General features: G+C 38.1%; 3 protein-coding genes and 1 pseudogene across 8 annotated transcripts; all 4 read left to right on the forward strand.

The window, feature by feature from the left end:
- The first annotated feature begins 5762 nt into the window (after positions 1–5762).
- On the forward strand, positions 5763–10504 carry LOC126626282 (protein spt2-like). 3 transcript variants are annotated; one of them, XM_050295565.1, is made up of 11 exons: positions 5763–6135; positions 6408–6465; positions 6576–6787; positions 7304–7421; positions 8129–8206; positions 8294–8423; positions 8527–8679; positions 8734–9170; positions 9302–9435; positions 9857–9940; positions 10071–10504. In XM_050295565.1, the coding sequence occupies exons 2-11, from the start codon at positions 6445–6447 to the stop codon at positions 10177–10179; spliced, it is 1476 nt and encodes a 491-aa protein (XP_050151522.1). In that variant the 5' UTR covers positions 5763–6135; positions 6408–6444; the 3' UTR covers positions 10180–10504. The 3 variants fall into 3 exon arrangements, with proteins under 3 accessions (XP_050151522.1, XP_050151504.1, XP_050151514.1); XM_050295547.1 differs by having other exon boundaries at positions 5764–6135; positions 8527–9170; XM_050295557.1 differs by having other exon boundaries at positions 5764–6135; positions 8306–8423; positions 8527–9170.
- A 3001-nt stretch (positions 10505–13505) lies between these two features.
- On the forward strand, positions 13506–24885 carry LOC126626245 (probable starch synthase 4, chloroplastic/amyloplastic). The gene is made up of 18 exons (XM_050295501.1): positions 13506–13673; positions 13767–13843; positions 13969–14103; positions 14491–14692; positions 15494–15628; positions 16356–16460; positions 16979–17077; positions 17451–17580; positions 18331–18381; positions 18464–18574; positions 19287–19396; positions 19484–19652; positions 20029–20115; positions 20357–20425; positions 20714–20827; positions 20980–21041; positions 24182–24278; positions 24385–24885. Exons 1-18 carry the CDS (start codon positions 13549–13551, stop codon positions 24502–24504), a joined length of 1998 nt encoding a protein of 665 aa, XP_050151458.1. The 5' UTR covers positions 13506–13548; the 3' UTR covers positions 24505–24885.
- A 625-nt stretch (positions 24886–25510) lies between these two features.
- On the forward strand, positions 25511–31928 carry LOC126626253 (probable sphingolipid transporter spinster homolog 2). Of its 4 annotated transcripts, none has more exons than XM_050295521.1 (18): positions 25511–25824; positions 26012–26143; positions 26409–26510; positions 26621–26725; positions 26842–26917; positions 27047–27121; positions 27788–27890; positions 28003–28068; positions 28361–28405; positions 28513–28540; positions 29012–29109; positions 29372–29448; positions 29713–29826; positions 29919–30038; positions 30361–30489; positions 30750–30828; positions 30943–31115; positions 31824–31928. In XM_050295521.1, exons 1-17 carry the CDS (start codon positions 25526–25528, stop codon positions 31068–31070), a joined length of 1776 nt encoding a protein of 591 aa, XP_050151478.1. In that variant the 5' UTR covers positions 25511–25525; the 3' UTR covers positions 31071–31115; positions 31824–31928. The 4 variants fall into 4 exon arrangements, with proteins under 4 accessions (XP_050151478.1, XP_050151469.1, XP_050151486.1 ...); XM_050295536.1 differs by lacking the exon at positions 31824–31928 and adding an exon at positions 25942–25974 and having other exon boundaries at positions 25555–25824; positions 26071–26143; positions 30943–31652; XM_050295512.1 differs by lacking the exon at positions 31824–31928 and having other exon boundaries at positions 30943–31652.
- A 788-nt stretch (positions 31929–32716) lies between these two features.
- LOC126626322 (2-alkenal reductase (NADP(+)-dependent)-like) lies at positions 32717–42837 on the forward strand (annotated as a pseudogene).
- Positions 42838–71685: the final 28848 nt, after the last annotated feature.

Genomic DNA, 71685 nt, shown 5'->3' on the forward strand with positions numbered 1-71685 from the left:
TCGTACAGACCATGAGAGGGTTCCGACATGCTAGTCGTACAGATCACTAGAGGTGGTTCCGACTGGTAGGTGACCTTAGATTATGTGCACTGATGATTGATGAGGGAAGCACTAGAGCGTATTATTACACCATTCTTGTCGTACAGACTACTTCAGGTAGTTCCGACTTATATGCAGAGTAATGCCCTACAGGTCACCGTGGTGACTCTGGTTGGTTTAGATATTGAGCTATGGAATTAACCGTACAGGACCAACTGCAGGGTCTCCGACTGATTCATTATGTCACCTGTTATTAGGGGTGGATTTTTTTGCCAAATTGCCATGCCAACCGAATTGCCAACCGTGCCATACCGATTTTGTGCCAATTTTTTTGTACCAATCGGTAATGGTACGGTATTGTACCGTACCGAAATTTCATGGTACGGTATTGGTAATGGATATCATTACCACGGTATTACCGTACCATATCGAAAATACAATATAATTTATAATTTATAATTTATATAATACATAATTATATAACACATATTTATAATATTCCAATAATTTGAAAATAAAACCCTACTTATATTAGCATTGTTGTTGGTGACTTTGATATCTTAAAATTGTGGAAATCAAACACAAAAGAGTTCCTAATTCTTTCACAAATAGCCAAAATATCTTTGTAACCCCCACTTCTACTGTTGCTAGTGAAAATGCATTTAGTCTAGGGAGGAGGGTTGTGAACCCTTTTAGGGTATTCTTGACTCCTAAAATAATTGAGGCACTAGTGTGTCCTAGTGGTTGGCTGAGGGCAGGTGAAGTAAACTTCTACAAGGACCAACGGAAGATATGCTTCAATTTTACAAGGAAATAGAAGAAGAGAAAACAAGAAAGATATGCTTTAATTTTTTTAGTAAATTTGTTATTAAATGGTTTTCAACTTTAATTCTTCTTGCTACTAATTAATATGTTTTCTTTGTTTGTAATGTAAGCTTGATACAAACTCAATCTTCTACAAGTTCAATGCCTCTTCCAAAATCTTCGACATCTCAAGCTTGAATAACTGATCAATGAATTCTCCTTCTTGAAGTTTACTTCCAATTTTCATTTGGTTTGAAACTTTAATTTCTATTTGGATTGTTAACTTCTATTTGTTTTGGTTCGTAACTTCTATTTGGATTGTAAGCTTAATTTTCATGATGAATCTTGATGCTTCATTTGAATTATTATGTGTGTGAATTGTGAATGATGAATAATAAATGAATTTAATCTATAATGTATGAGATAAAGGTACAAAAAAATAAGTTTTGCCCTTGAATTGGGTTAAAAAAACAAAAACATATTTTGTCCCAAAACAAAATGGCAATTACCATTGCCATACCATGCCAACCAAACTTTTGGCAATACCGAACTTCGGTATACCGAAAGTTTGGTACGGTAATGGTAATAGATTTTACCAAACCGAAAGTTTGGTACGGTAATTGGTACAAGGGTTTTGGTACGGTAACCGTACCGAACCCACCCCTACCTGTTATATTGATGCATTCTTAATCTGTTATTGACATTTATGGCATGACATATTTTCTGGGTTTTGATAAAGAATTGTGATTTGAGATATATGAAGATTATATGCATATTATGTTATTTTCTGGGAAAGTATACAGGTTTTACAGTGAGAGGTTAGAAATGTTTTAAATGAAATGATTTTCGAAAAGTTTTGTTTTACTGACCCACTCAATTTTGTTTTGCGCCCCTCCAGGTTCTAGTTAGCAGCGTTGGTGGCCCACGAGGATTTCCACGGCATTCTGACAGACTACTCATGTAGGACTCACCTTCGGGTGTTGTAATTCAGTAATGTACCTACTTGACTGCACCTTGTACTTAGGCTTTGAATATGTGTGTTTCACACTTTAACTTACTCTAGCACGTTACTTGGTTATTATTGCTAGTATTTGGTTTTTGTTTATTCGTATTTCTCTTATCTATTGCTTCCGCGTCGCACTTTTGGTTACGTCACGCCCACGTGACAGCCATCACGCATTTATTCTAGGATCGGGGTGTGTCACCTTCTATTTCAAAAATAAAAAATAAAAAAATTTATGCGTGCCCATATGCTAGTATATATAATATTTATTTTCAGTTCGGTATGAGAATACTGAAAATATGAAGATGCAAAACCAAATCTCATACCGAAAATTTCAGTTTGGTTCGGGATGACATACTGAAAATTTTGGAAATTTTGGTTTGGAATTTTTTTGATTTGGTTTGGGATTTTTGGGGTTTTTTTTCTAATCACCCGACTAGCGTTTAGAGCAACTCCACCCTTGGAGCCTTGGAGTCCTCCCCCCAGGCAATCTACTATTCAATCCACCTTGTGAACAGTAACTGTCATAATGAACAGTAACTGCCTTTTGCATCTTCACCCTTGCACTTGAATAGCCCTGCCAATAAGCAATAAAATATTTATTAATTATTTTTTTTACAAAATAAATTTATTTGTAATTTCGGATAAGATATTTTAAATCGTTCTCGTTGCGTCACGTGTTATTTACCCAAAACGACTATTATTGGTCATAGATTTCGATAAGATTTTTATCGAATGTCATCGTGCCACGTGTCGTTATCTTTTCAAAATATTTGAGGATAGATTTCGATCAGATTTTAAATCATTCTCGTTGCACCACGTGTCATTATCCGAAAAGATAATTGTTGGTGATGGATTTCGATAAGGTTTTTATCCAATGCCGTCGTGCCAGGTGTTGTTATCTTTTCAGAATTTTTTAGGATAGATTTCGATCAGATTTTTAACGAATGACGGCATGCCACGTGACACTATCTACAACCTAATTATTTCAGAATCCTCCATATAGTCCATCATCCATTCTTTTAAATCTCACACCAATTTTCTCAATATCTATATCATTATTCATAGTTTCTGCTTCTTTCTTCACCAAATCAAAATCTGTATCATTATTCATTGTTTCTACTTACAATGTCTTCTTCTTCAAGCATGATGTGGGAAATCGATCAAGAAGAGGAAGAATTGTTTAACCAATCTGAAGGAAATTTCAATCTCCATATAGCCCAGAAGGAAGAGGATGATGATGAGGAGTGGAGAAGGAGAGATGACGAAGCAAGAATGGCCAGAAACTCACATTCTCGTCGAGTCATCCAAGCTGTGGCTCAGATATGCAGGCCCACCCGTTCCAAAAACCTTGTTAGAAGCAGGCAACAACGAGGTGAGGAGCTGTTGGACGATTATTTTTTGTTTTGGTTTTGGCACCATACCAAGCTTGTGCTTGAATTAGCTACATAATGGGGGAGAAGAAATAATTATAATCAAAGTAGGTAACAAATAAATAATACAAACAAATAATTATAATTAAAGTATGTAACAAATAAATAATACAAACAAATAATTATAATTAAAGTAGGTAACAAATAAATAATACAAACAATTAATTATAATTAAAGTAGGTAACAAATAAATAATACAAACAAATAATTACAATGTAAATTTGGGTATAGTACAAACAAATAAATAATATATTATTACCTGATCCGTGTAATTTTTCCCACTTCGAAGATTACTACTAGCTTGTCCCAAGGCGTCTCTCCAAATAGTAAACGATTGGCTAAGTAATTTCCAACGACTAGACAACGATTCTTTGGTTCTACTCCCACCCATTTTCTCAAGATAATTGGTATGAATAAGACTCCACATTTCTCAACCCAGCTAGTACACAATGCAACGTCTTCAAGAAGCGACCAATTCGTACCTGCATCAGTAGTCATTTTTTTGAAAAAAATTGGATTGAAACTTTGAGAGAAAGATAGGAATTTGATTGAAAGTAGTTGAGAAAATATGAAATTGTGGTGTAAGGTAGATGATAATGAGAAGGTATTTATAGAAAAGTAGAAACATTTTTTTTTTAAATTTTCAGATATATTTTTTTTGATTTTTTACAATTTTAAAATTTTTTTTTATTCAAATAATTAATTTCTGCCATTGGATTTAAAAAAATTTGAATTCCAACACTTCAGATTGTGCCACATGTCACAACGGTAACTTTTCTTAATTTTAAAACTATTTTTTTTAAATTAATAAATCATATTAACATCAACCGTTGATCTCAAATCGAATGGTTGATATTAAATCAGCTTTTTTTTTATTACCGTTGGAAATTGGACGGCTCGTATTAAAGAGCCGTTGGGATCGAAAGGATCGTGGGAAGCCACGTGGCTTCCCAATGGTCATCTGCATTTCCTGCGCGTGCGGGCCCTGTGCCCTATAAACTTGTCGGTTGACGCGCCTCCACTCGTGAGTGAGGGGCATGCACCTGACACAAAAAAAAATTAAAAAAGCAAACACAACTCGGGCTGCAGGCCTGTCAATTCTTCACGGGCCTGGCCCTCAGGCTCCCACCTTCATTCAAGCTGTCCAAGGCTGGAGGTCTATCTAGGGGTGGGTTCGGTTCAAATCGGTTCGGTTTTTGGCCAAAACCGAAACCGAACCGAAATTTCGGTTCGGTTTGGTTCGGTTCAATTTTTTTTTCGGTTCGATTTTTTTTCGGTTCGGTTTTTTCCGGTTTGGTTTCGGTTTTTTTTCAAAAAATGAAAAAATTTGAAATCTTAAATTTTAACATATCCAACACAATCATAACATAAATATTCCGACTAGACTTAAAGCTAATGAAAATAAACATTTAAAGTTAAACTAGAATTATAACATAAAGGTTTTTTTTTTTTTAAATATTTTGGGTTTAAAGTTTAACTGTGAATAGATTTCTTTTTAGACGATGATGATGAAGTACGACCTTATTCATTCCTCTCTTTCTCTCAATCTCTCTCTCCCTCTCTCTCTATATATATACATGTATTCTTCACTAGCAATAAAATAAACATTCTATAATATACTATTTATTGTGATTATTGTCTAGGTAACAATTTTTGATATTTTCTTTATCTTTATGGTCCGAATTTTTTTTATCCATATATGTGGTTACATAATATAATTTCTACATTCTGTGTTCAGCTTCTACCACCATCAAATTTTGAAGAGGTGTTCATCAATATTTTTGAATATATTGATATACTTTTCAAAATTGTTAGGCCACAGAAGCTACTATACTCAGCCATAGGTGAGAAAGTTTGAATTTTGTTTTTGATCTCGTAGTGTTTAATAAACTCATGAGACTTTTATACGCTGTTTGCTTTCCCTAATCAACTACAGTGCAGTTGAGATATGTGTTCTTATATATGTGTTGCACTTAATGATATAAACTAGAAATATCGCATGTAATGGTATAAGTTCTAATTTTTGTTGTAGATGGAGAACCTGAGAAGACAATTTGGATTGGAAAGCAAACAAGTCCTACCAAAGCTGCAGTCCGAAGTATCATATTCTAATATAATAAAATCAAATAATTAAATAAATAAAATTAAAAAAATATTAATTTAAATATTTCGGTTCGGTTCAGTTTCTAGACCACCAAAACCGAACCAAACCAAAAGAGTTCGGTTCGGTTCGGTTTTTTCAATTGGTTCGGTTTTTTCATTCGGTTCGGTTTTTTCGGTTTCGATTCGATTTGGTTTTCGATTTTTTTCGAGTTTCGGTTTTTTGAACCCACCTCTAGGTCTATCCACCGGCACTTGGGCCCTTTCCCTTCGTCTGTCCTCCAAGCAACCGCCAAGGTGGAGTTGCTCTTTTAGTGTATTTGAAACCTTGAATACAACACGGAGAAAAGAATTAGGGACAAGGACAAAAATGAAATTCTGAAATTTTCGCCAAACGGTCCGGGGAAGCGACAGGCAAACAGAAAGAACGACTGACGTCACGACGTGGCGCAATGTGAATCGTTCACCAATATTTACTTGATAGAATGTATTTAAATTTTATTCCGAAAATTCGACTCTCCGTTTCAGAGTAACCGGTCGAACCCCAAAAGCTGTACAAATTAGGGCTTGCAGATTCTCTCTTCGAGAATTCTGATCGCATCGTATCCATTTGTCTTCAATCGAACTTGGTTTTCGATACCTAGGGCTTGAAGGCAGAGGAATCGGAATCGCACTTTCAGCGGCTCCGTACAGATTATCCGCGATTTCAGAGGCCTCAAGATTTTCGATCGGCGTTGTGGTCGAAAGGAATTTCAGGTGAGTAGTTTCGTTCTGATTTTCAGTTTAAGGAGATTTGGGATTGGAATTTCATAGTTTCGGAATGAAATTTATGCATCCGGACTGCGGATTCGGCATTGGGTTGGCCAATTTCAAAATTAGGGCACAAATGCAATGCCAAATCCATGGAATCGAACAGAGCCTATATGGGTTTTGGTTATAATTGTTTGATTTGACGAAAATTGCCGATTTTGAACAGTTGTTTCAGTTCAGCATAATAAAAATTAGGGTTTTCTTTTGTGATTTTTCAGGTACTTTGCATTTGTAATTGTTCAATTCGAGAGGGAAATGCGGGGATATGATAGAGATGTAAGCAAATTTTGGATCTTCGTCTATCTGTTTTTTATTATATGTAAATTTTCGATATTGATACTCTATTATTTTTTGGAGAAAATTAGTTTGACAACTTTTTGGGATAGGATTATGGTCAGTCAGGCGACGAATATGAGGATTATGAGGACGATGAGGATGGTGAAGAGTATGAAGAGGAAGAGGAAGATCCAAAGCCTACCAAGGAAGCATTGGCATACCTTGAGTTGAGACAACGCTTGAAAGAACAATTACGAAAGAAGAAAAGTGGTTCTTCTTTGGCCAACTCCAGTAATAAAAAGAAGAAGGTCCCCAATGACAAGTGAGTAACTACTATATAACCGCGGTTTTTCCTTCGTGGAAAATCCATGTTTTCTTAGTAAGACAAGGCAGGCGGTTCTGTTTGTTTCTAATACTAGGTTCAATGCTTCCTTATTGTAAGTAAGCGATGATTATTTGATGAACAATGTCTGGCCTTGTTATCTGAAGTTTTAGGGAAGCAGTAAGTGATGCAACTAAAATAGTTCTGTAATGTATTGATTAGCTTGCATTCTACCAGAGCCTGTAACGATATAGATTTTATAGTTGCAATTTCTAGGACAGGCTAATGTTTTTTTTCCCAGGGATATCACCTTCTGAAAGTAATATAGAGAAATGAGAATACATTCTGAAGAGTTGTCATGTGCAACTTTATTTGCAGTTCCTTGTTTTCTTCTTTTGTGATGAGGTTGTCAGACAGATGATTTGTTTCATAATTTTTCTGTGGACAATATAGTGGTAATTGGTAAAATAGAAGTTTTGAAATTGATTTTAAATTGTTTCCCTACTTTTTCTGCAGTTTTGGATCTTTCTTTGGCCCATCTCAACCAGTTATTGCTGAGAGAGTGATTCAAGAAAGCAAATCGTTGTTAGAAACCAAGCACCTAACATCCAGTGCTACCAACTCTGTCCATCATGTATGTATTATTACTCCCTCGTTTTGATATAGCTCATAAATTCATAACATTACTTGCTCACATTGACTTTTTTTTCTGTACCTGTCATAAACAATTGGTCTACACTTTACACATATAATGAGCCCACTTATGCCGTCCTGATCCCAAAATGATTATGGGATAGTTTTGGCCCTGTAATTTCTGTGTTATGTTGTATCTTGTTATTTGTGGAAATTTGTGGGAACTTTAGTTTGTTCAAAGAAATTGATTTGACACGCATATTATTTGAGATTCTTCTTTTCATGTGGTGTAATTTACAATCTTATTGTTGCTAGAACCATTTTGGAGTTGCTTTTGCTTTCCACCTCTTTTATTGGTTCTAATCTCACTCGATTCTTGGTGAGCGTCAGAGAACCTGTTTCTAGATTTACCCGTATAGGTTTATATCTTGAAACTTTATGACTTACTTGGCATGCCTGATTTGTGTCTTGCTGCTTATTTTGTTTAGTTTTTAACCCCGGCATTACCTATTAAAAATATTTTCTTGGAACTGTCTTCATTTTATGAGCATGCTAATGTTTACAATGATATGCTTGGTAAGATTTTTTACTTGCCTAAAATCTTGTTGCAGAAAAATATTTTGTTGCAACTTGTGTTTTTTATTTTAACACAAAAACATGTCTATAAGTTATAGTGCATTAGTTTGATGATGGCACTTGCCTCTGCAGAACAAGAAGAGCTCTGGATCAACCTCTGCTGGATTGAAATCTGTATCAAATGATCAGAAACCCAAAGTCATTAATGAGGTGCTTGGAGAAATTGTTTTTGTTGGTGTTTTACCTCTGAATTAGTCTTCTAGTTGCCTTATTATGTGCTAATGGAATTTCTGGAAGGTGCATGTTAAGAGGAAAGTACAAAAGATTAAGGATACAAGAGATTACTCTTTTCTACTTTCTGACGATACAGAGCCCCCAGCTCCTACAAAGGATCGACCACCTCAAAATGTCTCTGTTCCAAATTCTGGTGTGTTGTGATCTACTACCTCTTATCTGGCTCTTTATTTATGGGTCATTGAACATTCTATTTTCATTGAGGAACTTATACGGGTTTTTTGCTGATGTTAAAGAGGTGCGGTCTAGTCAAATGGTGACAAATAATGGCAGACATATACCTTCATCAAATAATGGCAGACCTGTACCTTCATCAAATAATGGCAGACATGTACCTTCTGCAAATAATGGCAGACATGTACTTTCAGCAAATAATGGTAGACATATACCTTCAGCAAATAATGGCAGACCTGTACCTTCAGCAAATAATGGCAGACATGTACCTTCAGCAAATAATGGCAGACATGTACCTTCAGCAAATAATGGTAGAGATGTACCTGGCCGTCGTGATGAAAGGAAACTGGTATCTGTGGATGGACAGATGCATTCTAAAGTGGGGCCCAATAAGTTGAGTTCTGCCAGTAGAAGACCCGATGCAACATCAATGGACTCTAGAAGACAGCTTGGTAGCAACGGTGGAAATGGGCCTGGCCGGCCTCAAGAGACAAAAAGATTGCCGTCTAAGACACCTGCTTCAGCCATTGAGAGGAAAGCTTCTACACCAGGTCTAAAGAATCCCATGTCTGGTGTGCCCAGACCACCTCTTTCAAAGTTGCAGTCATCTATTCCAAGGCAGCAGTTGCAACAAAAAAAAGAAGTACGAGAACCTAATAAGCCCAAAGTGTTACCGAAACAGTCATCAGGATTGTCAAGACCTCAGGTATGAATCCCACCATCTGCTACATATTTTCTTTCCTTTGAATGGTAAATATTCCAGAGACTTGCTTCTGTAGTTTTTTTATAAGTGCATAATATCTGTTTCCTTTTCATGGAATTTGGCACGTAAACAAGCCACAAATGCAAAGGCAAATCTCGTCACATCCTGTGTCTCAAGTGCGTCCTCCCAAAAAGAAGCCTATGAGACGGCACCCTGATGATGATGAACCGGGTCTGGATTTTAGAAGTGAGATCAGAAAAATGTTTCGGTGAGTAGCGTTTTCATTATTTTTATTCTTCTGTTCTTAATTTTTAAATGGTTGTAAAGCCTGAGGTTGATTTCAAAATTCAGCTTTGCTGAAATGACATTAGGCTACTGGATGCAGTTTAGCTCTTTTTGGTCAATTCATGGTTAACGATGTAAAAGTTAAATGTCCGCCAAATATGTTTGTTTATATTTCATTCTGCTACTTTGAATACATTTTGTTTATATACAATTGAAGCCTGAAGGTCTTTTAACTTGGTGACATGCCTGATCTTAACAAATTGGAAATTATGGAATGACTTTGTAGCCGAGCGTATTGGGAGATGCCCATTACAAGAATTTTCATCTTGGTTTGAAACTTTGGTGGTTAAGGAAGTTAGGAACTGTATAATATTGTTCTAATTATCGTTCCGAAATGCTTGCAGTCAACCAGAAAGATACGCTAGTGATGACGACGATAGTGATATGGAGGCGAACTATGAGGATATTATGAAGGAGGAGAGACGGAGGTAAGCATGGCGTTTCACTTTCAGTAAAGTATCATGATTATGTGTGATTATCTGTACTTGTATCAGATATATAATGTACATTGTGGTGTATGAGCCTTTCTGAGATTATATATTTGTTGTGATGTTGCAGTGCGCTAATCGCAAGAAGGGAGGACGAAGAGCAGGCTAGGTTGATAGAAGAAGAAGAAAGGAGGGAACGGATGGCTAAACAAAATCGCAAGCGTAAGCTCGGTCATTAGAGTGACCAGCCACCGGGAAGGGAAGTGAAGGAAGGGGAATTTTTTTCGCCTCACTTGACAAAAAAAATTTCTTTGGTCAAATTAAGTCTGACTGCCATTGTATTTTGCTCGTGGTAAAGCGGAGTTGATGTTTTGGAACTAATTTATCCTGAAGCTGTAGGAGATTTTTTTTGTTGCAAATTCAAATGTATTTCTAGTGTCAAATAATGTAGAATGTAGTTTTTTGGGTGCTGGACTTTAGTTTTGCAAAACTCCCCTCCGCCTGCTAATAAACAAAATGACACTCAAGGTGCGTCGGGAAGTATTTTCGGACATATTTTGGCAACTTTTCTTCCATGGTACGTACCGCTTAGTGGTTTATGAAATTAAGGGTCAGAATCCATCTGTTTCTTGTGAATGACTTGCCTCCGCTTGGGAATCTTATCTCGAGCTAAAGTGAAGCTTCAGTTTTAAAAAGTTGAGTTTCACTTGTGGCTTTTGGTTCAAGAGTTTAACTAGAAAGTCATTGAAAGCACTACTTTTTATCAAAAGTATCGTGCATCTTACCTTTTTCTATCGAAAAAAATCTTGTATCTTACTTTAATCTTGGCTGTTGATTCATTTTTGCTGTGTCTGTTACTATCAGTGTTTAAAATATCCACGAAATTGTTGATATTTTCGTAAAAATTTGGTATTTTCATACAAATATTCAAAAAATTAAGTATCGATTTGGAAAGGAAAATGAAATGCAAACTTCGCAAACATTATCGTGTGTATATATATATATATATATATATATATCATCCACATGTAATGACATACAAAGATCACAAAAAATAGAAAAATATATTAAATTGTTTTTCAAAACTTTTTTTTAGGAAACTTTTATGAAAAAAGTTTGGTCTAAGTTTATTCTAACAAAAAACCATACTACAACTTTATTTAATGAAAAAGACTTAAGTTTTAATAAAAATGACAAAAAAACTTAAATTTTAATATAAAAAGACATAATTTTAATTTTTTTTTTTGAAAAATGACTCATGGGACCCGCACATCCTCACACATATTGTTTATAAAATTTACTACACTGTTTATGAAACTTAACGGTACTACACTGTTTATGAAACTTATTATACTGTTTATGAAACTTACTGCATTGTTTATGAAACTTATTACATTGTTTATGAAACTTACTACACTATTTATAAAACTTAACGATACTACATTGTTTATGAAACTTAACGATACTACATTTTTTATGAAACTTAACAGTATTATACTTTGTATATATGTATATTATTTCTTTTGAGTAGGTACGAGTGAAATCTACATATATCACTCTTATATATATTATTTATTATATACATGAAAATACACCTTACAAGATTATAGTACCAGACGTGTGTTTGTGTTATCTTGCTTTGTCAAAGGCCCATAAATGGGTGTCATCGTTGCTATAGTTAGCTAATTCATACATAATATAATATGTATGTGTATTTTCAAGTACTTTTTCTTATTTAACTATATTGGAGGGGGATGGGGTTGGGGGGACGCGAGTTGGGCACACATGTTTATATTTTATGTTTTTGTTTTTTTGTTCTTATCATTAAATAAAGTTATTAGATGATTTTTGGTTAAATGCAAAGTTTTGAAGTGACACATCCCGACCCGAAATGTCCACTTGAACTCCGAATCGAGCTGTGTTGGCCGACATCAGAAGGATGACGAAGCCGTAAAGTGTAGTGATGTGAAAAATGCGAGTAAATTTAAACCTAACAGTGCCTAAATATAAGAATGCGCTACCGAGCGAGAATGAACTCATTTCACACGTGATGTCAAAGCATAAGTAAACTACAGTAAAATTAGAATAAGAACTATACCATCGAAAGTAGTCTCCAATAACAGCGTTTGCCTGAAATCCTCGTCAACATGAACACTACCACTAAAACCTGAAGGAGCGAAAAATAAGGATAAGTGGAATTGAAAGACACGGGAGTAAGGGAAGAGTATGGGATGTGGGCCCCACGTGGTACATAGCCCAAGGCCATAAAATATCTAAAACGCCCTTTACGATCTAGTTCCTTAAAATTTTAACTGTAACTCCGATTTCGATTCCACTTGCGTCAATGCGTTTGTATCGTCGAATACTTCAAGAATCCGGTAAAATAATAGCTCATACACATCACGAAATAACGGTCAACGAAAGTCAATAACCTTCTCTAGGGGCATTTTCATCAATTCACTCTTTTAAAATTAATAAACTCGTAAAATTAGGGATCGCTTGTCATACAAAACTCTTTTCATTAAATTTCCTTGTTTTTATGAAAAAGAAATTTAATTAAAGAGAAAAACCTCTAGTAGAACTGCTCCCAGTACAATCAAACAAAAATGCATTTGTAGTAGTAATGGGAAATGACTATCCCAAATATAAGTGTCCTGCATTGAGTGGTCAACACTAGTAATGACATCAGCAAGAAATTCGCCTCACAAAGACATGCGACCAAGAGATAAAAGAAAGAAACTGGCAAGAGATGTAATGTCATCAATGATTGTCCTCAATCACGAAGGTGTACTACACTTGTTCAAAATGACATCAAGGATAAGTTTGGAATCTCCTTCAACACACCTCCTTGAAACCTTTGACTATTGCAAATCTCAAAGCATCACAAAGAGTAAGAGCTTTAGCAACATAAATTGTAGTTTCTCCAGGATTGCAGGAGCCAAACACAACAGGTGAACCATTAGCATCTCTAATGACGAACCCATCAGCAATCTTAGAACCCACCACCAAACCACCAAAATTAATTTTGAGTTTAGGTGCATGAAGTTGTCTCCACATGAGCATGAGTTGCATATCGTGTATGAATTGATCAAAGTCTTGCAAACTATAGGAAATCTAAATTATGTTTCGATATTTCTGATAAATTCTGATAACCTAAAATTAAAACTAATATTTGAGTCCAAAACTTTTCCAAATTAGTATTGAAATATTTGTTGCCGATCCAATCCGAAAGAAAATCACCTCAACGACTATCTAACCTGTTATAAAAAACAAAAATGAAAGAATAGCCAGTAAAGTTCGACGGTTGGGTTGCGGCAGAAACATGTAAGTAATATTTTAATGAGAGTTTTAACAAAATACTTTCGGTCCTATTTATTTTTAACTTAAAACCACATTTTTACCTTTAACTGGTATTATTCATCATACATTTAAAAATTAATTTTCATTAAAATGAAAGTTTTTTTAGAATTTTGATTAGTTTTCTTTTAATTAAAAGGTCTTGTGATTTCAACGCTAATTAAGTCAAAATTAATAAATTACAGAAAAAGAGAAATCACGACTTTTATCAACTCCTCCTCCTTCATTACTCACACAGTTTGGTTTGAAAAATGAAGGCGCTGATGAGCAGCTCGATCCTCCGCCCGTGGCAGTGGCAACCACCGCATCAGAAAACTCCAACTCCACTAGTTTGCTGCTCCGCCGTCAATGCCTCCTCCTCCTCCTCAGAAATGAAGTCAGTCAGTCACTTAATTGTTATCATTATTTTCTAAAACCTCAATTTTCTGCTTTACTTTGATCTAATCACTCCAATCTCCATTAATTTCAGGTTTAAGGGCGATGAAAATGCGGAGTCCGTCTCTCGGGCCGAAGACATTTGGAAACTCTTCAGAGAAGCTCAGAAGAGTAAGCCAAAACCAAACTCCTCAATTGCAATTCATGTTATTTGTGCTTTTTTTTTTCTTTTTTCTTTCTGTTTATTTATTTTTAACTTGTTTTAATTCCATTGCAATTTTGGAATGAAAATTCAGATATTCTGCAGTTAAACCAGCAACGTGTTAAGGCGGTAGAAGAACTCAACAAAATCAACAGAGAGAAAGAGCTGTTGGTGGATAGGATTGAGCAACTGGAGCTGGAAAAGCAGGCTGCCATTGCAAGGCCTCAAGGTACCCTAATCATCCCTAGAATTTGGTGTGGTGTTTTTAACAATGTGAAGTCGGGTCATGATAAACATGCTTTGGTTATAATTTGAAAGTTTTCGTCAAACAGCGTGACAGAAATGTAAATTTGGAGCACGTTGAAAATGTTGGGGAACTAATCTATACAAATGAACTTATTGAAATTGGAATTATAAAAAGTACAGTGGAATTGAGCCTAAACTATGGGAACTAAAGGTGTAATTTAGGCTTATATACCATTATGTGATGAAATCTTTGTTGTTTTACTTGTTTTGTACAATTGTTGGTGATCATATTCTTCGAAAGTGAAAGAAGTATTTAGAGTTCATGAGGGTTAGTTTAATAATGTCTTTCTGTTGATGTACTGTAAACCAGATAGGGTAAGCTGTTGGGAGCTACTCTTTTGGATAGATTCAACGGTCCTCAATGGAATGGTTACCACCGTGGAGGCATCCGATTTGAGAAGGCTGGTTATGGATAACAAATTTAGCTTACCTGAAGTATTTAATGACAACCTGCAGAAAGGAGACACTGAGATTCTAGCTGAACTCCGTCACTTCTCTGAGAGAATCAAAAGGTAGTGGTTTGCATATTTGACAAACAAAGCTTTACATTTTGAACACTTGGAAGACAATATACCAAACTATGTTATTGTGTAAAGTATGAACTTCTTAAATCATGCAATGTTTGGCTTTGTGCATTTAAAACTTCATGGATTCTGCATTAATTGGACAATGCTCAGTTATGTATCTCTTCTAAAATGAGGAATTTTACTACCTATGCAACTTATTATTATGCTTTTTTCTTCATTCTTTGAGTAATCTGCTGATTTCCCCCCCTGAAATTTCACTTATCTTTCGATTCCCCCCCCTCCCCCAAACTTTTTAATTGGAAAATTAAGGACTGAAACTAATTTTTTTGGTCGATTTCCCCCTGCTGTTAGTTTCATTCATTCCATCCAAATTTCTGTTAAATGAAAACATATGCACAACATGTGAGGTAGTTCGGTCGCTTCATTATTTAAAATAATTGAAAACCCTAGATTTCTTGACCTGTGCAAATCTGTGTGATTCTATAGCTTTTGCGTTTGAAGGTCTAGCGAAGTGACGTTTTTGTTCTCAAAGGAAAGTCACGTGGTGTGCACGTGATAAGAGTTAACATTTATTTGGCTGGAATCTATGGAAAACTAACGGTAGGGGGGGGTGGGGAATCGGCCAAAAAAATTAGTTTAAGTCCTTGATTTTCCAATTTCAAAGTTTAGGGGGTAAATCAAAAGTTAGGTGAAAGTTCAGGGGAGAGATCGGCAATTTACTCTCATTCTTTTTGTCGCTTCTTTCTCTTTCAAAAAGTGATTTATGTTTTATTTTGAAACTTTCAGGAATGGCTTTCACATTATCCATGTATGCACGGAAATGGCACCCCTGGTCTCTGTCGGATCCTTGGCTTCATATGTGACATGCTTGTCCTGTGCACTACAAAGGAAGGGAAATTTGGTGGAGGTGATACTTCCAAAGTAATTATGGGACCTCCTTTGTACTTTTTGTTTTTTACTCAGAGTGCTTAACTATGGAAGACCTAAATATTGTTTTCTTTGATAGAGAACTTTCAGACAAAAATTGCTCTTATGAGTATGGGTGGATGATCATAAGTTGATAACTAGAAGAAAATATGAAACTGTGACAATAATATTGGTTTAGTGAAACCTGTTGTAGGTACTATGTGGCAGTAGTATGGTATTGACATATCCTCGTGTAGTCCAAGAAATCTACTAGGTAGCTCTTGCTTAATTCAGTTGCCTGCCACATTCCTAATGGCCAAGGGAGATAGAGGAAGCCGAGTCTGATGTAGTAATGCTGATGGAAGAGATAGTTACACCATGTATGTTCACTTAGGTCTATTCTTTTCTCATGGGATCTGAAGTACTCTAGACTTGCCGCTTATTTCATTAGAATGCACGGTCATGAAGATAGAAAGCCTGTAGGATTGCAGAATATGGAAAATGTAAATATTCTCTTATTCTTTGTTCAAATTGTTGTTTCCGAAAATATAATTTTGGGAAAGAAAGATCTAACGGTTTCTTAAAATGATGGTTTATAGAGTGTTTTTGGGTAGAAAAAGTGCATTCAATGACAAGGATGGACTTTATTTTGTACATGAGTTCCTATAAACCTTTTAATAAATTTTGCTAGAAAACTAGACAATTACTAATGATTTTGTTCATGACTGTACCTTGTGATTAGGTTTTCAAGCTTGGACTTAAACGAAGTTCAAGGCCTAAAAGAAATTGAGGCAGAATGTTATTCATATTACAATGGTCAGTTGCATGGGAACAAAATCTGGACTGGGTAAGCTTGAGTTGTTTCTTTGTACACCATATTTATGTTTGCTTTAGAAAATTCAGTTTGGTAATAGTCGAATATATCTGGGTTCAAGGTACACCGCTGACAACATTTGGCTAACCCGTTTGGGTGAGAACTTGAGTTCTAACATATGACGTCAGACTTGACCAGCTCATGGGTATTGCCCATTAACTGGCCATGGTATTATGATCACGAGCCTATCATGGCTATGTTTTTTATTTTTTAAATGGGCCCTCTCTTGCTGAGGATCATAAGACTAAAAGGGGAAAATTAAGAAACCCGATTAGTACATTGATTGACTTGGAATGTGTGGTGGTGAGGTCTTTCATGTGTCTGTGAGTCTGTCTGCCTGTTTGGGTGCGTGCGTGCATGTGCGCATCTGTGTTCTAGATCCAAAGTACCAACTAACTTCTAACTAGCTCTTTTATTAGAAAAGCATCTGTGTTGTTATCGTGTTATGTTTGAAAATCTTATTTATCTAGCTTTATCTACTTGTTATGCAGCATTGTCTATGGCATTGGAGTTACTTTAATTCAACCAGTATACTACTCATCCTTTTTCAATCGTGAGAGGCTATATGGCTACTCAGATGACTTTGAAAGGTCAGTATAATTTTCACTCATATTCTTGACCATTTATCTTTGGGTTGTATTTTGATGAGGTTCTTAGAGGAGGAAACCTTACTAAAACATAGATTCATAAGATTGGCCCTTTCTTAAACTTAAAGTAATATGAACTGAAAGTGGGTTACTTTGAACTAGTGTGCTCTCATAGAAATAAAATTATATTGAGCACTTTGGGCTTTTAAAACCATCAATGAATTCAGATACTCATGGGTATCTTACTCTCTCTATACAAGAAAAGGCCTAACTTTTGTGGTGCCGTATCTCCATATTTAGGATTATATCTAATATGGTATCTAGCTCTGCCATGAACAATTTCTTCTATGGTGGTTCATGTATTTGATGCATTCAGGTTTACCTATTTTTCCCGTGCTTCATTGGATTATATTGTAAAATCTGGAAAGCGTCCTGATGTGATACATATCCACAACTGGGAGACTGCTATTATTGGGCCACTTTTCTGGGATATTACTGTTAAACAGGTACAGCTTCAAACTGTATTTTCTTTGCTCTATATTGAATACCATTAAATAAGTACTACCGCATCCTTCTCTTTGCTCCCGAGCAAGAACCTTTCTTTTAATATTCATTTTCAAAGAATAAATTTGCGGCTAATTCATTAAATGAAACTTAATGCAACGCAACTTGGAAGGCGTATTTAATATATATTTACACAAATTTATGATGTATGTGTACCGCGTTATCTAATAAGTAGCTAAGTGTGCGCAGCCCATCGTGTACTTAGCCATACATACTTAAAATTTGATTCCTGGTTGAGATGCTATAACTTAATTAGCTACTTAATAAGGACCAAATAAGGAAGCTCTTTTTCCTATGGATATAATTTGAGGGCAATGTCTTGAGTGTGAATTATGGAAAATATGTAGTGTGGAAGATGGTATGATGCTAACAGCTTGCTTACGAGGTAACATGTCTGTCCCGCATCATACAACTCGCACCTTGCTTAAAACGATTTGTAAAGGATGTGGAAAGGCAGAAAACTTTATGTGGTCAACATGGAAGCCAATCTAAGTACCTTTTAATGTCCATCACAGTACTGATGTCACGGGCTGCTTTAGTTTTCCGTCACATGAGAGTCAATTTTTCTAATGTATCTTGTTGTATTTTTCTTGCTCCTTCCCAACTTGTGGTTGCAGGTTAGAGAAAAACATTTATTTATTTTTGGAATGGAATTCGTGCCACCGTATAATAGTTTTTCCTCATCTGTACAGGGACTTGAAGGTACAAGAATTCTATTGACATGCCATGACCTCAACTCACAGGCAAGTAGCTGTATATTTTTCTTTTTAACTTTACATACTCACATGGATCCAATTTATAATGCTCTGTGTTTCGATACTTTAGTGTCTTGAGCATCCAGAGAAACTAGAGTTATGCGGACTCGATCCTGCTAGACTTCACCGTCCTGATCGTTTACAAGATAATACCAAGGCACATCTCGTTAATATCTTGAAGGTATATTCCATAGCTATTCTGTCTCTTTTCTCTTGATAATTTTTTTCAAGGTAATACAGGAATTCACCGTCCTTTATATATCTTATGTCATGTAACTAAAGCATAGTATACACAGTTGGATAGATATTTTTCAATGACTGCATGTTATAGTCTTCTGACGTTAAAGTCACTATTTTATCTTATGTCTGAGAAACTTCACGCCAATTTTGCCAATTTTGACAATGATGGGTTAGGATTTGAGTATTGTTTCCTTTTTCCTGAGTATGATGTGAAATAAGAATGCATTCCAGCCTTGACCTGGTGACTTTATGAATGGTTTACTGTTTAATTCAGATTGTAGATGCATAAAATTTAAAATATTCAAATGAGAATCAATATATCATTTCAACTTTCAACTGAACGGAAATTGGCTCGGTTATGATACAATTGTGAAGGAGGCCAAGGTAATAAAGTATATTTATTTATGAACGGTTGCAATACATTCTTTTATGTTTGCTTTTTCGTTGTATTCCCTCAAATTTCAGCTTCCATATATAAGTTTGGAGAACACATAAAAAGGCGGCATTGCTATGATGTCCTGGTTTCCAGCTCATTTCATTTGTTATTCAATATTATTTCCCATACTTCAAAGTCCCTTCTTTATCGGAAGGTCTAGTTTCCTTTAATATTCGACATGGATTCCCTGGAGGTTTTATTTTCTATAAATTTGCAGGGTGGTGTTGTTTACTCCAATAAAGTTGTCATTATGTCATCCATACTTTCAAAAGGCAGGGTTATTCAGAGTCTGAGTCATGGGCTGGATCCTACCTTGAACATTCACAAGTAAGTAGCTCACTCAAACATTCATGCAGATTCTTTTGGTTTCTTACACTGAAAGAAAATTCACCTAGTGTTCCCATTTTCGTTCAGAAACAAAGTGATTATTGCTCCTTGTGGATTTGACAACTCCACCTGGGATCCATCCACGGACAACTTTCTTCCTGTACAGTATAATGCTAAGGATATGAAAGGGAAAACAGTCTGCAAAGCTGCATTGCAGCAGCACCTTGGGTTATCCGAGCATGCTTCTACTTTTCTTGTACGTATGCATCCGAGGTTATCTGAACTGTGAACACCTAGTTTTCATTAGCTTGTACTTGGTGTGTTACGACCTGTTATTTCTTAGGTAACCATGTTAGGTAGGTGAAAAGTTGAAAACACGGACAGAATTAACATTCTTTGGTAAGATGTGTGTTAACTTATCTGACAAAATCCACATTACGAGTTAAGCCTTGATTGTCTTTCAGAAATTAATCTATGGTATGCGACTGGTTGCTCAGGGGAAGCCTTGTCTTCAGAATAATTTAACTTTCTTTTCGTTTTGTCTTTCTTTCATCTTCGTTTTTTTATGCAAGGTTTTATACTTGTTTTCTGATTTTTACTGGAAATGCAACAAATTACGAATATTTTATCAGGTTGGATGCATCTTCTCTAAAGTATCAGATGTTGATCTGGAGAAGCTGAGGGAAATATTTTCGAAAACTAGCGGGATTGATGTACAGGTAGTTACTTCCCCTTTTTCTTTTCTCATCAGAAAAATGTATGGCTTAGTGGCCGAGCCTTGCTGAACGCCTTTACGGTGTGCAAAGGGTAATTTAAAAAAAATAATGGTCAGTGTGCTTGGTAGCAAGGGAAGAAATAACTAGCCATTTCTTTCGGAAAACTTTCTTTAAAGAACCTGGTATTTAAGTTGTTTTTCTAGATTGTTTCTCGTGGATGTGATGGTTAAGTGTCTTTCTACAGTACATCGTCATGGGGATTGGCAAAATATCAAGTGTAAACAAGTTGGGATCATTGCATGAACCCTTGAAGGTACAGGTCGCATTGCCTCGTGTTCGTTGTGTTAATGACATTTGTGGCAAATCATTATAGAATATTGCTTTTGTATTTTGATCTTTTCCGTCTTAACAAAAGTTTCTGCAGACCCTAATATGTTCAAGCTAAATGCAACCCATAGTTGTGTTTATGAGATTCTTTTTATTCTTTTGATGTATATAACTGTTAGGTCGTAGGTGGCAGTATTTCTTTGATGTGAGAACAAAAGTTGTTGCATGCTTTTCGCGTCACCTATACATATTTTGTGTTCTCCTTTGGCTGCAGGATGCAAATGTACAATTCATAGATGGGAATGATGAAGCGTTATCACATTTGGTTTTCGCGGGATCTGATATTATCTTATGCCAATCTTTTCATGACCCTGGCCTTCAAGTTCCAGTTAGTTCTCTCTTTCCGTCTCCCTAGTATTAGTTTATGTTCTTGTCTTTTTCTCCTTTTAGTTTTGATTTAATACTTTTTAAAATTTCCTGGGAAATGTACTTACAGAAATAATTTTCCTTGTCTGATGTCCAATTATTCATTGTATGTAGCTAAAAGCTTTAAAATACGGAGCTGCTCCAATTACAGTAAACTCCAACGACGAGGGGTTTGGGTAAGTTTTCTTATTCGGAATGAAAACGTACAGATGGTTATATTTTCTTGTGCTGTTATTTCATTTGAAAGTATAATTATAAATGTCTCATTGGCTATAACTGTAGAAAGCCAAGACTCACAGTTTCTAAATATCTCTCATATATTGATTCAATGTAATAATCTTACAGTATGCAGCAGTGTATATATAGACAGTACACTGCTCTAATTACAATTATATCCTTGTCTAATCTATCTATTTACATAAGAAACTTAACACACATCTAACTAATTTTACTTGACTCTTTACACCCCCTCAAGCTGAACTTGGAGGCATCGAAAGGTCCAAGAGCAAGCTTGGATTGCAAATACAGAAATCTGGATTTAGACAGAGATTTAGTATGAATATCAGCTAACTGATCATGAGAACACACATACTGGACTTTGAGAAGATTAGCAAGGACCAACTCTCGGATATAATGGTAATCAAGTTCAATATGTTTGGTTCGAGCATGAAAGACTGGATTAGACGCAAGAGAGATGGCAGACAGATTGTCACACCAGAGAGAAGGGACTTGAGGAAGATGAAGGCCAAGATCTTTGAACACTTTACAAATCCATGTGATTTCAGCAGCGGTGTGCGCTAACGATCTGTATTCGGCTTCAGTTGATGAACGAGCAACCGTAGGTTGCTTCTTAGCACTCCAGCTAATAAGATTGGATCCCAGAAATATGCAATAGCCACTAGTAGATCGGCGATCAAAAGGGCAGCCAGCCCAATCAGCATCAGAATAGGCAGTAAGATGAACAGTCCCTTTCTTGAACCACAAACCATGACTCACAGTGGCTTTAAGGAATCGGAGAATACGTTTGGCGGCTTGAAGATGGGGTTCTCGGGGAGCATGCATAAATTGACAGACTTGATTGACAGCAAAAGATAAATCAGGTCGTGTCCAAGTTAGGTATTGCAATGCACCGACAATAGATCTGTATTCTGTGGGATCATGCAACAATGGACCGGTGTGATCAAGTTTATGAGAGCCAAGAGGAGTGAGACATGGCTTAGCACCAGCCATGCGGGTCTTGTGAAGTAAGTCAGAAATATACTTGCTTTGATGTAAGAAAAGACCATCAGCAGATCGCTGAACCTCAAGACCCAAAAAATAATGCAAGGGGCCTAAATCCTTCACAGGGAAAACAGTACTGAGTTTCTGAATGAAACGTTGACAAGCTGCAGTATTAGGACCTGTGACAAGTATGTCATCAACATACACCAAGACAATAACAGGAACACCGTCTTGGAGCACAAATAAAGAAGCATCAGATTGAGATTGATGGAAGCCCAAGGACTTAAGGACTGCAAATAATTTTTCAAACCAGGCCCGAGGGGCTTGCTTCAAGCCATACAAGGATTTGCGAAGCTTGCAGACATGATGGGGATAAGTGGGATCACTGAATCCAGGAGGTTGCTGCATGTAGACATCTTCTTGAACCTTTACCATGAAGAACATTGTGCAGTTTAAAAGAGTGAGCAGGAGTATGTAAAATAGATGTGCCAATATGATCTATAGACAGACCTTTACCATCTCCGATGTACACCTTGTCTTCACCATGATAGGGAGTAGGAGATTGGATATTGGATATATCATTCGTAATGTGAGAGGTAGCACCCGAGTCGATGAGCCAAGAATTGGAGGACTTTGCAGTATAATGAGCACACATGGCAGCAAGTTTAGCTGGAGAAAACTTGCCTGAGATTTCTGGATTCATTCGGTCGAAGCAATCAAGAGCTTCATGACTGGTAGAACCACAAATTTGACAAGAAGTTTTGTGACCGGAAGAAGAAGCAGGACGATTGAATCCAGAATTATAAGATCCTCGATTGAAACCAGAGTTGAAATTACCACGATTGGAACCACGATTGTAGTTGCGATTAGAACCACGGGAAAATCCTCGGTTAGAGCCACGAGTGTAGCTTCTGGTAGAATTATACCGAAAAGAATTCTGAAGTGGTGATGCGCCAGGATTTGGAGCAACCAGAGCGTGTGGTGGTGGTGTAGGAAGGAGAGGCGCTTGGCTTTGCACAGAGAAAGCATGAAAAGGCTCAGAAGAAGAAGATTTCTTGCGACGCTCCATGGATAACTCCTTAGTGAGCAACAAGCCATGTAATTCATCCAACGAGGTAGAAGAAAGACGAAGTAAGATAGAATCAGTGAAAGATTCAAAATCATCAGTGAGACCGGCAAGAGTCGCAGCAATGAGATCACGATCGGTGACAGAGGCACCAGCGGCAGTGAGAGAATCTGAGATCTCCTTGATTTGTTGAAGATAGTCAGCCATGGATTGAGAGCCTTTCTGAATATTTTGAAGCTTCGAACGCAATTGATGAATGTGTGCATCCGAGACACCACCAAAACGCTGCTCAAGTTTGAGCCAGAGATCACGAGCAGAGGAAACACCGACGGTGAACGGAATGATTTCCTCAGAAAGCGTCGAATTGAACCAGATAAGCAGATTCTGATCTTTCTCATACCATTGCTCAAAATGTGGATTGATTGAGCGATCTGGAAGAAAGGGAGAGGGACAGGGCTCAGTGCCATCAACAATCCCTAGAAGCTTGTAGCGACGAAGAATCGGAGCAAACAAGGCCCGCCACGGCAGATAATTGGATCGCCGGAGCTTGATCGGAACCATACTGCCAATGTTCTGAATCGTGAGAGAATGATACATCTGAGAGGTATTGAGATTTGGGGAAGAAGAATTAGGGTTTGAAGGAGGCACCGACTCAATTGGAGAAGAAGAATCAGAGGGAGACGCCATCAAGATGCAAGAAAAAGAAATCAAGAATCTGAATCAGACGCAAACAATCACGTCGGAGAAGACGATCAGAGAGGAGCGGAAGATCGAAGAAGAAAATTGCAGGATCGAAGAGAGGCCGTGAGGCGGTTTGGCGATGGTACCATGTAGAAAGCCAAGACTCACAGTTTCTAAATATCTCTCATATTTTGATTCAATGTAATAATCTTACAGTATGCAGCAGTGTATATATAGACAGTACACTGCTCTAATTACAATTATATCCTTGTCTAATCTATCTATTTACATAAGAAACTTAACACACATCTAACTAATTTTACTTGACTCTTTAATAACTTTGAACAGGAAATTTGTCGAACATAACTACGAGACCACAAATTTCTCACGTTTCATCAGCTCTACGTTTGGAAATATGACTCTAAGCCAAGCCCTGGATGAAATTGTATGCGATTCTTTACCTGGTCATTAAACTTTCAGATTCTCTTCTAAACTCCCAATTATTATCAAGATGCTAAAGTTGTTGAAATTTGCTGTCCTGTTATTTGAAGAAAAACAACCCGTCGAAGTGGAAGAGAAAGATAGCGGATGCCATGGAAATGGACTTCTCGTGGGATGCTGAGTGCTGCGACATCCATACTTCTGCGTATACAGCCTTGAAAAATTTGTGAACGTGTACGTAAACGCGTATGTTAGAGCTTGCGTATTCCTCTATGCAGGTTTTCCGTTGCCGAGAGCTGGGTTCTAGAGATGTACAGCTTCGAAACCGAGTAGGTATGAGCGGGTGAATGAGAAAAGTTGGGTTTCTGTATCTGTTAAATAATGTGGGTAAAAGGGTGTCAAGTTGTTACAGTTTAAGAATTAGTTAGTGGAAACAGATTTACGTAATTTGGGTGAGTGTGGATGTAATTGTCTACTGCAAAACCTGCTTTCTTCTTCTGTTGTGGGTGTGCTTGTAAGTGCTTTTTAAAATGACTTAACGCACATAACTAGTGCTTCTCTTAAATGCACTTCAAGTGTTTTTGAAACCCAAAAACATTTTTATTCCTAAAGCACTTTTAGTAGTTTTAAAAGCATTTTCAAACGAGTTCTATGTTATTAGAGTACAAAACTGTAACCGGACCGTTTTAAACCAATCTAAACTGTCAGGTGGTGGACTTGAACTCTAAGAAGAGCACATACGCTCTAACTAATGTGGCTATGCAGACATCTACATTATTATTCTAATCTCAATTGAAAAATGATAAATAAATAACTAGTCAAATGGGGGAAAGAATTACCAACGTTTCTCTACACTAGAGGGGAGAGGAAATGTTTGAACCCGAGACACGAGGAACAAAGAGGAAGACTCTAACTACCAAAGCAATCCATTACTTGCAGTCGTTTCTCTATTCACTAATACTATAATTTAGGTTCACAAAACATCAATCTTATTGCTCACCAAATATTGTATAGGTGGATCAATACTAACCCAAAATGGCAGCGTGACTTTTACAAATAAAAATACTCTTAACTATGGCCTTATGATATATATTGTTGGTTTGTTTGCTCAAGTATTATTTTATGGTATAATTATTAATCTACTAACTCTCGCCATTCGAACAAAAATACCTGTAGACCATACTACTAAAACGAATTTTTGGTAAAAATGAATATTTGTTATTATTTTTAGATAAAAATGAGTTTCAAAACATGGTTAAAGATGTGTCCCGAGAGAGGAGAGAGGAGGGAGAGGCAGAGGGTGCTGTAAACTTTGGAGGTTGCTTGCGTAACAAGGCTCTCTCTCTCCACCCCTCCCTCTTCTCTCCTCTCTCTCATGATCTCATCATTATTATGGCGGAATCACAACAACGAGAGAAGCAACAGGAGCAGCACCACCATCAACCGCCTCCTCCAACCCCAACTCCGCCGTCCGATACTCCCAACCCAGATATGTCGGAGAGCCCCATCTCAGACTCACCTCGATATCCATCATGGTTCACCCCCAAAAGGTAAACATTCCCAACTCAGTTTCCTTTAAATTACTTTTGAATTAACAATTCTTGGGTTTTCTGCATTTTTTTTAATCTGGAAATGTAATTAAGCTAGTAAATTTTCAAAATTTGAAGCTGCATTTGAAGGGAAGAGGTTGCTCGTGGAATGTGATCAAATATTTTGTTTATTTCGTATGTAAAACAGGTTGCTCGTTATGTTCTGTGTGATTAACTTGATTAATTATGTCGATCGAGGAGCAATAGCCAGCAATGGTGTCAACGGTAGCATTGGGATTTGTGATCCTAGCGGCATTTGCACCGCGGGTACCGGAATTCAGTAAGATTTTTAAAGTTTCTTATGAGAGTTTCGGGGCCTTAGAGGCCAATATTAATCTGGCATTCTACTGTCTAATCCAGTGGCTGTTGTGGCATATGCATTTATTATCCATTTGTTTATCAAGAAACTAGATTCATTTCCGATAAGTTTTTGAAAATCCATGAAGCGTTTAATTAGGGTCACTTGTTTGAATAATTTGCACTATTTTTCACGATTCCCTTGATCTGTTGGTTGTATTTGGTTTACGGTGGCATGTTTCTTACAGGGGAGATTTTAAATTGAGCAATTTTGAAGACGGCTCTCTGTCATCTGCATTTATGGTTGGGCTTCTTGTGGCCTCACCCATCTTTGCATCGTTGGCAAAGAGGTGAGTACTTACAGTATGCATGAGATGAGTTGCTAACTTGTTCATCTCTTCAATGGAGATATCCTCAGCTTGATTTGGTTTCAAGTTCATAAGCATTGTTGTCTTTTCAGTCACAATCCTTTTAGGCTGATTGGAGTTGGATTATCTATTTGGACATTTGCCACAGCTGGGTGTGGTGGTTCAATTAACTTTTGGACCATTGCAATATGTCGCATGTGAGTGCAACAATGCTGTACTATTCTCCGATTTTACAACTTTGGCTTTGTTCTTTGCATCAGCATCACCTTCCTGTGTTAGATTGTGAGTTTATAATTGAGGTTTACCATTCTAGGCTGGTTGGAGTTGGTGAGGCATCTTTCATTAGTCTTGCAGCACCATTCATCGATGACCATGCTCCTGCAACTCAGGTTTGGTTTCTTTCCCTTCTCTTCATCCCTCCCTATTACGATCAAATATGTTTCAGAGGTAGACATTATTTGATGTATTTGATGATTATTTTCACAATTATGCTGAATATTTGTCAATTGTGGGCCCAGAAAACAGCATGGCTTGCTATGTTTTACATGTGTATACCTACTGGAATTGCCATGGGCTATGTTTACGGCGGATTTGTAAGTTTTAAATTTTGCAAGCTAACTTCATATTTGTACATATATAAAGGCTGCTTGTTCAATTTTCAAAATTCCGTTTTGTTTTTGGGTGAGGGTGGGTCTATTGGAGCTTGTTAATTGGTTTACCGTGGGTAGGCTCATCTATCTGCTTTTACTCATGGTACCAATCACCTCGCATGATATTGTTGGATATCCATGACATCATTGACAAACTCAGTTCAATATTTTAGGGTCTGTAATTATAGAGATAGCAATTCACGTATCTAGGCGATTGCTGGCCTTTCCCTCACTTTCTCTTCCTCCCAATCTACAAAACCAATCAAAAAGTTCGATAACTTAAATTGTTGGTTGCAAGAAACAACATGCAATACTCTCTGCTCTTGAAGGTTCCCTTTCACTTCTGAATTTGGAATGTATCCTAGTGTTTCAAAATTAAGCGTTTCTTTCCTTGTACTAAGGCAATGGCTTGTTCAACTTCTTAGTTCTTAGTGGTAAGGGCAATTGATTTCAACTGCAATTTAGCCTTTCATACACCTCTCTTTATTTGTGGTCATTGGATTGAATAAATCAAATTTCTCCATTGGTAGCATCTTTGTATATCATGGTGATTTTGCACTGGGGTAGATGTCTTGTCGTAATGATATTCCGCTTTGGATCAATGTTTAGGTGGGATCCAGTTTCAGTTGGCGTTATGCATTCTGGGGAGAGGCATTAAGTATGCTTCCGTTTTGTGTATTGGCTTTTGTGATGAAACCATTGGAGTTGAAAGGTGAATTTTATCGTTTTGTTCTTTTTGCGACTCTGTGATGCATCGTCTGTGATAAAGAAGCTTATGTTTTATGTATGATCCATCGGATTTGTTGTAATGTTGGTAACTTTAGGTCTTGCTCCTGCTGACACAAGGAAAACTTTGGAACCTATTGAAACAACTAGTCCTTTAATTGAAGGTATTTCATGTTCTATTGTTGTTTTGCAAAGTCGATTTCATTTTTCAAAAAACAAATATTACTCTGTATTTTTTAGTTCAAAAATGGTCCCAAGAACAGTTTGTGTTGTCATTTACTAGCAGTGTAGGATAACAATGGGGCATTTGAACTTTCCATTCTTTAATTTCTAAAAGATATCCCTCGTTAATCTTAAAAAGTATTAATGTGTGAGAAACCTTGTTCAGCTTCAATCATTTTTATCGATATAATCAGTTACATTGTAGCTTTTCCTTAAATGCATTTGTAAGGACAGGAACTTCGGGTGGATCTAAGATGGTCAACGTAATGACTATGAATGGTAGGGTGGAAGCAGTTCTCCGATGCTTGATATTTTTTTTTTTAAATTTCAAGAAGTTATTTGTTATCCAAATTTGTATGTTTATTCTGATTAGCTTCTAACTGCAGACTCAGATGTCACAGAAAAAGCTTCTTGGTAAGTAACGATTGCATCCATTTTTTCCCTATTACTTGGTTATCTTCACTGTCCTTCGTAATTATGAGAAAAATAGAATTATTAGCCCACTTCAGAAGTGTTCCCATTTTGCTCTCTGTCAACTGGGATAACCTGCTGAGCATTACCAGGTGGGGTGCTCAAATAACAAAAACTGTTGCAATGCATCTGCAATTCAAATGCCAGTTCCATTTCAGATATGGGCACATTAGTAACATGTTTAAATAAATACATTGTTCTCTTTTTCCTTGTGTCTCATGTGGCTAGACCTTGCTTCTTAATCTGCTGTTGGATCCTTCGGCCGCTAGCCCCCTAATCAACTGAAAAAAAGAAGTTTTAGTAATGTCAGCGTGATAGAATCAATAGAGAGGGTAGGACAGGATTATTACACATCTAACATCCTAAAATGGTATTTCTTATCTGTTAGATTGTTCTTCTTTTTGTGTATTTCAGGCCAAGCCCTGCTACAAAGTCTTTGAGCCAACTCTCAAGGTTCTCAAGAGATATGAAAGCGCTTTTGCTCGATAAAGTTTATGTTGCTAATGTCTTGGGTACTCCCTCATCCTCTACTTGTTCTTCTAAAATTTTATCCTAATATAGTAAAATATAATTTCAATTGTACTTAATCCTATAGATCTTGATCATGTTTTTACACGTGTGTATACCTGTATTGGGTAAAAAAAAAAAGTGGTAATGTTTGCAATCTTACACTAATTTAACCGGAGAAAGTTCTGATAGAGTGCTACTAAAGGTTACTATTTATTATTTACAAACTTTTTATATTTTTTTCCTCACAATTTAATTGACTGGCAGGTTATGTGTCATATAACTTTGTCATTGGAGCCTACTCGTACTGGGGACCAAAGGCTGGTTATGACATTTATCATATGGTATAGCTCTTTGCTCTATTTTTTTTTTTTTTTGGTCATATAATCCTGCTTTTTTTGCTAAAAGTAAACTGAATTTTGACCTAACTATCACAAGCGTTGGTATATCAATGATCTCCCGGTGATATTACTTATGGGATCAGCTCTTTTACCTTATAAATGCATTATCAGAATATAATAGACTATATTAATAACGGCAGTCTAGCATAAAGCAAATAATGTTCTAACAATTCTGACAGTATTCTCGTTCATTGGAACTTTGGACAGAATAAGCCAGATTTGTGGTTCGGAGGTATCACAATTGTTTGTGGAATACTGGGGACGTTAGCTGGAGGGCTCATCCTTGATGCAGTGACTGCCACAATTTATAACGCTTTTAAGGTGAGTTCTGCTTGTGTCCAGCATTTACGATACGGTCTTCTTTAACAGGTTTTATTAGAATGTGCTGTTGAAACCCTTTGCTTCTTTCACAGCTTCTCTCTGTTGCAACATTTCTAGGCGCAATATTTTGCTTCAGTGCCTTCTGTGTAAGGAACTTGTATGGTTTTGTAGTTCTCTTCGCATTGGGGGAGCTCCTTGTGTTTGCAACCCAGGTAATCTTAAAATTCTCCAATCTGGGTTGAACTTGGTTGTTTCAATGCATACTGTGCACGCTAAACTTCAATTTGTAATAGTCTGCTTATAATAACGAGTGGATTAGTATATGATGAGTATGATCTTGTCTACTAAACTTTAACTCCATAACTCAACGTTTGATTATGCACATAGCACCACCAGTAGGGATGAAAACCCACACATATGTGGTTGGTCTGAAGCATATAATATGATAATGACTGCTCACTGATATATAATAAATATAACATACTATTCCAGTTTTATATAACGTTTACCCTGTTAATCACTTTTCCTTGGCAGGCTCCAGTTAATTATGTGTCTCTGCGGTGCGTGACACCAAGTCTTAGGCCATTGGCTATGGCTGTCTCAACTGTTTCAATCCACATCTTTGGTGATGTTCCTTCCTCGCCTCTTGCTGGAATACTCCAGGTGCGCCTTCAAAGTTCTTTTCTATATAATTTGTTTGAGAAGTGGAGATTACTGCTGATGTTTAGGTGATATAATTATGTCACTCTATTACTGTTGTTATTTGGAGAAGCAGCTCCTAGGCAGTATACTGACAACAAGGGAAAGAAGTTGATTCCAGTGTTCAGTTTGGAGTGAATTTTCATAGAAGGGTTGTCTTGTCGGTTTAGCATCCTCACCGTGTTCGTTTTTCCTGTTTTGGGTTTTGTTCTTTTCATATGCAGGATCATGTTAAAAATTGGAGGATAACAACTCTTGCTGTGACATCTGTTCTGTTTCTTGCGTCTGGAATATGGTTCATAGGTTGGTGAAGGACAATTAGTTATAATAATTTCTTCAATTGGTATTATAAATTTTTAAAACGAGTGAATTTTTTTAAGCGGCATCAGGTTAATAAGCTTGCACTACTCTTTTTAGGGATCTTCGTTAGCAACAAGGGTAGTTCTGACGAAGATGGTAAGGAAGAAGTCTCCACGGTTGAGACAGTCAGAAAACCACTTGAAGGGAACAGAACTGAGGGAGCGAAAGACCCTGTTGAAGCATAAATTTACTATAGTGAATGCTTGCAAGTTGCTTGTTTCATCTATAAGGTAATGCAGATGCGATAACCGTTTGCATGTCTCTGTTACCATTTATGCTGGGAAAATGTGTGAATAATGTTAATTTTCCACGAAAATCTTCGTGGTTAGTAAATTCTAGAGTTAAACAGTAACCTGATCAATTGAGCAACTCACCTCTTGTTCCAATTCACTATGGCTTCTAATGCCCGAATAACTGGAGGATGGTAATGACGACAAAATTCATCTCCAGAATGCTGAAAACCATTCGAAAATTCATCTGTAGAACTTTCAAGGTGAGAGTTGTAGTGCTGCTTCCACCATTTCCAGATTAGGCCTCTCTATCGAATTATTTTCCAACAAATTTTTGTTGGGAATTATGTATATGATAAAAAAGTTTGCTTATTTATAGTTACCCTTTGAAATCAATATGTAGAGTTGCCTTAACTCGGTGAAACAAGCGGGCAACTGTGATGTAATTAAGTTGTCTGAGATGCAATTCAATAGCTTCCTAGCTTGTCTAATAGAAAAACACCAGTATTGATATTTATGATATAATTTCTTCCTTAATTCAGCTTTTGTATGCAGCAGCACATTGCTTCTGCCTTGTAATCTTGTTCAGTTCTCTACATTTTCTTTTTCGGTTACCATCGCTGTATACGTTTCAAATATGGCTGCGATGATGCCATGTCCAGAAATCAACGGTTGTCCTCCTCCTCCTTTTGATGGATTTATTTTCAGGGTACATGGAGTGACGTAAAATGAAGTGTCGTCTTTGTGGCGTAAAACGACTAATTTTTTCCCAGTTGAATGAGCTAGAATTTATGTCGTAGTAAAGGTTCATGGACGACGCTTTGGTGATTAGAAATCCCATGCTGTTGCTGGACAGAGTATCCTTTACACATCAAACACAGGCAGCTATGTGACGAAACTCCTACAATTACTCAACTAGTATATGCACAATGTTTAACATTCATTCACTACATTGACATAAAAGGAGTTTGATGATGATTTTTCTGAGAGTGAATGACAAAAAGACTTCCATGGAACGAGTATACAGTAACTGTGGCATCTTGTATTAACCAACATCGTTACCGTGATGTTTCGTGTCATGTGGGCAATGCTATGTGCAAGTATATTTTCACGTGACATTGTATGATTGACACCAAACACTATAGTGGCGGTGTACTTATATCATGGAAGTTGGTCTCGCGAACAACTTTGTGTTGGTTATGTTGCTTGAATGACAAGGGACCCCATGTGGCAATGTCGGTGTATTCGTGTGGTGGAATGCTCTTAAAGATTAGGAGCATGGACTTTTCTTGACAGCTATAGTATTTGTTCCGTCTATGATTCCTTAAGATGATGACATAGCCGTAGCTATCTTGAGCAGAAATGGAATGGAAGGAGATATATCCAACCATACACGTGCCACCATACAACACCTCAAACACGTTGACAAACAAAATAAAGCAAATTTTGACACGTAGATTAAGGATAATGCTAAGTAAACCAAATGACGTGTTATCAATAAAAAAATAAGCACATTAATCAACATACTAATCCAATTATCAACAATCATATAATTTGGTTTAAAATTTTGGTCACCCTGGCATTACCCATAAATTAAATGCTACATATTTTTCAAAGAAACAGAGGACCTGAAAAGATATATAGAGTTTGGTTTTGGTTGAGCAACGGCAATGGCAATGGCAATGGCGAGTGGCGTAGAGGAAGTGAGGAACAAGCAGGTGGTACTCAAGAACTATGTCTCTGAAAAAGCCGAAGAGTCCGACATGCACGTGACAGTTAGTACCTTGAAGCTCAAGGTTCCACAGGACTCCAAGGCAGTGGTGGTCAAGAACCTTTACTTGTCGTGCGACGCTTATTTGAGGATTCGAATGGATAGAACTCAACCTCCTAATAGTGTCTTCACTTCACTCACTCCTGGCTCTGTGAGCACTCTCTTTGGCTTTCTTGATTTTCTGTTTGGTTCCACGATTATCAATGTATGTTCTGTTTTGGTTATGTATTTTTGTGATTTATAGATTGTAGGTCTCGGGTTCGAGACTTGGGAGCAGCCTCTCCATAAATGGGGGTAAGGTTAGCCGACATTCACCTCTCCCAGACCCTGCGTAAAGCGGGAGCCTTGTGCACTGGGTACGACATTTTTTTTTTTATAGATTGTAGGACGACAAGGCAGTGGTGATCAAGAACCACCATTTCCACGTTCCACGTCCTGCCTAAGACACGCATAAGGGGATCCCCTGCATTCAGGGGCACCAAAATAGGTCTATGTAGGACTTGAATGCAGGGAATCACCCTTGTCTGTCTTGGGCAGATAACTCTGTAGACATCAAAATGTCTTTTTGTGTTTCCAGACTGACGTAGCACGAATGACCATATTCAAGTATTTTTTATCAGAAAATTATTTTCTCACTCTCCTTTATCCTCTGCACTCATCTCTTTTTTGTAGCGATTGGATTGAATAAATCAAAGAATAGTATAGGGGAAGGAGAAGATGGAGTATGAAATCACTATGCTTTCTCATTTTAGTGTGTTGAGATTCAATCATCTGGCTTAAGCATGTTAGAACTGAATTCACTAAATGAAAAATCTGAAAATAAATACTTGTTGATGGATTTCTTCAGCCATTAAATGGGTTTGGAGTGGCTAAAATTTTGGAGTCGGGGCACCCGGAGTTCAAGGAAGGTGACTTGGTTTGAGGGACGACTGGATGGGAAGATTACAGCATCATCACAGAACCAGAACAGCTCTTTAAAATCCACCACACTGATGTTCCCCCTTCCTACTATACTGGACTTCTTGGTATGTATTAGTTCTTCATCATAACTATGAGTTATATATGTTCATACTTTTTATAATCACTATATTAATCTTTTATTTCTTTGAATCATTTAGGTATGCCGGGTATAACTGCCTTCGTCAGTTTTCATGAAATCTGTTCGCCGAAGAAAGGAGATTATGTCTTCAGTTCTGCCGCAGCTGGTGCAGTTGGTCAGCTTGTTGGGCAGTTTGCAAAGCTAATGGGATGCTATGTTGTTGGAAGTGTTGGAAGCAAAGAGAAGGTGAGTTATTAGCTTTATAATCATTTAGGGATAAAATTAATGATTAAGGAGAACCCTCATTAAGTGCAAGTTTAAGCAAACAAAGTTCAAGTGACTAAACCAACTAGTATTACTGTCTAGCACGGATGTATAATATTTGTGCTGAGTTTGATACCTAGTAAGCGGTTGGGCCATTGTGTGGCCTTGCCAATCCCTCTCCATAAAGTACATATCCTCCTTCCACTTAGTGTCAAATATTACTGTATTAAAAACAAGTTAAAGCAATAGAGATTCTTTTTACAGGACGTTTGTTCTTTTATAAAGGACGGACCTTTCAAGAAAGTCTCACTTTATGATAAAGTTTATTCAACTTTGATACTACTTAAAACGCATAATCGAAGCCATCAACTAATCCGAGATTAGAACCCATAAAGTTTAAGTTCTACACTTTGAAAGGTGATTCTACACTCTAAAGATGGAGAAAATTGGAAAAAAACAAGGTTTTCTCAAAGAGTCCATTCCTTACAACAACAACAACAAAGCCTTTTCCCACTAAGTGGGGTCGGCTATATGAATCCTAGAACGCCATTGCGCTCGGTTTTGTGTCATGTCCTCCGTTAGATCCAAGTACTCTAAGTCTTTTCTTAGAGTCTCTTCCAAAGTTTTCCTAGGTCTTCGTCTACCCCTTTACCTCGGATATCCTCATTCCCAATCTTATCCTTCAATTTCTCTCATCTTTCCTTCAATTTCGGCTACTCCTACTTTACCTCGGATATCCTCATTCCCAATCTTATCCTTTCTCGTGTGCCCACACATCCCACGAAGCATCCTCATCTCCGCCACACCCATTTTTTGTATGTGTTGATGCTTCACCGCCCAACATTCTGTGTCATACAACATCGCTGGCCTTATTGCCGTCCTATAAAATTTTCCCTTGAGCTTCAGTGACCTATGACGGTCACACAACACGCCGGATGCACTCTTACACTTCATCCATCCAGCTTGTATTCTATGGTTGAGATCTCCATCTAATTCTCCGTTCTCTTGCACGATAGATCTTAGGTAGCGAAAACGGTCGCTTTTTGTGATCTTCGCTAGATTGCTCCAGTCCTTAGTATGGATAAGTATATAAATGGATAGAGATAGGAAAGCGAACACAAGATGTACGTGGTTCACCCACATTGGCTACGTCCACGGAATAGAGGAGTTCTCATTAATTGTGAAGGGTTTACACAAGTGCATAGGTTTAAGCTCTCCTTTAGTGAGTACAAGTGAATGATTTAGTACAAAAGACATTAGGAAATATTGTGGGAGAATGATCTCGTAATCACGAAACTTCTAAGTATCGGAGTGTGGTATCGTCTTGACGTGCCTTATCTGTCTCATAGGTAGATGGGGCATCTTCTCTGGAAGTACTCTTCCTCCATCCCGGGGTGGTATCTTTAACTGGTGGAGATGCACAAGGTAATGTATCAATTTCACTTGAAGCTTACTTGTAGTTTCAGGCTTGGTCAAGCGCGATACAAACCATGTAGTAGGAGTCCCCCAAGTCGCCGAGCTAGGGGATCTGCTGAAAGAGGTGACAGACAAGGTAAGCAATCATAGCTCCGGCTGATTGTTCACAGTCTCCCTATCTTGCAGGCAGCATGAAGGATAAAGAGAAGAAAATGAGAAGAGATGATATGGGATACTTTTGCTTTTGAAGAAGTAACTTTCCACAGGCTTATTCTTGAACTGAGCTGGAGGGTTTTCTGGTTTCCTCCAGAGTATAAGGCCGACTGAAGAATTTGAGGGTCAAAACAAGTCCATCAAATCTAGAGTACGTTCGACCCTGCTGATATGGGATACTTTTTCTTTGACAGAGTAATGGATGTATCGGCACGTGTGCTGTTACGCTTGTCTCCACATGCTTCCTTGTATCCTTCTCCCTTGCCCTATCTGTTCCTCAGGCAGATGCGGTATCTTCCCTGGAAGCATAAGATGTTGAAGATGAGTACTCGAGAGCAATGTCAGGTAAGTAATCAGGTAAGGGGTTCCAGGCAGTCAGTTCCTGGCTGGAAGCTTGATTCCAAGTAGTACTGACTGATTGCTCTATTTCTCCTTGTCTTGCAGGTAAGAACAAGGTCCAAGGAAAAGACAGGGAAAAAGCATGATATGGGATACTCTTGCTTTTAACCCTGATGATATGAGATATTCTTGCTCTAGTATAGCTTGTTTGCAGAGGGATTATCGGGGGGAAAGAAAGCTGAATATTTCGAAAGGCTTCGTTGGGAGTGCCCTCTCAGATATGAGGAAGGGTTGAGCATTTTTGCAGGTCTGCCTGTCCGTTGGGGATGGAGGTCGACATATATAGGAGTCTCCTTAACAACAAGTAGTAATGCTATTCCTTTACCCTACTTGGTCATAGCACGGTAGTGGGAGCTGTCAGCTTCACATGTTTTAACGCTGTCAGAGCACTTTGAAAAAGTGGTTTGTGGTATCTGGAAATCTGATGTTGCGTGTGAAGATTACAGACAGCTTTATCCAAGGAGATCCGGCTCTTGAAGTTGGGAAAGTGTTGCCTCTTCGGTTTTCGAACAAGCAATCCTATCGGGGATCTGGCTCTCGAGATTCGGAGAACGATGCCTCTTCGATTTTTGAGAAAGCAATCATGCTGGGGGTCTGGCTCTCGAGATTCGGAGAGCGGTGTCTCTTCGATTTTTGAGAAAGTAATCATGTTGGGAGTCTGGCTCTCGAGATTCGGAGGGCGGTGCCTCTTCGGTTTTGGAGCAAGCAATCTTGTTGGGAGTGTTTTCTCGAATGTGAGTAAAGGTTGGGCATGTTTGCTAGTCTACCTTGCCACGAAGTACAGAGGTTGACACACATGGACTTTCCAATTATCCAGCAATGGTACTGTTCCTTTACCCTCTTCGATTTTTGAGAAAGTAGTCATGTTGGGAGTCTGGCTCTCGAGATTCGGAGGACAGTGCCTCTTCGATTTTGGAGCAAGCAATCTTGTTGGGAGTGTTTTCTCGAATGTGATTAAAGGTTGGGCATGTTTGCTAGTCTACCTTGCCATGAAGCACAGAGGTTGACACACAGGGACTTTCTAATTATCCAGCAGTGGTACTGTTCCTTTACCCTTGTGGGTAATAATATGGTAGCTAGACCTTCAAAATTTATGTGTCTAAACTTTGTTAGTGTTGTTTCTTTGCTATTCTTTTACCTTTCTTGGTCAGAGCGATGTAGTGGGAGCTGCAAGCTTCACGTGTTCAACTTTGGCAAAGTTATCTGTGGTACCCATGAGCTACTGTTGCGTGTGGGATGATTGAACAGTAAAACTCATGTGCTTTCTACTTCACCAGAAGTCTTCGACCGAATGCCCATAATTTCCGCAAAGCTGAGTGTGCGTGTGACAGGTGCTGACAAGGCTGGAAAAGTAGGTGCCTCTTCGATTTCTGAGATCGGCCCTCGTGGTCTCTGAGCAGCCCAACTTTTGAGAAAGCAAGTGCCTCTTCGATTTCTGAGATCGGCCTTCGTGGTCTTTGCGCAGCCCAGCTTTTGAGAAAGCAAACGCCTCTTCGATTTCTGAGATCGACCCTCGTGGTATCTGAGCAGCGTTGCTTTTGAGAAAGCAAACGCCTCTTCGATTTCTGAGCAGGCGCCTCTTCGATTTCTAAAGCTCCGTCGAGTGCAGATTTTTATAGGGGCTGGCATTAAGTTCCAAAGCACACTTGAATCTCCACCAGTAGAAGATCCATTCTTGCACTTCTAAGATCTTGATTTGTCCGACCTCTTCTCTCTTCAACACCTTTGAAAATGTCTGGCCCCTCCGACCGTCGTTTTGACTTGAACCTTGTTGAAGAGGCAGCCCCGCCTTCTCCTGACAACATATGGCGTCCATCCTTCGTCTCCCCTACTGGTCCTCTTACCGTTGGGGATTCCGTGATGAAGAATGATATGACCGCTGCGGTGGTGGCCAGGAACCTTCTCACTCCCAAAGATAACAGACTACTTTCCAAACGGTCTGATGAGTTAGCTGTTAAGGATTCTCTGGCTCTCAGTGTTCAGTGTGCAGGTTCTGTGTCTAATATGGCCCAACGCCTATTTGCTCGAACCCGCCAAGTTGAATCATTGGCGGCTGAAGTGATGAGTCTCAAACAGGAGATTAGAGGGCTCAAGCATGAGAATAAACAGTTGCACCGGCTCGCACATGACTATGCTACAAACATGAAGAGGAAGCTTGACCAGATGAAGGGATCTGATGGTCAGGTTTTACTTGATCATCAGAGATTTGTGGGTTTATTCCAAAGGCATTTATTGCCTCCGTCTTCTGGGGCTGTACCACGTAATGAAGCTCCAAATGATCAACCTCTGGTGCCTCCTCCTTCTAGGGTTCTGTCCAGTACTGAGGCTCCGAATGATCCCCCTCCGGTGCCTTCTCTTTCTGGGGCTCTACCGACTGCTGAGACTTCTCCTAAGCAACCTTTGTGAAGGCTCCTTCTTGTTTGTTTATTTTGACTTATGTATATGTACATATTTGTAACTTATCGGGGATATCAATAAATAAGCTTTCCTTCATTTCAACGTATTGTGTTAAATACACCAAAGCCTTCTTCGCTAAGTTCTTTGAATTTTCTTTTGTTGAAGCTTTGTGAGTGGAGCATGTAGGTTGAGGTAGTGTTCCCTTAATTTCCTGAGTGAGGAAAACTTCTCGGTTGGAGACTTGGAAAATCCAAGTCACTGAGTGGGATCGGCTATATGGATCTTAGAACGCCATTGTGCTCGGTCATGTGTCATGTCCTTCGTTAGATCCAAGTACTCTAAGTCTTTTCTTAGAGTCTCTTCCAAAGTTTTCCTAGGTCTTCCTCTACCCCTTCGGCCCTGAACCTCTGTCCCATAGTCGCATCTTCTAATCGGAGCGTCAGTAGGCCTTCTTTGCACATGTCCAAACCACCGTAACCGATTTTCTCTCATCTTTCCTTCAATTTCGGCTACTCCTACTTTACCCCAGATATCCTCATTCCTAATCTTATCCTTTCTCGTGTGCCCACACATCCAACGAAGCATCCTCATCTCCGCTACACCCATTTTGTGTACGTGTTGATGCTTCACCGCCCAACATTCTGTGCCATACAGCATCGCCGGCCTTATTGCCGTCCTATAAAATTTTCCCTTGAGCTTCAGTTGCATACGGCGGTCACACAACATGCCGGATGCACTCTTCCACTTCATCCATCCAGCTTGTATTCTATGGTTGAGATCTCCATCTAATTCTCCGTTCTTTTGCAAGATAGATCCTAAGTAACGAAAACGGTCGCTCTTTGGTATTTCTTGATCTCCGATCCTCACCCCTAACTCGTTTTGACCTCCATTTGCACTGAACTTGCACTCCATATATTCTGTCTTTGATCGGCTTAGGCGAAGACCTTTAGATTCCAACTCTTCTCTCCAAAGGTTAAGCTTTGCATTTACCCCTTCCTGAGTTTCATCTATCAACACTATATCGTCTGCGAAAAGCATACACCAAGGAATATCATCTTGAATATGTCCTGTTAACTCATCCATTACCAACGCAAAAAGATAAGGACTTAAGGATGAGCCTTGATGTAATCCTACAGTTATGGGAAAGCTTTCAGTTTGTCCTTCATGAGTTCTTACGGCAGTCTTTGCTCCTTCATACATATCCTTTATAGCTTGGATATTTGCTACTCGTACTCCTTTCTTCTCTAGAATTCTCCAAAGAATGTCTCTTGGGACCCTATCATACGCTTTCTCCAAATCTATAAAGATCATGTGTAAATCCTTTTTCCCATCTCTATATCTTTCCATCAATCTTCGTAAGAGATAGATTGCCTCCATGGTTGAGCGCCCTGGCATGAACCCGAATTGGTTGTCCGAAACCCGTGTCTCTTGCCTCAATCTATGCTCAATGACTCTCTCCCAGAGCTTCATTGTATGACTCATTAGCTTAATACCCCTATAGTTCATGCAATTTTGTACGTCGCCCTTATTCTTGTAGATAGGCACCAAAGTGCTCGTTCGCCACTCATTTGGCATCTTCTTCGTTTTCAAAATCCTATTGAAAAGGTCAGTGAGCCATGTTATACCTGTCTTTCCCAAAACTTTCCACACTTCGATTGGTATATCGTCTGGGCCTATTGCTTTTCTATGCTTCATCTTCTTCAAAGCTACAACCACTTCTTCCTTCCGGATTCGACGATAAAAAGAGTAGTTTCTACACTCTTCTGAGTTACTCAACTCCCCTAAAGAAGCACTCCTTTCATGTCCTTCATTGAAAAGATTATGAAAATAACCTCTCCATCTGTCTTTAACCGCGTTCTCTGTAGCAAGAACCTTTCCATCCTCATCCTTGATGCACCTCACTTGGTTTAGGTCCCTTGTCTTCTTTTCCCTTGCTCTAGCTAGTTTATAGATATCCAACTCTCCTTCTTTGGTATCTAGTCGTTTATACATATCGTCGTAAGCCGCTAACTTAGCTTCTCTCACAGCTTTCTTCGCCTCTTGCTTCGCTTTTCTATACCTTTCACCATTTTCATCGGTCCTATCCTTGTATAAGGCTTTACAACATTCCTTCTTAGCTTTCACCTTTGTTTGTACCTCCTCATTCCACCACCAAGATTCCTTTTGGTGTGGGGCAAAGCCCTTGGACTCTCCTAATACCTCTTTTGCTACTTTTCGGATACAACTAGCCATGGAATCCCACATTTGGCTAGCTTCCCCATCTCTATCCCACACACACTGGGTGATTACTTTCTCTTTGAAAATGGCTTGTTTTTCTTCTTTTAGATTCCACCATCTAGTCCTTGGACACTTCCAAGTCTTGTTCTTTTGTCTCACTCTTTTGATATGTACATCCATCACCAACAAGCGATGTTGATTAGCCACGCTCTCTCCTGGTATAACTTTGCAATCCTTACAAGTTATACGATCCCCTTTCCTCATTAGAAGAAAATCTATTTGTGTTTTTGACGACCCACTCTTGTAGGTGATCACATGTTCTTCTCTCTTCTTAAAGAAGGTGTTGGCTAAGAAGAGATCATATGCCATTGCAAAATCCAAGATAGCTTCCCCATCCTCGTTTCTCTCCCCAAAACCATGGCCACCATGAAAACCTCCATAGTTGCCTGTCTCCCTGCCCACGTGTCCATTTAAATCTCCTCCTATAAATAACTTCTCCGTCTGAGCAATTCCTTGCACCAAGTCTCCAAGGTCTTCCCAAAATTTCTCCTTCGAACTCGTATCCAACCCTACTTGAGGTGCGTACGCACTAATCACATTGATAAGTTCTTGTCCTATTACAATCTTGATTGCCATGATTCTATCTCCTACCCTCTTGACATCTACAACATCTTGTGTCAAGGTCTTGTCCACGATGATGCCAACACCGTTTCTCGTTCTATTTGTGCCCGAATACCAAAGTTTAAACCCTGAGTTTTCTAGATCCTTTGCCTTACTACCAACCCACTTAGTTTCTTGTAGGCACATAATATTTATCCTTCTCCTCACCATAACTTCCACTACTTCCATAGATTTTCCCGTTAAGGTTCCTATATTCCACGTTCCTGAACGCATTTTGCTCTCTTGAACTCTACCCTTCTGTCCTAGCTTCTTCACCCTCCCCCGTCTAATAGGATCAAAGTACTTCTTTTGTGTGTCCCGTGTAAAGTTGATAGGAGCATATGCTCCCAAACAACTTTGAGTGGAGTCGTTCGAAAAGAAGTTTCTATGGCCCCCTTGCTCATTTAACACTGCATCCGGGTGCCGATGGAGATACAGTGACCCTTGCTCACTTATCACTGTGCTCGGGCCACACAGCGCGCCACTTACGGGTGACGCCCTAGCTTTAGCGCAATTTTGTTCTGAATTCATTTTCATAAGGATTCGACGTGATCATGGAGTGCCGGCTGTCGACTACCTGACGCCCTCCCCCTCCTCCTTTATCCGGGCTTGGGACCGGCAATGTAAGAACATAGGCGGAGTTAAAGAGTCCATTCCTTAAGAAAAAAAAATGGACATCTTATACGCAATAACTGTATTTGTATGTGTGTGTGTGTGTGTATCATAAAGTCCACAATTTGCCTTCATGGCCGTAGGTCGATCTACTAAAGAACAAGCTTGGATTTGATGAGGCTTTCAATTATAGGGAAGAGCCTGACCTGGAGGCAGCTTTGAAAAGGTACTTCCCTGAAGGCATTGACATTTACTTTGAGAACGTTGGAGGAAAAATGCTGGATGCTGTGCTCCTTAACATGAGACGTCATGGCCGAATTGCGGTATGCGGATTGATCTCATATTACAGTCTCAAACAGCCGCAAGACTTTAGCAACCTCGTCTCTATCATCTACAATCGGATTCGCATCGAAGGCTTCGTCGTGTTTGATTATTTCCACCTCAACCCCAAGTTTCTGGACATGGTGATCCCCTACATCAGAGAAGGGAAAATAGTGTATCTGGAAGACATAGCTGAAGGCCTTGAGAATGCTCCTGCAGCTCTTGTGGGACTTTTTAGTGGCAGAAATGTTGGAAATCAAGTAGTTTTGGTTGCCTATGAGTGATTTAGCCTAAACTTATGTGTGTGTATATACACACACACACATAAAGGAAGCCTTTAAGGGAAGGGATCCTCATTTTTTCATAAAAATGGGGATTAGTTGATGGGTCCACACGACATCGAATTTTAACGATCCAAACTGTCTATTTTTCAAGTTGCACTTTATAGATCATCTTTGCAAAATATTAGCCAAATCGGAAATATTTAAGATATCTAATTGGTTTCAAAAAAATTAACAAATACTTTGTTATATAAGAAACACATAAATTTTATCTTGATAATTAAATAGGCAAATGATTTTGGCTTGAATTGAAATTTTGCAAGGATGATCTATGAATCGAAACTTACAAACTAGACTGTTCGGATCGTTGAAGTTCAATGTGGAGTGGGCCCCACACCTAGTCGCTATTTTTTAGAAAAAATGGGGATCCCTTTGTAAGTCTCGATTCATAGATCATCTTTGCAAAAATTCAATTTAATCCAAAATCATTTGCCTATTTAATTATGAAGATAAAATTTCTTTGTTTCTTATATAACAAAGTATTCGTTAATTTTTTTGAATCCAATTAGATGTCTTAAATATTTCCGATTGGGCTAATATTTTGCAATAATGATCCATGAGGTTCAACTTGAAAAATAAACAGTTCGGATCGTTAAAATTCGATGTGGTGTGAACCCATCAACTAATCCCCATTTTTATGAAAAAATGGAGATCCCTTCCCTTAAAAATTTCCTATATATATATATGATATTATACATGTCATATGTTGTGAAATGAGAATATGTGTGCAATGGATTATAAAATAAATAAGTCACAATATGTACAAGGTTCGGCAAATGTGACTATGTCCTTGGGGCAATAATAGTGGTTTCGCTCGAAATAATAGGAGTACAAAATAAATCTCACTATTTTTCTCTCTTTTCTCCTCTTGGTTTTATAGGCAGATGACCAACTATTTTTTCTTCGTTCAACACCCCATTTCCTATTTGTGAATAATATAAAATACAAAAAATTAGGTGACCAATACAAGAGAGGATCCTCTAATCACATCCATTCATCGTGCATCGTGCGGTCACTTTATCAGGTACTGTTTATATTCAATTTTAAATAAAATAATTTACAACGGATGTGATTTGAGAATTTTTGGAATCCTCACAAAGAAGATCCGGCGAAAACCCTCTCTTGACCAATACCTACCAATCCATGATCCGATTGCCAAAGTCATCATGTTTATATTCACACTGTTTTCATAGTGGGCATTCATACTATTTTTACAACATGAAACCTATTATAGCATGAGATCATAGGGTTATTATACAAAATGGTCCCTGAGATTTGTATGATCAATAGAAATGGTCCATGAGATTTCAAATCAATAGAAATGGTCCCTGAGATTGTCCACCATCTATGATTTTGGTCATTCCGTTAACAACTCTGTTAAATGTCCCAGAGCTCTTGGCTGGAAGTTTGGGCAATTTTCAAAGCTTTATAACTCAATTGTTTCTTAACCAAATTTAACCCATAATATATCAAAATGGAGATAGGAAAGTGTAGAATAAGGTTGTACCTATTTGGAAGCCTAATGGTTACCGGAGATGACCAGAAAATAGCCTGAAAGGTGATTGGTTTGAGAAAAAACTGGAAAACCAGCCAAAAACTGGGTAAACTTTAAACGTACATAAATTCTTCAATACTCAACCAAATCGAGTGATTCAAAAACAAAAATAATACTTCTTGACGAGACAAAGGTAATGGTACCTTTTTCGAAGGCTAACTCGCCGTGGTTTGGTCGGACAACGGCTCGAAAGTGGCTAACCATTTTCGAGTTAGCCACTTTCGAACAGGTTTCAGGCCAAATCACGGCGAGTTAGCAATAAAGAAAGATACCATTCTCTTTGTCTTATTGAGAAGTATGATTTTCATTTTTTAATCACTCGATTTCGTTAAGTATTGAAGAAGTTATGAACGTTTAAAGTTTACCCAGTTTCCGGCGAGTTTTCCAGTTTTCCCACTGATCTGTCACATTTCAGCTATTTTTTGGCCATCTCCGGCAGTCATTGGGCTTTCAAATAGGTATAATCTTGTTCTACACTTTCCTATCTTCATTTTGATATATTATGGGTCGAATTTGGTTAAGAAATGATTGAATTACGAAGCTTTGAAAATTGCCCAAACTTCCGGCCAAGAGCTCCAGGACACTTAACGGAGTTTTTAATGGAATGACCAAAATCATGGATGGCGGACAATCTCAGGGACTATTTCTACTGATCATGCAAATCTCAGGGACCATTTTGTATAATAACCCATTTTAAAAAGAGAGCATGCTCCAGAAAACCAAAGTCTGTAGTTCTATATGTATTGAAAACCATGCTTTGATATGTTAAGAAATTAAAGGGAGAAGAAGAAAAAATGATTGGAACTTTGATTATTGTTTCATTTGTTAAAAAGAATACAATTCTTTAGTAATAAAAACCCTACAGAAGCTAACTACAAAAAGATAAACCCCTAACAACATTTAAAGAAATTACTCTATATTAATTTGTAATCAAAATGAGAGGAATTGAGAATGAATTGAATTGAGAAGGAGTTAAAATGAAATGGAATTAGAGTCAGATTTCTGCTGAAATTGTGTACTAAAATTTTCAAGAATCTGAGTACGAATAATATTGAATTATATAAGCTGTTTACTACTTCACACAAATTAGAATGAAATTCAATTTGATTAATAAATGCCTCTATTCCCGAATCATGTCCTTGCTCATTTCACATAACCTACCTATAATTATATCCAAACGCAAAACAAGCACGATTTAAATTAACCTCAATTTATTTATTGATAACTAACAAGAAGTGTCAAATACTTAATTGAAAACATAACGTTTCATTCTTCTCTTTGTTCCTCTGGCAACTGATCCACATTTTTCACCATGTCCAGCTAGCAAACCAAGCTCTACAAAATGCAAGTAGTCATTTACCACAGTGGTGAAAATGTGTTAAGTCCTTGCATAACGGCGTGAGTTTAAACCCCGTCGATAGCTAATATAATATTTAATCTAACAAAATATATCGTTTCCTTGTAAAAATTACAAAACGAAAGGAAGTAAAAAAGAAAGCCCAAACAAAACCTATCAATAGCACATAATTAAATTGAATCAGTAAATTAATAAACCTATATAAAAGCATGCAATTTCGAAATAAGAACCAACCTTAAAAAACTTGAAATATTAGGGAAATTAAGATTTCAATAGTCCAAAAAGAACCTTTACTTGTTTTCATTTCTTTTGTGTCAAACATAATCTTCATTGATAAACGAAAATGTTATCTGAGATAAACTTAAAAAAAAAAAAGCTGCTAGTAGGCCAAGTGGACAAAGAAGCCCAACCAAATCATATGATGGTCCAATTAGTCAGTTGACAGAAATCGTCATCGCCAGAACCATTATGTACCTCACCAATTCGTCGTTTGGGTCAGCTGATACGCGATCAACACTAACAAAAAAAGAGCCATAAAATTAACCACAAATGCAAATAAGTCCCAATTGAAGAACAAATCTAATCCCTATTTACACAACAACGAAGATGCACAAAGAATACACAAATTTGCCTGTAAAATACTCAGCAAAAGAAATAAGCAACCCACCCCAGTAACCATATCCATCACCCTAGGACTAATGCCAACAAAGTAAGAAGACACAACACCATCAAAACTGTAGAAGGAGGCAGCACGAAGACCTAAACCAACAGCAGAGCGATTTTGCACACCTTTATCTAAGTGAGTGATGACTCGCTCTCGAGGTGGGTAGTGAACACATTGGCCATATGAGGCTTCTCAATTGAAAGCAAGCATCTAGCAGAATAGAGGATTTGTGGACTAAGGAGTAGGAGGATAGAGGAGTGTGAGGAAAAAATAATCCAAAAAATCATGGAGCTGACATGTAGATGATTCCTTAAGAAATACAAGATTGCCCCTATTAAATGAGCAAGGAGCAGTCTCATTCACCATGCGCAGCTGAGGTAGAGATCAACAACTGCTCAAGGCAAACCTGCTCGTAGGAAAAGTCAAAGGTATTTATGATAAGATAATTCCTTATTCTTATCATAAATACATTCCTAATTAGAGAAGGTTTTTTTTCAAGTAAGTAATCCTAATCCTATTTATTTAGGATATTTACCAAATCACTCTAAGATATTTATTTACACAAATATCTTGGAATATTCCCACTTAAACACAAGCCTAGGGCTGGCTAAACACAAGCCTAGGGCTGGCTAAACACAAGCCTAGGGCTGGCCACCCCTAAACCTTGGAGGACCGATCCATCTCCTCAATCTTTCTTATAAATCCACCCTTTATCTCCAAAATTTTGGAGGTTTTTGCTATCCAAAAACATCTAAACAAATTTTTCTAGAATTCTAACCTTGGCATAAGAGATTCTTCAACAAAGCCCACTCTCATTCAATGTAGGCTCGTGAGGCTTTTGGCCTTAATCTTAGGTGTCATTATTTTGCAAGTGCATATTCATCAATCAAAGGAAGGCGGAAATTTGCATCCACAAATTGGTGCTTTTATTGAGAGCTCTGATTCAAAGACTTGAAAAAGATTGTTGCTTTCAACTTTCTTCGTTCGTAGATCCACAATTACGATGACAAGAAATTCAGAAACTATAACCTATGGGACCCTCTACATTGAAAGACATAGACCACCGATGGAGATTGTGACGTGGTTCCACATCATCGCTCATTGAGGCTTACCATGGCAATGACCGCTCATTTACCTCAATGAGGTATCGTGGCAATGCCAACAACGGTAGCCGCCGCTGCAGTGGCCTATGGGGCAACCTCTACTCATCGCAAGAAAACCCTAGGGCAGGAGGCTTATAGCATAAACAGCCAGCAGGCGCAGCCTCAGGCTCAGGCAGTTGCTCACCCTTGACAGCAGCCCCTGGCACCTACCACATTCACTTAGACATGAGTAGCCCAAATCGAGGTAGCCCAAGCCGCGCCAACCGGGACGCAAGCTACAGCCCAGTACAAGCCCAACGTGCCTCCAACTTAATGCCAAGCAGAACAAACCGAGGCAGCTCAATGCCCATGCACCCGACCTGTTCTCGCTGCACTCTAGACGGTTCAACATGGTCCCAGACCAGTTTAACCTGCCTAAATCCAGATTTTGAGGCCAATAATTAAACTAAGGGTATTTTCACCATACCTTACTATATATCTGACCCACCCTGGCTCAAGCTTTGCACCTATAGTCCATTACACTTCCACTACTTAAGTAGAAGTCTACCATCTCAGCTCTTTCACTCCAAATGGTGAACAACACCTATCATGACAAGTCGCCAAGTTGACAAACGCCCTTGCGTAGCAGACTACCTTGGTGAATAAGCTCCTACAGTGCACTGAGATGCAGCGTGCCCTAGACGAGGTGTCCCGAAGTAGGACAAAGGTAGGTGATGATATTTCTCTCTAGCAACATCCTGGCAAGTAGCCCATTGACCCGCCACGAATCAAGTGTTCTGGCAGTGTACGCTCCTACCTGGGCCCCCTAGATAGCATATACTCTCGTCTTAGTGTGCACTCTAGGTTAAGCCCCTAGACAAGTATACATTCACGATTGGGGCCACATTCTAATAATCAACATGGACAACCTTCCAAGTGAAATGTTCATTCACAGCTAAGCCTGCAAAGAGCATCATCCACCTTACATCGGAGTAGGTAGCACAATGGATGAAGATGAGTAGTCAATCTGGCCAAGTTCAACCGACAGCCTATGAGTAATCCGCTCGCCTGCTAGGAACGTACTATATGCACCGTAGTTGCGACATAGACGAGCCGAGCATAAGGAAGAGTAGCGGAGACCAGGAGGTCATGACCAAGGGCAGCTAGAAGCCCCGCTACCCTGGTAAAGGCAAATTCAAGAAGAAGTATAGAGGTTCATGACTTAGCGATTACGCGGGTTCCAGTGCATTGAGACCACAGATGATGCCCTTCGCAGGGACGTGGTACACATTGGAAGATTATCTTTCATGGACAAGATCGAGCAGACGGAGCCCTCGTGTAAGTTTAATATGCCACATTTCACCTTATTTAAGGGAGACGGAGACCTGGAAAGGCACTTGAAGTACTACCGCAGCACAATGATCCTCTACAAAGCCAATGACACTTTAATATGCAAGATATTCGCCACTACTTTGCAGGACGAGGTGCATGATTGGTTCTATACCTTGTCTCCATACTTTATTCGGAGTTTCGACAAGTTTTATGTAGTTTCCACTAAGGAATACTCATCCTACTGCTCGATCAAGAAAAAGTCCGATCATCTCTTTAACATGAAGAAGAATCTGAAGGAGTCGCTCCATGACTAAAAAGGTTCAAGGTGAAGAAAGCAAAGATAGCCGGCTGCAATGACTCGATCGCCAACACAGCCTTCCAAAAGTGACTCCAGTAGATCATCCTCTATTTGGAGAATTGATCATGAAAGAAGACCTAACTCTAGCATATTCGTTTGCTCTAGCAGAGAAGCATGTGCTTTGGGATGAGGCCTGACGAGCAAATAAGGCACATGAGCATTCTCAGAAGATGTCCGAGATAGCTCAGAATAAGGTGGATAAGAAGTAGTCCAACGACCAAAGCAAGCAGAGGGCCAAATGAGGTTAGGCTACTAAGAACTATACCAAGTTCTCGATCCCAATCAATCAGATCCTCCGTGACCTCAAGAGTGAGTCTTGGTTCAAGCTGCTAAAACAACTTAAATGAGACACCTCCAAGCTAAATCACACCAAGTACTGCACGTTCTACCAAGGTCATGGCCACACAAACGATAACTGCTATACTTGGAGGGACTACCTAAAAAAGCTGGTGAAGAAGAGTAAATGCAACAGAAACCTGGACAAGCCAGCTACGCAGCCTAGAAGGAACATAGACGTAGATAAAGAGTTGTCTACCAAGACCATCAGAATCAACGACACGTTCACCGAGTCTGAATATTTAAGGGCCACAAACAACTCCAAGAAAATGAAGATCCAGTAGGCTATATCAATCTCTTAGGTTCAGGCAGTCAACACCAAACTTGGACCCATCGTTGGTTTGACTGAGCAGGATGCCGAGGAAGTTGACTTCCCACACGATGATGTTCTGGTAATGTTCATTCAACTGGCATACGTTATAGTCGACAGAGTGATGGTGGACAACGGAAACACAGTAAATCTACTTTAGCTAATCAGTCATTTAGAAGATGAGTCTGGAAAACATGATAATACATTGAGCAGAGGTATTCACCGAATTCAACAAATACACCTTAACTGTTATTAGCTACATAACACTCGATGTGAGAACACTACCAGTAGTCTCAAAGTAAACGATCACAATTGTTAGTGACCCATCTCCCTATAACATGATTTTAGGAAGACCGTCGTAACCTCCATCGAGTACTAGATATTCTGATTCCGCATCTTGTGAGGAGAAGTTGGAGAGATCAAGTCTGATAGGCCACATCCTAATAATGCACGATGCAAATGCTGAAGGAGTAAAAAACGAATTCATTCACCCTGGTATAAACTATTGAGATTCAGAAGGACAAGCTTACTATAAAATAGCAACCACAATAGGCAGATCAAGATAATGACGTTCAGAATAACACGCCAACAGAAGAAAAAAGATGGAGGCCAGAAGAGGACGCCGAATACCTTATTCTTGCTCTCGAGCAGTTGGAGAAGACGTCTAGAACCGTCTCATGACTGAGCCCAGCCGCGCTCAACCGTTTCCTCTCATCTACTATCCAAGCCGAAAGTAGTCAAGGAATTATACATTTACTTGGCAGTAGTAAGCTATGCCCTCATACGAGAAGAGCTGGAGGCCTAACTTCCAGTATTCTACACTTTTAAAGCTTTCCTTGATGCGGAAACAAGATACACGAGGATTGAAAAGCTAATTTTGGCACTAATTGTTGCAGCTCGGAAGCTCAGACCATACTTTCAGGAGCATATGATTGTCGTCATAACTCAGTATCCCTAATCTATCTTACATGGTCCAGATTTTTCTCAACAAGTAAGGAAATGGGCATTGGAACTTGACCAATACAGCTTAATTTACCAACCCCGCACGGCGATAAAAGCTCAGGTATTATCAGACTTCATAGCAGAGTTGACTCCCAGCCTAGAAGACATAACAACACAACCCAAAGGTGCCCCCGAAGCAGCCAAGCACGCCTTGGCTGTGCTAACCCTTTCTGACTAGGACTTTTGGCATTTGTACGTCGATGGTTTATCCAACTACAAGGGCTCTGAAGCAGGCTTGGTTCTCATCACCCCATACGGCTCGGTGCTCGAGTAGGCAATCACTCAAGGCTTTAAGGCATCAAACAACGAAGCAGAGTATAAGGCCTTATTGGCAGGCCTACAAATGGCACAAGATCTAGCAATCAAGAAGCTCGCAATCCATTCTGATTCTTAGCTCATCACTAGCTAGATTACCGATGAGTATGCAACAAAGGATCCAAGGATGGCACTTTACCTCAAGAAGGTACGAAAACAGCTTAAGGTGTTTCAGACTTACACACTTACATGGGTGCCACGGGCAGACAACGTTCATAAAGACGCCCTTGCAGCCTTAGGGTCCGATTTGGACTACCAATTCAGATGCTTTAACCCAATCGAGTATTTGGGAAAGTCGACATAGAAGAAAAATCGATAGTCGAGGTGTTACAAGTCAACGCAACCCCAAGTTGGCAAGGCCCCATCATCGACTACCTAGTCAATGAGACATTCTCTGCAGAAAGATCAAAAGCTAGAAAGTTTCAAATAAAGGTGATATGCTACTACATGTGGAACGACATTCCCGTCAGAAGATCTTTTTCAAGCCCATATCTCCATTGCCTAGCGCTTCCAAATGACTTGAAAGTTCTGAGCTTGATCCATGAAGGAGTTTGTAAAAACCACTTAGGATTCCGATCCTTAGCACAAAAAGGTCTTCAACGCCGGTTACTATTAGCCTATCATGCATCAAGATGCTAATGAATTTGTTTAAAAGTGTGACAGCTACCAGCGCTTAAAGCCTGTACCTGCATTGCCTGCTAGTAAGCTCCACCCGCAGACAAGCTTGTTGCCATTCATGTAGTGGGCAATCAACCAGGTAGGGTCCATACCGCCCTCTACTGAAGGTAGGGGCATGATAATTATGGCTATCAACTACTTCATCAAATGGGTAGAAGCCAAGCCCATGAACACCACCACTTAATTAGACATAGAGGCCAAGCCCATGACCACCACCACTCAATCAGACATAGAGCGCTTCATATAGAGGAACATCATTTGGCGATTTGGCATTCCACAATCCATCATCACCAACAACAACCCGCAATTCGTGGGCAAAGACTTAGCGAAGTTCTTTCAGAAATAAGGCATCAAGCAGTATATGTTTACACCTAGATATCCCCAAGGTAACAGGTAGGTGAAGGCATCTAACAAGATAATCTTGGACTGGCTTAAGAAATCCCTCACAGACAAATAGGGAAAATGGCCAAACGAACTTCCCAGTGTCTTATAAGCGTATCGCACCACCAGACGATGAGCAACCGATAAAACTCTTTTCTCCTTGGCATTTGGTTTATAAGCAATCATCCTTCCCAATGTCATCGTGCCGAGCATCAGCACCATACTGTCGACTTTGGAGCATAACAGAAAGGAGAAGGCCACAAATTTAGATCTGGCAAAAGAGGAACGCGAGAAGGTTATCACCTGCATTGTAGCCTACTAGCAGCAGCTCCTCTCCAGCTACAACAAAAGGGCAAATATCAGGTAGTTTCAACCTAGAGATCTAGTTCTAAGAAAAGCATTCTATGTTGCTTAAAGAGAAGCCTCCAAAAAGATGAATCATAGTTTGGGAAGGTCCATACAAAGTTAGTAGAGCAGACAACAAGGGTAGCTACACCTTCACCACCATGAATGACAAAGATCGATAAGTAATGGAATGCCTACAACATGTGGAAGTACTACGCATGACCTCTTACTTCACCATGAGCACTGCTCATATGAAATAAAGCTTAAAGACTCAAGTAGCTCGATGAGCACTATCTCGCAAGTCGAAGACTATCCAATTGTTACGCGATTTCTACCTTTTAGCTAAGTTCGATATCATTGCTCTAATTTTTAATGAAGATTTCTAAAGTTATTCATCATTTGGCTTGATTGCGTATTTGCAACAACTGTTTACTTATATTCTCATTGAAGATCACGTCCAATCAGGGACCTATCACATGAATTACCCCCCTTGGGGACCAACCATGCTCTCATCCTAGGAGAGGGTAAATTGTGCACTTTGAATATCTAGACATGGATAGGTCGGACTTCCCTAGTGTAACTAGAGTACGATGGCCTGCACCGGCATCCCTAGAAGTAGCCATAATGGTATTTTCAAGGCTTAGCAAGACTGAAGTATTTTAGGCCTTTTGCATGATCTGCGAGGACCTAGGCTTCAGAGACGGAGAAGCATAACTCACCCTTTGGATGGCTGCCCATGAAGGTGGACCACAGTTTAGCATCCTTGATATGATCGGCTGTTGGCAACCCCCGACTGAGCATCATGTATGTGACCAACTAGCGATCTTCGTGTTTATAAATATTATTCCATCGACCCGTTAGAGGGACATCCCTTTTGAGCATCCTACAGTTTTTGGAAGATCCCTGGGAACCTAAAGTCACTGCCAATTTAACAAACAACCTAGATTTCTGGAAGACTGCCTACGGTAAACCCATCAGTTAGCCGCATAAACCTATACAACTGCACAATCTTGTGAATTAACATGTTAGTTCACATATGCATTGCTTAGTGATAGGAGCATACTTATGCAACTTTGTTATCTTATTTCTTTGCATTTACTTAGTTAATTTCCATTTATTATAGTAATTTAAGTTATTTTCATATTATTATAGGTCCAGTTGGTAAAGAGGACAATAAATAGTCAAATGGAGCAGTTTGGAGCAGTTTTGGACTCGGATTGGATAACATGCATGGATGGCATATGGGCTGAACGTTTTGGTGTTTAAAAGGTGTTAAACATGTGCTAAAATCTGGAGAAATTAAAGTTGAGGCTCGGAAGGCGAGGAATTACACAAGAAAAATGAATCCTAGTTGGAGAGAAGTTGTTACTTGTTTTGAAGTCCAAATAAAGAAGCAAAGATGAATTTGGCTTGTTAGATGACCAGGAATAGAATGGGAAAGGAATTGGGATATCTAGCCTGATTTGGAGGTGCCAAATAAGGCAAAAACGTGAAAAATAAAGGCTAAGTTGCTGGGATCACTTTGGAATATCTTGCAGCCTCTTTCACCCTATAAAAAGTTGCCTTTTTGCCACTTTTACATGCCCTTTTTATTCTAGGTGAATTTCCCAATTCTGATTACCTATTTTCCTCTGTTTTCATTCACTCTAAAGAAAACCCTAGCCATGCCATATATATATATATATATATATATGTATATATATGTATATATATGAAGTGTTCTACAATGTTGAAGGGTGTGCCGTGCCTACCATTCGTCCATTGAAGTTGCTGGAATTTTTAGAGTTCTTTATCTTTTTGTTTTAAGTTTCAATGTTTATTTTAGATTGCTTTTCAGTTATGATGAATATGTGTAGCTAAGTTTCTTTTTGGCTAGAGGTGAATTCGAAGCCGTGATCATATGTTTTATATAAATTGATTACATCTTGTTATTGTTTCATAAAACATGAATGCAATTTACTTATCTACTTTATAGAGAACTTATTCTTGTATGTTTATTAAGGATGCATACTTAGTTTGCATGCAGGGATTTGATGGTAGAATATAAGGGAATTTCACCTAATCGTTATGAACTTATATTTTGCAAGTAGTAAAAGTCACTAGTCATGATTGAGTTAAGTAAATTCTTGGTAGGAGTATCATGCTTTTTATAGTTACGAATGTTTTGTCAATACTTATGATTTTCACAAAACTTAATGATCTTTGAGATGTATCTCTATCATGCTTTTCATAGTTAGGGAACTTGAGAAGAATAATTTGGTTGCGTTGCTGAGTCCAATTTAATGAACTTAGGAAAATCTTAGAGTTAATTGGTGTTGTTCATAGTTAATTTGGGGCATTGTCATTCATGGTTTATAGGAAAAATAACTGGAATCGATTTATATGCATATGATTCATGTGTGGAAAAAGAATCCTTTAGCTACCCTTCATCCATATTTCATTCACAACTTAATTTACTTGTTGCCATTTACTTTTGTTGTTATTAAATTCATCCAAAATCCCCCCATCCATTGTTTTGTTGTTAGTTTAACTTAGTTTTCAGTTCTATAAGTTTAATTTGTGTTGATTAGCATCCATTTTAATCCCCGGAATAGAATGATCCCTACTTACTCGTACTATGATTGCATAATTTATAAGGTTTAATTTGTGTGTTAGTTTCTACCACATCACTTAGCGCAAAACAACCCCTTGGGTTCACACTGATTCCTAAAGTGATGTGCTACTTGTTACGCAACCTACGAAAATTGGTTACATAAAGTGCAAAGTGTTCTTTCGAACCACTACCCACAAAATTCCATATAATCACATGCTTTTTATGTGAAAGGGTAGCGAATTTCATGTCCCAGCAATTTTTAGTATGTTGTGATGCAGGCCACGCAGCTTAAAGGATTAGATAAGTGACGACTAGCTAAGCAACCTATGGTCAGGGGGCAACAACACGAGATAAAGCTTAGTAGTTTAACGCCTTAAAAGATCAATGTTAACAATCGAGCAGTCATGCAAACTTGTCTGCTTTTGTAAGTAAGGCACTTGGTTGGTAACTCTCTGGTTAACAGCTTAGCAGAAGTCCTAAGCCTAAATCAACAGTCACATAGATCATGCAAGCCCATTTGCTTATTAAAAAGAAGCGCACTTTGCCAACGACCTTGTGATTAAAGATCTAGTGAACCACCGATACGAAACATACAACTACGAAGGTCATTCGGCCCTGCAAGTTAAAAGTTTCAAAAGACGCCTCAAGCAAGCAAAGATTCGCACCTGACAACCCGAAGTTGGCGCCCAAAGCAATGGCGATGGGCTTGATTGCTTTGTTCAAAGCAGCCTGCTTAATTGTTCATTCTACTTCAAAAACTTGAAGCAAGGCAAAGAGACAAATATGAAGTAAAGCGAAGAAAAATAGTTTATTAATTTCTAGCAAATTGGCAAATTAGCACGATGGCCAACACAATTCAAGCAAAGGAAAAAGCAAAGCAGAAAAGGAAAAGAAAGTAAATCCTAAAGTCTATTTAAAAAGACTACTCCTCAGAAGCTTGGACATTGTCAACAGCTGCATCACTCCCAGTAGCATCAACCTCCCACGCTTCATCTACAGCTACTCCATCAGGAGCAACATTGTCACAAGCCATCCCTATTGGGCGGCATCATATTCGACTACACCTATCTGGGCAGCTTGATCTTTAGCTGTTCCACCGATGGTGTTCACGAAGGAAAACTTAAGCAGATCATCGGAATAAATAGGAAAATGATCGAAGTTCTTATTACAAAAGGCGTAGTCAAACGACATGCTAAGGAAATGATCTATATAGTCAAGCTTGTAGAAGTCAGCTTAACCTTGGGCAAGAACAACCTCAAGACTGGACTTTTCACTCTTCAGTTGCTTATGCTCCTCAAACAGGTCAATACGAGCACTCTGTAACTCATCTAGTTCTTTATTTAGGTTCTTGTAGGCAGACAACACTCATTGTAGCTCAACTTCCTTGGACTCAAGTTTACTGGATGCCTTCTTGAGTCGAACCACGTCATTATGCATGGTGAATAGCTTTACGTCCTTGGCATCATAGGCAAACTGAAGTTCTGAAATGGCACACTCGAGGTCTTGCACTAGCATAGCTGGGACATTAATCTTTTTCTCTGCAATGCCATACTTCCCCTGGATCGAGTCAAGTTGAGCCTTCAAGTCACTGATCTCTTGGCAAGCAGTCTCAAGTTATAGGGTAGTGGAGGCAGAGATATCAAATCCTTAAAAAAGGTAAGTTCAGACTCCAACTCCTTAATTTTCTCAGCAATCGAGCAAGCTTTAGATACCATGGCTATCACTATCTCCCTAGTAGCCTTGGCGTCATCCTGCTTTATACGAGTGTACTCGGCAGCCAATATCACATATTTATGCATCAGAGCAAGCAGGGAACCCCTCTGTGACTAAGATTTACGCCGCATAGAGAAACTGAAGTTAATAACCTTGCTCACACCATCAACAAACTTGGCACATGCCTCTATGTTCTCAAGCAAATTGGGCTTCAATAGTGTATGGATCTCGAAAAACTCCCCTAAAGCTAGTTTGGCAGGCTAATCATAATTGCTCACGCAAGTAGACGCTTCTTTCTCAGCAGGAGGGGTCGGCCCTAGCACTGCCTTGGCAGCGAAATCACCATCCCCGTTCTTCACCATTGCATGCACCTTCAGAATCAGATCGGACTAGACACGGAAGGCTGCCTCGGAATAAAACTAGGTAGAGGTGGCACAACAGAACTCTTTCGCTGCACAATTCTTTCAATGACTGTTCTAGCAACCCTCAGAGCAGCAGGCTTCACAGGCTTAGATCTAGCAACCTTTTTCTTCCCGTTAGAAAAAGTCAAGTCAATCACGAGTTTCCCAGTAGTAAACGGACCTTCGTGAGTAGCAGAGGAAGTTTTCGACTTCTTTTCCACTGACGGCTCTTAAGCAGGTGACAATGATATTTTTCTCCTGTTTTCACTAGCAACAGGCTCCACAGTAATGATCGGACAAGCGAACGACTCACCCTTGATCCTCCTAATCTCCTCATGTGGGGGTAGCTCACATTTCTCCCTACAAAGAGGACTGAGCAGCCAATGCTACTTACAATATTTAGTAGGGATCCCCAGAGCGATGTGCACATTCTTCATGTTTGGAGAAGTCTTGGAAGTTGAACTGAATTCCAAATCTACATAAATAGAAAAAAACAAATCAGAAGGCGGCTCAACAAAAGTATAAAGTAGCTTAGAGACTAAGCAGCCTACTTACCATCGATGAAAGCAGTTGAAATGCGTAGCCCAAATGATGAGTCAAATTCCTACTATCCGTTGATTTCTAGGGTCTCATTGGCCAAGTCCTAATCCCCTTTGCTTGTGTGATCAAAGAGCCTATAGAGGGTCTTTAGCTGCTTAACACCATCGGTGTGCCATATGTCAAAGAATTACCAAAACTCGTTAGCAATTAGGTCAAAGTAAAAAACCTGCTTAAGTTGTGGAACTCTACCATAAAACGGACCGCGTTCAGAGAACATTGAGTAGAAGCACACTTCATGGAGCAAATCACCTCTCGGAAGAATCAAGGCATGGGAAAGGTGAACCCTAACACAAAGTAGTAAGGGTGAAACTTGATAGCTTTCCTAGACCCACACAGTTCACTGCTGCTACCATCCTTGGCCCGCTTCACGTGAACTCCAGATAAAATTGCGTGCTTAAACATCTCAAGGAAGTATTTGAATTGCCTATCAGAACCTACCTTGACGCGAGCAGCCTTGAAGTAACTTAGCTTACTCGCAGATCCCTTATAGCGATACAACGGCGGAATAAATTCATCATTCTTGTGGCTTATGGAAGACATGTTAAAAAAAAAATCCTACAACGGCATAAGAAGGTTGCTTGAAGAAGAAAAAAAAATATAGGACTAAGACCGCAGGAGCCCAGTGTTGACCTCTCTCTCTCTCTCTCTCATTCTCACATGGCCCAAACGGCCCGCGGGCCCAATCACGGAATGAAGGCATGCGCCTCATTCCTACACTCTCTCTTCTCCAGCGCACGGGCCAAGGGCCAATGCCATAACCTAGAAGGCCTAGCTCGTATGGAACATAATTCTTTGCACGGGCAAGCAAAGAAGATAGCTAGAAGAGGGGGAATGAATATCCTCTTGCTTTCTCTCTTTCTTGTGGGGTTTTAGTTGCACTCCAAATTTGTTTAACCTTCTCCTTGACGCAGACTAAATAGGTTTTAATGGCAATTATATTCCCTTGCCTAGAAGAATTTAAATTCCAAATTAAAGAAGGAATCTACATCAAATTGAGACACAAACTCCATTTCAGCTTTGGATTCCTACACTTCTTGCCCTTTCCTACGAGCAGCCCAGCAGTTATGGGGGCATTTGTGGAGCAAAAAAAATTCAAAAAATCATGAAGCTGACAAGCAGATTATTCCCCAAGAAAGACAAGACTGCCCATTTTAAATAGGCAAGGAGTAGTTTCATTCACCATGCGCATCTGAGGTAGAGTAGGTAGAGATCAACGGCTGCTCAAGGCACCTCTACCCGTAGGAAAGTCAAAGGTATTTATGATAGGATAATTCCTTATTCTTATCATAAATACATTCCTAATCAGAAGAATACCTCTTTCAAGTAAGTAATCCTAATCCCATTTATTTAGGATATTTACCAAATTACTCCAAGATATTTATTTACACAAATATCTTGGAATATTCCCATTTAAACACAAGCCTAGGGCCGGCCACCCCTAAACCTTAGAGGGCTGGTCCATCTCCTCTATCTCTCCTATAAATACACCCATCTCTAAAATTCTAGAGTTTTTTGCTACCTGCAAATGTCTAAACACATTCTTTCTAGAATTCTAACTTTGGCATCAGAGATTCTTCAGCCAAAGCCCCATCCCCATTCATCGTGGATGCGTGAGGCTTTTGGCCTTAATCCTAGGTGTTATTATTTTGCAGGTGCAGATTCGTCAATCAAAGGAATGCGGAAATTTACATCCACATAGAGAACACTTATGTGATGCCCATAAGAAGGAGAGCTAAGTAATTATTAGGGTCAGGGATTATAAGTAATCTTGGGGCTAATTTGAATCTGGTGCGGCAAGCTGAAAATCTCCAAGAGATGAGCAAAAAACCAAAAAGATAGGGATGAAACACCCAATTTGAAACCGAGCTCAAGTCCACCACCCTTAAAATTCGTGAATTGGAGTGAGCCACCATCATTAGAGAGATGAGGCATGCCACCATCTTTAGAGATATGAAGCAAAACAGGTAGCAATGATGAAAAAATGGGAGAAAGAAGGGAGGGGAAAATGGGTGACAGATGAAGAGAAAGGGAGAGGAGGAAGCAGGAAGGAAAGGGAAGGGTTGCCACCTACCCATCAGACCTAAAGTGAGTGGGTGGTGGCTGGAGGGAGAGAACCTTGACTTTAATCACTCTTGCAAAATTCAAAACTTTTTTTTTTCTCATACCCATCAACCATAGTTGAGTTTCTGAAATCAAGGCTTTCATTTTGGTAATTAAAGAGAAGAGCCTGCAAAAATAGAGGTTGGAGAGGGAAAACTAGTAAGAGGTGCAACTTGAAAAATAGAGGTTTTAATTAGGGGTGGATTCGGTATGGTTATCGTACCAAAACCCTCGTACCAATTACCGTACCAAACATTCGGTTTGGTAAAATCTATTACCATTACCGTACCAAACTTTCGATATACCAAAGTTCGGTATTGCCAAAAGTTCGGTTGACATGGTATGGCAATGGTAATTGCCATTTTATTTTGGGACAAAATCTGTTTTTGTTTTTTTAACCTAATTCAAGGGAAAAACTTTTTTTTGGGTACCTTTATCTCATACATTGTAGCTTAAATTCATCTATTATTCATCGTTTACAATTCACACACACAATAATTCAAATGATGCATCAAGATTCATAATGAAAATTAAGTTTACAATCCAAATAGAAATTAAAGTTTCAAACCAAATGAAAATTGGAACTAAATTTCAAAAAGTAGAATTCAGTGATCATTTATTCAAGCTTGAGATGTCGAAGCTTTTGGAGGAGGCATTGAACTTGTAGAAGATTGAGTTTGTGTCAAGTCTGCATTACAAACAAAGAAAACATATTAATTAGTAGCAAAAGAAATAAAGTTGAAAACCATTTTATAACAAATTTGCTAAAAAAATTAAAGCATATATTTCTTGTTTCCTCTTCTTCCATTTCCTTGTAAAATTGAAGCATATCTTCCGTTGGTTCCTTATAGAGGTTTACTTCATCTGGCCTAAACCAACCACTAGTACACACTAGTGCCTCTACTAATTTAGGAGTCAAGGATGCCCTAAAAGGGTCCACAACCCTCCCTAGGCTAAATGCATTTTCACTAGCAATGGTAGAAGTGGGGGTTACAAAGGTATCTTGGCTATTTGTGAAAGAATTATGAACTCTTTTGTGTTTGATTTCCACCATTTCAAGAGATCAAAGTTTCCAACAACAATGCTAATATAAGTACGGTTTTATTTTCAAATTATTGGAATATTATAAATATATGTTATATAATTATCTATTATATAATTTATAAATGATATATAATATTGTATTTTTGGTACGGTACGGTAATACCATGATAATGGTATCCATTACCAATACTGTACCATGAAATTTCAGTACGGTACAATATCATACCATTACCGATTGGCACAAAATCGGTATGGCACGGTAATTTGGCAAAAAAATCCATTCCTAGTTTTGATCGTTAAAGTTCAATGTGGTATGAGGCCTACGACTAATCTCCATTTTTATAAAGAAAAAATGAGAACCCTTAAAAGGCTTCATATATATATATATATATATATATATATATATATATATAGTTGGTTATCCCATTAGTATCTGAATACTCTGCTTGCATCTTTAAATTTCTTTCAGTCTCTTTCCAGTTAATCTTATCAGTTTAACCTTCTTAGTGTTATCTCTTTACCATAAGGTCTGAGCAGTAAGACGTCACCCAAACAGTAAGTCCCGGAGGATAGGGCCTGAGCGGCGCGCGTGACCCAGATAGCTTGGTGATTAGATTCGCTAGTAAGATTTTATTGTTTAAGATTTCTGTATTTTGATTGTTTGAGTTTATTGTTATGAGTAGATTGTTTAGATCTAATTCTATGGCCAGCTCTAGCTCTAGATCAAATCTAGGAACAATACCTGACATTGTCAATGAAGAACAAAAATTTGAATTTCAAACAGACAGTAGTCTAGATTTTGCTGAATGGAATATTCCCAAAATATCTTCAAAAAATATTTATAAAAAGAAATGGGCATTAGCCTCTTTTAAAGTTGAACACCATGTCAAAACAGTTGAACAAGCTTATGCTCTTAGTAAAGATCATGAAACTTGTCAATTGTTTACCCCCGAACAAATTAATTCTCATAGGAAAGATGGTCATAATTATATACATATCGGTTTAGTGCAAATTGCAGCCAAACCATTAACACAAAGAGGTCAGTGATAGTATTCTTGGAATGGTTGAATCCAGTCTTTGTAATGAACCTATCCATTTCGATTGCTTCCCAGATCTTACCATAAGTCTATCCGATCCTCATATGTTAAAAGCACTTACACTAAATATCAAAACTTCAGGATATAAGGTCCTTGAAGGAACACAGCCTTTGGCCTTAATTTACAGAATCTACTATAAAGTCACTGGCACAAATATGAATTTTCAGGCTTTAACCAAAAGCCCGAAAGACCATACTCTCTTGATCCAAACCAATCAAGAGAATGCCAACATTAAAATACCTAGAACCATTAGGTGGTCAGAAATCAATCTTCCTTCAGATTGGTGTCTGATAAATGAAAGTCGGCCAGTAGCCATTCAAAATAGTCTAGTCAATTTAGACACTGTAGAACAATACTTTGACGGTACGGTTAAAATTAATTTTGATCGTCCTGCTAGAAAATCTTGTGATTCTAATAGATCACTTAAATCTTTTGCTTCCAGTAGGAATTCTTTCTCTGGATCTATGCCAATCGATAGGCAAGGTCGAGACCAAGAATTGATCAATTCTCTAGCCAATAGGAAATTAAAATCAGTAGATACAAGCTCATCGGTCACCCAGCAAGAATTAATAAATGATCTTTTAAATTTCAAACTTCAATCACTTGAGACAAACGCTCAAGTAGCCCAGCCTACTTACCATACTCCATCTATTCCTACTAAGGAAGAACAAACATCCCCAACTGCTTCTGATTTTGATGCAGAACCAGTACATCACCAACTATTGGTTTTAACCAGACAAGAACCTTTTAAATATGATCGTAAAAAACTTTGTAGAGATATAGAAGCCTTAGAAAACGTCCCTCGACGAAATATCTTCAGAAGTAAGTATACTACTGAAGAAAAATTACAAATCCATAAAGCATGGAAAGACTTCATGCAAACTAACAGACTTGAAATATTTTTCTTCGACTTCGTAGAAAAACATTATGAGTCTGAAAAACAGGTAAAGGTAATAACCAAAGAAAATTGGCTCAAGGAAGACAAGACAATTGTCTCCTCTAGTCATCCTCCACAAGAAACTATTCTTATCAGTACTGCGAATACGCAAATCCTAGCCTCACCGTTCAAACTTCCGAAGGAAGACGCAGGGGTCAAACCTGGCATTGAACAAAACAATTTTACCAACCAAAGCCTACATACCATAGGAAAACAGTTGGACAAAATTGAAACAAAAATTGACAATTTGTCGACCAAACCTCTTAGTAAAGAAGTACCCTTAACCAGCTTTAGAGAGTCACCCTCTTTAAGAACCTCAACATCTATTAAGATAGAACAAATGCTCAATAAGTTAGAAAAGGAAAAATCAGTTCATGTGATTAATAATCCACATGATTCTGAAACACCCTCTTCAATTCCAGACTCAGAAGATGAAAATCTAGATTCCATCCACCAAATGGAAGAAGCTTTTCAGAGTCTTGAATTAAAACGTCTTAACGTTAAAAGAACTAATCCTACATCCCTAACCAAAAACTGGTATCCCAGACCAACACCTCCTGATCTTCAATTCGAAGAAAGGAATTTCCAGTCCCAGTTTACTGTTTCATCTGATAAACTCTATGAATGGAATATAGATGGTTTATCAGAACAAGAATTATTAAACAAACTCCAACATATCTCCATGGTAGCAAATAGCTATATCACCAATCATGACCTTAGTCAAACCCAAATCGTCGATATTCTTGTCTCAGGATTCACGGGAATGCTTCATTCCTGGTGGGAAAAACATCTCACTGAAGAATCCAGAAATCTAATAAGAAATGCAGTGAAACAAGATGAAGAAGGATTACCCATCTTTGACGAACGTCTAGGACGCGGTGTCCCAGATGTAGTCAATACTTTACTCTATACAATCATACAACATTTCATAGGAGTCCCTTCCAACATTACATCCAGAATACATGACCAACTAAGCAACTTAAGGTGTCCAACCCTAAGTGATTTTAGATGGTATAAAGATGTATTCATGTCAAGAGTCATGCTTAGAGATGATAGTAATCAACCTTTCTGGAAAGAAAAATTTATAAACGGATTACCAAACCTTTTTGCACATAAAATAAGAAATACCTTGATAAACGAAGACGGTATTATACCATATGATAATCTTACTTATGGACATATCATAAGTACTATCCAGAAAGAAGGGATGAAAATGTGCATAGATATGAAAATATCTAGACAAGCACAATCGGAAAAGGCTATCGCCAAATACGAGTTAGGAACCTTCTGTGAGCAATATGGTTTACCACCTATAGCTCCTTCCAACCTCAAGAAAAAATCTACCACTTTCCCTAAATCTAAGATCTATAAACCACATACTAAATATCGCAAAGGCAAGTATGCCAAACCAAACCCATTTTACGAAAATCCCAGATCCAAGAATTGGAAAGGAAAGAGAAAATCCTCTGGAAAATTCCACTCTAAAGACAATAGTCATAAAGGAAAATGCTACAAATGTGGCAAAGAAGGTCATTATGCTAATAAGTGTAAAGTAAAGAAATTCATAAGCCAATTGAAGATTTCTGAAGAAGAAAAACTTCAACTTATTCAAACCCTAGAACTCCAGCATACTGATAATAGTCACTCATCCGAAGATGATCTTGGTTCTACCTCATCATCTTCATACCACTCTACTTCTAGTAAACACTCCGCCCCTGATATCAAGCTCGGATGTCCCGATGCTTGCTGTAAGAATATATCAGTATTAACTAAACAAGAAAAACAAGAAGAATTACTCTTAGAGTTAATAACCAATGTTGAGGACCCTGAACTCAAAAAGTTCTACCTCAAAAAACTTAAAAATTTAGTCTCCCCAGAAGAAGTAGGCACTAGCCAACCCCAAATCCAGAAACCACAAATCTCTCTTAGCACTACTCTAGCAAAGTTTAGTAAGACTAAGAAAGAAATTACGGTCAGTGACCTCCAAAAAGAAATTAATAAAATTAAAGAAGAAATTAAGTTTCTAAAATCTGATTACCACAATATCTGTACACAACTCTCTAGAGTCAATATTCCTCCAGAAGAAGAATTATCTAGTTCCTCTTCCTCCAGTAGTCATTCTAAGCCAGATTCTGATGACTTTTCAGAACACTTAGTTCTGAATCTTCTTCACAAAATTAGAATCCAAAAATGGTATTCTAAAGTTATGATAGTAATCGAAGATTTTCGTTTCGAAACAATAGCATTAATAGATTCAGGCGCAGACTTGAACTGTATTCAAGAAGGACTAATTCCCACTAGGTATTTCCACAAATCAAAGGAAATCCTTAGTGCTGCTAATGAATCTCCAATGGAAATCAAATATGAACTCCCTAAGGCACATGTCTGCCAAAATGAAGTTTGTTTCAAAGCACCTTTTGTTCTAATCAAGAATTTATCAGACCCTGTCATATTAGGATTACCTTTTATAGCACTACTCTATCCTTTTAAAACTCATCATAATAGGATTACCTCAAAAGTCTTAGGACAGAAAGTTACATTTGAGTTCTGCCTAGAAACAGATCTCAAAAGACTTAGACATCTCCAGAAGGATAGCACTTCGCGATCCTTAAACATAATTTCTAATAAGACCAAACATCTTCAATTCTTAAAAGATGATATTCATCACAAAAGAACTGAAGAACAACTCAAACAAGAGATTGTATCTCAAAAAATTTCTAAATTCGAAGAACAGCTTGTTAAGGAAGTATGTTCTGATATTCCAAACGCCTTTTGGCACAGAAAACAACATATTGTTAAACTACCCTACATCAAAGAATTTAATGAGTCAAAAATACCTACTAAGGCCAGACCTATTCAAATGAGTCAAGAAGTAATGGATTTCTGCAAAGCAGAAATACAGGATCTTCTTAATAAAGGAATTATCCGTAAAAGTAAATCGCCTTGGTCATGTCCTGCATTTTATGTACAGAAAAGTGCAGAAATTGAAAGAGGAACTCCCCGATTAGTTATCAACTACAAACCTTTAAATGAAGTTTTGGAATGGATTCGATATCCAATCCCTAACAAAAGAGATTTAATAAAAAGGCTTAGTAAAGCAACTATTTTCTCAAAGTTTGATATGAAATCTGGTTTTTGGCAAATTCAAATTCATGAATCTGATAAATATAAAACAGCTTTTGTAACACCTTTCGGCCATTATGAATGGAATGTTATGCCTTTCGGTTTGAAAAATGCACCATTTGAATTTCAGAATATTATGAATGAGATTTTTAATCAGTATAGCCATTTTACTATTGTTTATATTGATGATGTTCTAGTTTATTCTAACTCTATAGATGAACATTGGAAACATTTGCACTTGTTTGCTAGGATCATTAGATCAAACGGATTGGTTGTGTCAGCTACTAAGATTAAGTTGTTTCAACTTAAGGTTAGATTCTTAGGTTACAATATCCATAGATCTACCATCCAACCAATTGACCGTGTCATCCAATTTGCAGATAAATTTCCAGATCAGATTACTAAAAAAACCCAGCTTCAAAGATTCTTAGGTTCTTTGAATTATGTTTCAGAATTCTATCCTCATCTGCGTCAACAATGTAAACCTTTGTTTGATCGTCTTAAAGAGAATCCTCCTGCTTGGTCTACCATCCATACTTCTATTGTCAAACAGATAAAAAATCATGTTAAGACTTTGCCCTGTCTTGGCATTCCAACTCCCAACTCTTTTAAGATAGTTGAAACTGACGCCTCTAACGTTGGTTATGGAGGTATCCTCAAACAGCAAACTTCTCCCAGATCACCTGAACAAATTGTCCGTTTTCATTCAGGTGTATGGAATTCAACTCTAACTAATTATAGTACTATTAAAAAAGAAATATTATCTATAGTATTATGCATTAGTAAATTTCAAGATGATTTATTAAATCAAAAGTTTCTTGTTAGAGTCGATTGCAAATTTGCAAAACATGTTTTACAAAAAGATGTTCAAAACATTGCATCAAAACAGATTTTTGCACGATGGCAAGCCATATTATCAATTTTTGATTTTGACATTGAATACATTAAAGGCAGCCATAACTGCATTCCAGATTTCTTAACCATAGAATTTTTGCAGGGGAAGAATGTCTAACAAAAACACAGCTTCTCCACTAGGCAGTAGCCAACAAAGGAGGCTTCCAGCCTCATTACCACCACCAAAACAGGAACCTATTCCCGGTTCCTCGGCCTTAGCCATTACCAATAGATTTACCCCATTAGGATCAACTATAGGAAATATCCGACCAAATTACCAAACAGCATTAACAAACCAGTATGATCCTTTCTTTTCTACTTACATGCAATCGCCATCTCCCTCAGTAAGCTATACCAAAACATCCCCTTATGTTATTAAACCTTCCAAAGAGTATCTCTTCAGTATTCCCCTCAGCTACAAACATCTGAAAACACCAGAGGTCATAACCAAAAAGATGTTTCCAACCAATTCCCATTTTCAACCAAGTGAATTCCACAAAACCCTCAAATACTATACTACCATACTCAACGAGACTTCATCCATCACCATAAAACCAATCTTCGACAAAACCCCTGGTAACCAAAACAGAATCCTGTATCATTCTCTTACCATTAATAAATTCCTGATAAAATCAGAATGGGGAGTACCTCTCTTTCAACCCAAACCATTTAGGAGTAATACCTTCCCTAGCCACTCAAATCATTATACCTATTTTGATTACATTCAAGCCTGGAATAATATTTTCTTGCACCAGTCAGAAGATTTTAGTCATTCATGGTTTATAACCTTTGATCGAAGTTTCAGATTGAATTTTCCAGCATGGTTCCCCAGATGGTGGTCAGATCATGGTCTCATTTCTGATCTCATGCCGGATGAATTCAAACAAGTCTTATCAGGCACATTCCAGAAGAAATTCGACAGAACAAGATTTGATGAAGGAATTCCGCTATTCGCCCTATTCATGGCAAAGTACAAGGTCCCCTGGATCCTCCGCTGGAATTACGAGATTGAATCCAATCAAGTCTTCCGACAGAGAATGATCAAGTGGTGGGATAAATTCAACTATCAGAAAATTATTGAAGTTGTGCTCAGAGATTTCCTCGCAGAAGCTTCATCAATACATGCCGTCGCAGCACCACCTGCTGATGCCCTACCTGAACCAACCAAGAAAGAAATTGAATCATTATCGGACATTAGTCCTTCTTCCTCCCTCAAAGGCACAGCCAAATCATCCAAATCTTCAAGTAGTTCGAAAAAGAAGAAGACTTCCAAACTCAAGGCTCTAGCCAAAATTCTCATGAAAGAACTGCAAGAAGAAAATGAAGACAGTTCGGACTCCGACAATTCTTCAGATGCTTCATCCCAGTGCGCAGTAGCCACACAAGGAAATATTTTCCCGCCTGATTCTCAAGACCCTTACGAGTTTTGAGATTTTATTCAAAATGTAATAGCTTGTACCCCAATAGGGAATCAATAGTTGATAGTATGTAATCTCAGTAGAGTACGTTGTATTTTGTAAGTAGCAGCAGTAGCAGCAGAAGAAGACAAATCTAGCCACAAGTGAAAGTAGCAGTAGCAGCAATCATTTCGGACAAAACTACAGTAGCAGACCAATCACTATTCATGAATAGTAAAATCACTTTTACTATTCATCCATCATTTCATCCGCTCTCGTGACTCTACAGTCCCAGACAGCATCTTCGATTTTCGGCCACTTTACAGCAGTAGCACATGGCAAGCGGGAATCCCGCTTCTTCTCCAATCATCCAGCCAGTCCTCTTCACTGATAAAAAGGGATTTTTGGGGGGGGAAAAGGAGGAAAAAAAAAAAACTCAGCGTATTCATCTAAAACAGAGTTCTTAGAATTGTAATACAAACACTTGCATTTATTTTAATTATCATCCAGGATGCCTGCGTGCTCCAGATTCAGTTCTTAAATTGTCAATAGACAAAATTTCTGTAAGTCTTACTTGATTTTCAATAAATATATTTTCAACCAAATATCAGCATCATTAATTTTAATTCATTATTTTATCATGAATATTACGCCTACTTTCAATCTAGTCTTATTTGTTTATGTTCATATAATTGATTCTATGAATTTTCAATTCTCAATTAATCCTAATTTGATATTAATCAAATTTCTTGAGTTATATATATATATATATATATATATATATATATATATATATATATATATATATATATATATATATAAATAAAGGCGGATCCGTGGCACCACAAAAAAAACACAAGTCTTAAACCATTAATAGTTGAGATGTTATCTAATTAGTCCAATTAAATTATGAATTGGGAATAAAATTCTAAAAACCTAATTAAGATTTTTATATTTTCTTTCCTATCTCATTAATTGTTTTTCATTAATTTCCCTTTTCTCCTTTGACTTTTTCCTTCTCCCTCTTCATCGTTCATCCATTCATCCTCCCATGGCCATACTATCTTATTTTGTAATTTTTTTTGTTTTGTTTTTAAATTTCTTCTCCACCTTGGTGATCGAATCTTTCTGAACTACCTAAACTTTTGTTTTCTTTATTCAAACTCGATTCCTTTATCCCTTGGAATGTTTTGAACACATATAGAATCGCAGTCCATATAAATGTTGCACAACTTAGCTAGCTAGCAACAGATTAGTGTTGGAATTTACATATTATAATATTAATAATTATAATATTTAATTCAATAATTGAATGAAAAATACTTTAACCGTTTGTATCAAACCGTATTTGTCATTAAGTGGGTGCCATCTTATACAAAGTAGCGCCACATTGAGTATGGACCTTTTAAATGGTGCCATCTAAAAGATGTATGTATGCATCTCTTCGTCAATCAATGCCTTCGGTTTTATTACCTCATGAAACCATGGCATTAAGATATAGAAAATTAGAGTTAATTTACTCTTGAGAAATAGGGTTTGCCCACTTTGTTTCTCAAATGATTCGTGTGTCAAATTCCGAGTCGTGTCTTGAGAGTACGGAATATATGAAGTTCGCCAGAGTCCGAAGATTGAAGTGCTTTGACTTCGGATTATAGATTGTTGAATCCTGGGAGATGGACGTCTATCGAACTACAAGCACAAGAGTAGGGGTGAAATTCTATCTTTAGGACATTGCATTTATGCAAGCCTCAATCTCCAAGTTTGTCAGTTATTCTAACTTTCTCTCTAGTTGTTTATATTAATCTCATATATAATTGATGTTGTGAATTTCTTTATGAATACTTTCATTGAAATTTTTATTATTATTTTCATATTTTCTACTATTGCTCCAACAATCTAAAGATAGAACTTTTTTATATGCAATTGTTAGAAAATATGTTTCGAAAGATTGTGGGATGTAAAACGTATATGCAGTATATGTATTATGTAAAACAGTGAAGGGAAAAGGAAAAGAAAAAATTCATCAAACAAGTTGTTGATGATCTTTAGATCATTGCACATGATGATCGTTATGGAAATTGACATAGTATACTAGTAATCTGTCATATTCGAAGCGGTGCGTTTGCTTGTCTAATGAATTGTATTCTTACCATAGTACTGATTGATGTTATATAATTTACCAAAGAATGCGCACACAGATTTGAAGGAATGTATTTGAACAATTTATTGTAATTTTCATGTTAAACCTTTTGAGTGCAGATTGGTTTCTGGAATAAAACAAAGTGGTAGAGCGGTTTGACAATTCAAACCGTATGTCATCAGGCATGTGTTTAATTATTTGAATATAAATCATAACGTTTGCTCAGATTGGTTACTGATTGGCGAAAGAATGTGGTAGGCAGGAAATTACATCCTTCCTGCCAAGCCTAAAAGGGAACGGCTATGACTGTTCAAATCGAACAAATGCATGGAAGACTAAGTAGATGCCATCTTTCCAAAAATGTTGAAGGGGCATGATGACTTATGGGTCTTTTGTCAGTAACTATATTGAGTTACGGAGATGTGGTTATGACTTGATCTTTTTCAGACTAACGAAGGAGATCAATGGTGTTTATGAACAGCATCAGTTTGCGGTTGGCAATCACGTCTTCCTGCTAAAGACGTAAATGGTGTATCTTTTGCATTTAAAATGAAAAGACATGTTAATTGGTAAAACAGGCAAACACATGTTGGATTACATGAATCGTACCTTAAGTCACAACTAATTAAGAGGCTTTGCTCCGTGTGTGTGTGATTTCATGTGAAGTATGGTTTTTGTGTTCGCAAAGCACTTAAATTAAGAAACTTAGATTCGTTTCTTTTTGACAATCAGTTTTAGATATATTGATTTAGTAGATGAATGAATTGCCATTTGCTTTGATTAAAAAGCTACACTGTTGCTTACATTTGATGGGTTTTGCATACTGTTGAATATACGTATCTCTTACAATAGTTTGGATTGGTGTTTTAACATAGTTTTGAATGGTAATTTCGCCATAATACATTCATTTGGACAATGGATCATGTTGTTTTGCATGTCAAACGGTTTGGAACTCAATAACTGTTAAGGTTTTATCATTTCCGAATTGAAAATGTCATAAAGCATGATGATATATTGAAAAACTATAGTGTTGAACTGTATTTGGTCTGTGTACATATTCATCTTGTATACGCATGGGGAGTTGTTGCTTTAATCTAACAGTTCCTTTTTATTTTTTGCGTGCCCTTATTTTCTAGGAACGAATTACCTGTTTCAAAGCCTCATGT

This window comes from Malus sylvestris, chromosome 1 (genome assembly GCF_916048215.2).
Source record: "Malus sylvestris chromosome 1, drMalSylv7.2, whole genome shotgun sequence".
NCBI classification, from domain to species: Eukaryota; Viridiplantae; Streptophyta; class Magnoliopsida; order Rosales; family Rosaceae; genus Malus; species Malus sylvestris.

Coding starts and splice junctions, on each gene's coding strand:
- LOC126626253 (XM_050295521.1), top strand. CDS start 25,526: ATGGTTAAAGATGTGTCCCGAGAGAGGAGAGAGGAGGGAGAGGCAGAG. Junction 29,449..29,712: donor GTTATGACATTTATCATATG/GTATAGCTCTTT, acceptor AACTTTGGACAG/AATAAGCCAGATTTGTGGTT. Junction 30,039..30,360: donor TCCTTGTGTTTGCAACCCAG/GTAATCTTAAAA, acceptor TTTCCTTGGCAG/GCTCCAGTTAATTATGTGTC.
- LOC126626245 (XM_050295501.1), top strand. CDS start 13,549: ATGAAGGCGCTGATGAGCAGCTCGATCCTCCGCCCGTGGCAGTGGCAA. Junction 16,461..16,978: donor GGGAACAAAATCTGGACTGG/GTAAGCTTGAGT, acceptor CTTGTTATGCAG/CATTGTCTATGGCATTGGAG. Junction 18,575..19,286: donor ATCTCGTTAATATCTTGAAG/GTATATTCCATA, acceptor ATAAATTTGCAG/GGTGGTGTTGTTTACTCCAA.
- LOC126626282 (XM_050295547.1), top strand. CDS start 6,445: ATGCGGGGATATGATAGAGAT. Junction 6,466..6,575: donor TGCGGGGATATGATAGAGAT/GTAAGCAAATTT, acceptor TTTTTGGGATAG/GATTATGGTCAGTCAGGCGA. Junction 7,422..8,128: donor CTACCAACTCTGTCCATCAT/GTATGTATTATT, acceptor TTGCCTCTGCAG/AACAAGAAGAGCTCTGGATC.